Below are 72,089 nucleotides of genomic sequence, written 5' to 3'. Positions count from 1 at the left end.
ACATTGGTTGCCAGGGGTTAGGGTGTTGGCTGCTAATAAACACTGGGTTTCTCCTGGGGTGATGAAAATGTTGTCAAATTCAATAATGGTGATGAGTGCAGTAATTCTGTAAATATATTAAAAAAAAATCACTGAATTATACAGAGGTGGGCCAACGTCTTCTGTAAAGAGCCAGATGGTAAGTGTCATAGGCGTTGTGGGTCATACAATCTTTGTTACAACTCTTCAGCTCTGCCACTGTAGAGAGAAAGTAGCCATAGGCCATGTGTAAATGAATGAACATGGTTGTGTTCTAGTAAAACTTTATTTACAAAAACAGGCAGCGGTCTTCAGCCTTCAGATGTAGTTTGCCAATCCTTTCTCTAGATAGTGAGGTCTTTGAGATGGGCCATGCTTCATTCACCTTTGTGTCCCCTGACGGCCTCATCAGTATGTGGTACTTCATACATTCTTACTTGAATTGAACAGAAATTCCCTTGCACCATCTATCTCCCTTCCATGGACAAAAGGAGTTGCTAGAATTTCTTGTCCTGTTTGGCTTCTGGCAGCATGTGGAAATGTAGTGACCAGATACCCTCTGGTTGGGTATGGAAGAAGTCCTATAATTTGCAGACAGCTGGGCATAAGATCAAAAAGAAAGGGATGGAAATAGGATAAGACCAAGTGTCAACGGAGTGATGGAGACTAAAACACGGAACCCATTGAACACTTGAGTTACCTCATTTAGAGTCTTCCTGGAATAGCAGCACTGCTCAGAGGATAGAACTCTGGCCTAAATGTCCCAATAACTGCCCTGCTTCCAGCTACAGCCTTAGGGCAAACCCACAGGTTTCTAGTATAGCTACCACACCAAGTGGAAGTAGTTGGTGGTTCTCCTCTGAGAAAGGACCTTGACCTATTTTTCTAAACTTAGTTAATGCTCTGTCACAGTCTTTATGTAGGAAAGTCTTTACCACTTGCCACATTTATCCAACTTCTTCAAAAGAGGAATGGCAAATTCTTTACAACATTTGCCATCCTGACTTAATGGGGTTGCTTTGAAGTGTGCACATCCCAAAACTGTTTGCTCTTGCACAGGCTATGGGGAGAGATGGAGCAATGAGACTGTGTTCCATTAAGGGTAGTGAGAGGAAATAGGGCTCATAGTCCCTCTCTAGACTTTCCCAGTGATGAATGATGGGGATGCTCCATTGATCACTGCTGTGCCTCTGCATTCACAGGTTTCAGCTTTCTCCAAATAACTCAGCCTTGTTCTTCTCTCTTTAGAAAGACACCCCAGAGTGAGTAATAAGGACAAGCTTTGAGTTTTCACCCAGTAGTGGGGATAGAACGAGTCATTCCCATCCTCTGATTTATTTAGAGCTTAATGACCTCAGCACAGTGACATATTATAGATACAGTTGAACCTGAAGACAATTACAGATAAATAACCATTAATTTCTATAACAGCATCTTACAGTTGTTTGATACTCAAGTAGATGTTGGGGAAACATTAGGAAATATAATACAGTCTTCTTTGCAGGAGAACATGTCAGATGGAAATAGTGTTATAAGCTGTGCTTTTATTTTTACAGAAGGCTATTGTACACTTTTTTTATGTCCAGAAAACCAGAATATGATATTTGGAAGATACAGTTGTTTTAACATATTGATGTGTGTCTTTTATTGCCTTTTTAAAGCTTCAAGCACCAGAGGGAAAAGACAGCAGATGTGTTAGGCACTGAGCAAGAAGGGATAAGAGAAGTGTTTATATTTGGTGTGCCCCTCAAAGCCCTTTGGAGTGAGGATAAATGGGTATTGCCCACTTGGGTCACAAGATGACAATTGGAACCAAAAAGTCTATCTTAGTTCAAAATGAATACACATAACCCATAATAATTCTGCATGGCTGTGATCCTCTAAAATTACCAGCCTAGCTCCTTGCTGCATCCCAGTGCATTTTAGAAATTGGTCCTGAGGGGATTGGGTAGGACGAAAGTAAGGACACAGTGATAGAGCCTCCCCACTGAAGATGGGAAGTAGTTTGCAAAATTTTTATTTATAGAATGTCCAGCTTGCAATAAACACCTATGTCAAGAATTTTACTTCCAAAGATTAAAAACACAACAAAGCCCAAGCCTATATTATTAATGCACTTTCAGCTACAAGTAACTGAATTTACTGAAAAGCTCACACAAAAAGTTAACACATTAACAAGAAGGCCAGGGGCAGAGAGGGGGCCAGACATGTTGTATTAGAGTTCCAGCCCCACATCTCTTTTACTTTCTCATTCCTTCCATTCCTGCTGTGCTGGCTTCATTAACAGGTTTGTAGAAAGATGATGATAGGTCGTCAAGTCATGTGGGCAATGACTGTTGAGAGGAAAAGGACTTTGTTAGGATCAAGAAACTATAGAGGCAGAGAACTATACTCAATATTTTGTAATAACCTATAAGGGAAAAGAATCTGAAAAAGAATATATATATATATATATACTGTAACTGAATCATTTCACTGTACACATGAAAGTAATACAACATTGTAAATCAATTATACTTGTTTAAAAAGCAGAAAAAAAACAAAAAAGAAACCGTACATATCCCCATTGCAGGATCACCCTCATGCTTCATTGGCCAAAACTAAGCCACATATTCCTTCCATAACCAGTATCTATCCTTGGGGACTGGGTCACCTTTCTACAAATCACCTAGAGTAGAGATTTATACCTGGTCAGAATCTGTTAGGAAGAGAAATAAAAAATAGTAGATAACCACCAACACCCTCTGCAGACAGATCACTGTGTTAGGCCTGGGTCAAGTCTCCACCTTTCAAACCCCTACAGCAACAGTTGATTAACAAACCTGCAGGCTTCACTGTTCTCACCCCTGACCCCACTAGCTTTAGGGCCAGTTCTAACCTAAGATGGCAACTTTGTAGATAGGAGGTCACCTGTTTTGGTTACCCATTGCTGCATAACAAAGGGCCCCGAACTTAGTAACCTGAGGCAACAATCATTTGATTTGTTCACAGTGCTATGAGGCAGGAAATGGGAAGGACACAATGGAGAAGATTCGTTTCTGCTCCATGATATCTGAAGCTTCAGATGGGGGACCAGCCAACTGGGGGACCTAGAGTTTGGTTCTTGGCTGAGTTCCTTGTTGTCCTCCACTTTGAGAGCCTACATGGCGAACTTGGGCTTCCTCACACCATGGTGGCCTCAGAGTTCAAAGAGGGAGAATTCTAAGAGTGTAAAGTCAATGCGCAAGTGCTTATCAGATCTCTAATTAATCAGATTTGCTGACATCTCATTGGCCAAAGCCAGGTATCTGGCTGAGCCCAGAGTCACTACTGTGGGAAGGACCACACAAGAGTGTGAATACTGAGACGCATGGCTTCCCAGGGGCCATAAGCATAATAGTTACCACAGTCTGGCTCATCTGAGAGTCCTGTCCAGACCCAATCCTGTGCCGCAGTTCTGACCATTGTGTGTCTGCTGTCTCCAGTGAACTATTACCTCAGCAGCTCTCTCTGTGCTCAAAACCTAAGCCAAAGATAACCCTTAAAAAGCAGCCACACCTACCCTTCCTTCAACTCAGGAATTTCTCCAGACTCTCTCTCTTTCATTCCTCTTTGAGGATCTTCTCTCTCATCTGCTTCTCTTCTCTTCTGAGTGTGTGTGCTCAGTCACCAAGTCTCTTCTATCTATAAATGTTACCATATCCACCCTCTCTGCTAGACTCTTTCCAATGACAACTACTACTTAGGAAAAGCTGTTTGATTTTTATTACTGGGTTTCAACCCAGATGCTGCCCCTGAGACTGCATTCTTATTTCTATGTACCACCTGAGCTTCTGGGTCCAGCATCTTCAATCCTGCTTGGCTGAGATGTGTAATACTCAGATGTGTATATTTGCCTCATGATCCTGAGTCTTTGACTTGGAATTCATTTAAGACCCTAGTTTCTCTGGAATTATTGGCTTCTCCTCTCTCTACAGGACTTGAGTCCCATCCTGAAGCCCAGGAAATGGAGACTTTGCTAATGGCTGACACACTTCCATGGTACTCATAACTACCTGTCTTCTAAGATGCCCAACATCCCCAGGTCCAGGGATCTCTGTCACTTTATACCACTTGCCTGGAAGAGCATTCCTGCTGTGTCATATATGAACAGAATACTTGACGCAGTTTAAGCAGGAGATGAGGATTTGGGAGCTCAGAAATAATAGATTCCAGGACTGGAACATAGTTAGGACCTGTTTCTAGTCCTGCGTTCCACCAATGTTATCTTAAAATCTTGGCTTCACCTCTACTCCCTAAAGAAAGTTTTTTCTAAGGGCAGGAACCATGGCCATCAGCAGCCATGGAATCTCTAGTGGGTATGAATTTCAGTACCCGAATAAAAATTCCTTCTCTTTCTCCTATCAATAAAGAGAGGAGAAAGATAGAGGTTTGTAGCTTCCTTTAATTTTATTTTTTACTGAAACATAATTGATTTATAGTGTGTTTGAAGCAGGAATCAGAACAGGCCCTATCTTGAAAGCAGGACTCCATCTTGGGCTGGACTGTGGACTTTGAGCTATATGCCCAGTATTATGGAAACAACATACCAACTGGTAAGCCAGGCCCCCAGAAGGAAGAGCCCCATTCTCCCTTTGCTAAAAGAATACCCTAATTACCTGTGTAACTGAATAGAACCATACATTCTATTATGCTTATTGGGGTATGACCACAGGCCTGTTGATAATTGTCCACTGTTAACTACCTAGGCTTAAGGCATATAAATCATGGATTAACTTTGATTGTCAGGGAATTTGGGGAGGTGGGTTTGTGCACATACACTTAGGGTATGTCAGGTTTTCACAAAAATTGGTCAGGGTCCTTGGCTAAGAGGAGACTCTGCCTTGGGCCCACAGGTATAATAAACCGCTGTGCTCCACTATCTGCATTGTCCTTCTGAGGGAGTTTGTTTCCTGGAATGTGTGGCTACAACATGTTAATTTCAGGTGTACAGCAAAAGTGATTCAGTTATCCATGCACATATATATATGTGTGTGTACATATATCTATATGTATATATTTTTCAGATTTTTTTCATTATAGGTTATTACAAGATACTGAATATTGTTCTCTGTGCTTATATAGTGGGTCATTTTTATCTATTTTATATATACTAGTTTGTATCTGCTAATCCCAAACTCTTAATTTATCCTTCCCTTCACCTCTTTCTTTTATGGTAACAATAAGTTTGTTTTCTATGTCTGTGAGTCTATCTCCGTTTTGTAAATAAGGTAACTTGTATAATTTTTTAGATTCCACGTATGAGTGATATCATGTGGTATATTTGTCTTTCTCTTTCTGCCTTACTTCACCTATTATGATATTATTAATCTCTAAGTCCACCCATGTTGCTTCAAATGGCATTATTTCATTCTTTTTTAAAAAATTTTGTTCTTTTCTGTGGCTGTATTTTTGCTTCTCTTCCCATCTTGTTTTGGCCTATAGAGGAAGAGACTAGAAGCAGGAATGGAGAATAAGCAGGTCAAGCCCACAGGACCCCCAGGTCCTGGGAGCTCTCACAGTGTTCCCAGGTGGGGCCAAGTCCCATGAAGCTGCCCCACCTTGAAGAGGCTTGGGAGAGATTTTTGCACATTTAGTTACGTATGTAAATCCAAAAACCTCTACCCAAGACCTTAGGAGTCAGATAAGTGTTATAATTTTTCGGGTTTTATGAACATAATATAGGGTATATATTACATATCCCTACCAGTGGAGTGTAGAGCAGTACTCCATCATCCAACTCAAGCAATCTTTTATGGTAAAATGTTTGAAGAGTCACACTTTCAAGATAATGATGTTAACGTAAATTTTCTCGTTAACTTGAAAGGTTGTTGTTGAATCACGCGAATACACCGGGATTCTTGGCCCCCGGAGGAGAAGAATTCAATCCGGGGCCAGAGACGAGGCTTGATCGCTCAGAGCTTTTGTGTAATAAAGTTTTATTGAAGTATAAAGGAGATAGAGAAAGCTTCTGACATAGGCATCAGAAGGGGGCAGAAAGAGTACCCCCCTGCTAGTCTTTAGCTGGATGTTATATAGTCACTAGCAGTCTGTTAATTAAAGAAAGGAATATCTTAAAATTCAGAATGGCACCAGGCCCCTCACCCATAAGATGCATTTTGGGATAAATGGTTTATCCTGGGCCATAAAATGATTAACTTGAATCTTGAAGAAGGGCAGACCACCATACAAATAGTTTCATTTACATAGATTAGGGGAACAATATCCATACTGGTTTGTCAAGTAGGTTCCGGGCCAAGAGGCGGAACCGACTTGGAGACAGAGTTTGGGGTAAAGGCATAGTACATTAGCATAGCTTAAGACAAACATTTCCATAAGAAAAAGGCATTGGTTATCTCTAGACTCGAGAATAGCTAACTTCAGGCGAAGCCGGGTGTCATTATGGCAACACAATATTTTAAGAGAAACCTCCCTTTAAATTTGTATAGAGAAGGAAAAAATATTGCTAGTTTGTTTCCTCCTGCCGCTTAAGAGAGATAAAAATGTCTGACACTTTCAGGCTATTTCCTCTATTTGGAGACCCCTGGCCTTCCTGCCTGTTACCCTCTCAAACTCAGATCAGGTCAGACTTTGCCAATAAATGTATAATATAAAACTTTGATTTTCAAAGTAGGAGGATTTCAGAATAACAGATAAGAGATGGTAGAGCTACAAGGATGTGGACAAAAGATCATTAAAACCTGGATACTGGTTTCTAGTGTTAGAGACCACCTCTGATGGAAGCTGGGGTCTGTGATTTGTTGAATGTGTCACATGCCTGCTCCTATGTTCTATGCCATCATGCCTATCCAGTCATGCCTCCACCATCAGGAACACCACAAGCAACCTTCCCCAGGACTTCCTCTTCACGGTTCCCATCTGCCTGAGAATTTACTTTTAAGAAGAGGATACAAAAAAAAGATTCAGTTACAATGGACTGTCCACCTCCCAGTCAGAGACCATAAATGCCATTCCCATCTAATCCTACATTCCTGTTTCCCTAAGTCACCACAAGATTCCACAATTCCGGTCTTTCTTTTCCACCTGGACTCTCACCCCCGTAAGCTTCAAAACATCCCCTAACCAAATCCAATTTCCTATTTATTCATAACTCTTTCATTGTGCATTCTGAAACTCATGATCCATCATCAGTAAAATCGCATCCATCCTTAACAGCTGAATGTTTCCTTCTTGGCTGAAGCCTGACTCTTCCCTGAGGACTTTCCCCAACCCTTGCAGCCCTCTCAAGTCCAAGATTTATCTCACTCCTCTCCAACCACTGAGGTTATTAGTGGGAAACATATCCTCTTTCCTCTTCAATGCAACTTTCAGACCTTCATTCCTCCTGTACACACACACAAACAAGGACACACATGGCTTCCGTGATGTTTGTGCACCGTATGGTATCATCTTATCAGGGCCATGTGAAGGTCTTTGTTTCCCTCTCTCTCCTTCTAGTACTCCTTGTACAACACTTGATAGTTTCAGTATTCACATAGATAATACCTCCAGGACTTTACCTCCCAGTTTCCTGATTTCCTTTAGGATGGGCTGGTTGGATCTCCTCGCTGTCCAAGGGACTCTCAAGAGTCTTCTCCAATACCACAAAAGCATCAATTCTTCAGTGCTCAGCTTTCCTTATGGTCCAACTCTCACATCCATACATGACTACTGGAAAAACCAGTAGTCTAGGCCTAGACAGCATATTAAAAAGCAGACACATTACTTTGCTGACAAAGGTCTGTCTAGTCAAAGCTATTGTTTTTCCAGTAGTCATGTATGAATGTGAGAGTTGGACTATAAAGGAAGCTGAGCACCAATTTTGAACTGTGGTGTTGGAGAAGACTCTTGAGAGTCCCTTGGACAGCAAAGAGATCCAAGTAGTCCATCCTAAAGGAAATCAGTCCTGAATATTCATTTGAAGGGCCGATGCTGAAGCTGAAGCTCCAATACTTTGGCCACCTGATGAGAAGAACTGACTCATTGGAAAAGACCCTGATGCTGAGAAAGATTGAGGGCGGGAGGAGAAGGGGCCAATGGAGGATGAGATGGTTGGATGGCATCACTGACTCGATGGACATGAGTTTGAGCAAGCTCTGGGGGTTGGTGATGGACAGGGAAGCCTGGCATGCTGCAGTTCATGGGGTTGCAGAGTCGGACATGACTGAGCAACTGAACTGAACTGATCCTCAGTCTTTTGTTTTAAGCTTATTCCCTCTGTATTCCAGTATCACTGATGCTTTGACTACATTGGAATCATGAACCCTGTCATCATTTCACTTGTACACTCCCTCATTAGATTCTGTGGTCCATTATTGGAATAATCCTTCATAGGCATAGTCGACTCCTTTGCTCCTCTCTTGTTCTGTCATATTCACTTGACAGCTCCATATCCACACAGCTGAAAGTGGTCAGAGAAAAGCATACAACTAGGATGACTTGTCTCCACTTAGTCACTCCAGTGAGTCTGTAGCACTGATTGTCACACCCACCACGTTCCCTGAGTCAATTCACTCCCCCATAGCATGATGAGTAATTCACACCACCTTCTCTCCTCTCAAGCTGCCCACCTCCTTCCCACAGCTCATCTCAGCTGAAGACCTCACCTTTCATTTCGCTGAGAAAATAGAAATAATCTAGAGAACTTTCATGTGCTGCCATCTGCTTTTCTCATCCTCTTAGACTTATACCCATTTTCCCTTCATTCTTTATGGTCTCTATGTCAGATTTTTCTTGGCTGTTTAATTCAGTCTCCTCCTTTCTGAAGATCATCATTCTCATCTCATTTTCCACCACAGTCACCTCAAAATGGTAACCTGAGCCCCCAAGACCACTTGATTTGTTTCTAAGAGTTCTAATTTCAAATTCCTAGTGTGAAAAACCTTATTGCCCAGCTTGGGTCAGGTGGTCACCTCCAGTCCATTTACCTGGACTGGAGGAGGGTTTACACTGCACATGAGGCTTTTATAAAGAGATTTTGAGTAGTGGATATAGGGTGATAGAAAATACAGGACAGCAAACAGCCAAAACCCAACAAACAAAACAGAAAACACCTCCAAAAGTCTGCCTTCCACTGGGGGAAAACCAAGCCAAGACATTAAAAAATTCAGACAACAACTGTCAGGCGTAAGATAGGCTCAAGGATGTACAACATTGTACATGTATAACATATTGTACAACACAGGAAATATAACCCATATTCTATAACTGTAAATGCAAAATAATATTTAAAAACTATAAAAATGTTTTATTAAATTAATTTATTTATTTTAATTGGAGGCTAATTACTTTACAATACTGCAGTGGTTTTTGCCATACGTTGACATGAATCTACCATGGGTGTACATGTGTTCCCCATCCTGAACTCCCCTCACACCTCCCTCCCCATCCCATCCCTCAGGGTCATCCCAGTGCACCAGCCCTGAGCACCCTGTCTCATGCATCGAACCTGGATGGGCGATCTATTTCACATATGATAATATACATGTTTCAATGCTATTCTCTCAAATCATCCCACCCTCGCCTTCTCCCACAGAGTCCAAAAGTCTGTTCTTTACATCTGTGTCTCTTTTGCTGTCTTGCATATAGGGTCATCATTACCATCTTTCTAAATTCCATATATATGCATTAATATACCATATTGGTGTTTTTCTTTCTGAATTACTTCATTCTGTATAATAGGCTCCAGTTTCATCCACTTCATTAGAACTTATTCAAATGCATTCTTTTAAATAGCTGAGTAATATTCCATTGTGTATATGTACCATGGCTTTCTTATCCATTTGTCATATTTTTAAAAAATTCATATAACAAAGCTTTATAGAAACTACTGAGAATGTATGGAGATATTATTATAAGAAGAATCTTAGGAAAGTATAGCTATAATGGAACATGTATTTCACTCTGCATCCTATAGATTATATTGAATAAATGTTCTAGAGCCCAGAACTGGCCCTGCTGATCTTTATAAACCAGTGTAACCTGGTACCCAGCATCCAATATTTGCTGCATTGAATAGAATCCCCTGAAAGATAATGAGGAGGAAATGCCAGAATGATGGGCATTGAAGTTCTCCTCTATAGACAGTCAAGTTTTCCTGGAGAGTCAGATCTTTCTCAGGGACTGAATATCATGAAGAGAAATCTTTATTTGGGTGACATTTGGTCACATAGCAGACAGTGGCCTCATCTAAGGTTTTGCAAATGATTCAGAAATGCCCTTCAACTATCTTGCTTGTTTCTCATGTTATCCCACTTTAAGAGCCAAGGGTGTAATTCTCCATAACTCTGGGATGGCATTTCCGTGGAGAGATGAGCTAGTCTGGCAGAACGAGCTGCTTCCTGACCAAACACAAGGACAGAGCTGAGAAAACCTGGAGATGTGACTCTGAGCTCTGGGGAGAGGATTTTGGGAGACAAAGAGGTATATCAAAATCATCTGAAAGAATTTTTCAAAATACAAATCCACCCTTCACCTTGATTTTCATATTACCTAGGAAGCTGGAGAGTGGGGGTTGGGAAGGATGAGAAAAAAATACTAGAATGTACATTTTGAAAAATAGAGCTCCCTTTCCTTTCCCCTCCCTTGTCACTCTCTTGAATATCAATAACTTAGAGGGATACATTTGTGTTTGATGTCTCTCTCAAATCTCAGCATTTCATTTTATGTATGCATCTATGTATGTATTTATATGCCATCTCATTCCAGAAAGGATGGCAGATGGCTTAAAATGATATATCAAATACCAAAAAAGGAGCATAAAAAATAGAAACAAAATGCCAAAGAGGAAAAAAATTGGAAATGTAAATGTGAGTCACCCTGAGGTCACTTTCACAAAGTTCAGCTGGCTTCCATTCAGGAGAGACTCACCTCACAGAGAGAAAATCCAGGATAGTGCAAGCTGGGTGTTCAGGGAGCACACGCGCCTTAGGCACTGGATTGTCTGCTGGAAAAACTGCTCATCTCTTACCAAGATGGGGACCATACTCTGGATCCTCACAAGCTGGAAGCACTCCTGAGTGAAAAGGGAGTGGGCGACCAAGGTCCTGTTTTCTACAACTTGGGACGTTTCAGGTTTCCCAGAAGAAAGCCCAAGAAGGATAACACTTTGAAGGACTTAACAGGTAAGGTCAAGGATTGTTATTAAGTCTTACTATGGCCTTTCCTGACCAGAGAGATGCTCCAGGTTGAAGCATCTGGAATTCAGCCTTTTACACCCAGGTTCCATCTTGACCACTGTCCAAATTACAGATTAATGCTGATTCTAGTTGACTGTCTTCTTACGTATACAACAAATATATACTTGGAACATGACCAGGCATTTATATAAGATCCTATGATAGTACTGAAAACATGTGTGGAGAAGTCATAGGAGGTGGCATTTAGGGGAAGGAGAGCAAAGGATCAATTAATTCTATCCCCAGATATTAATAATGATAGCTAATATTACTGAGGGCCTTTTAAGTGCTGGAGGTTTTAAGTGCATTATCTTATTTAAGCATTTCAATGACCACCTTAGGAGTACTCTTATTATCCTTCTTACTTTATAGATGAGGAAATGGAGGTTCAGAGAGATTAAATGTGTCACTCAATACAGTTCAGCTTTTAAGCTGTTGACATAGGATTCAAGTCTAGCAGTCAGCCTTGTCAAGCAGGACTACAGAGGGAAGGTGTGTGCTGATGTGTAGTCTGTAGTTCATGGAAACCAGGTGGGAAAAAATAAACCTTGATCTGTTCTCCAAAGCTCAGAGAACTCTGCTTTTTAAGACAAGTGAAAGAGCAGAGATCCATGGAAAAATGTTTCTCCAACTCTCCTTCCAAATATTGAGTCCTCAATCATCCCGTAGAAAAATGTCTGCTAATATTTAGCAGTCATCCCAGTTTGTCTTAGCCAATGGTGGAAGATAGGGATGTAGAAGTGGGGGAGGGGGGCAAATAAGATGTAGGGTACCTGAGAATTGCACCATCTAGTCCAGAAGTTTTCAATAGATTTTCTTCTAGTTTCTTTTAAGACTTAATTGTGACTGGAAACAATGTAAGAAAATACAAACATAACGCCATATTGCTACTTTTAAAAGTTCTATCATTTTAAAAATAAGAAGGGGCTTCCCAGGTGGCTCCAATGGTAAAGAATCTCCCTTGTTGAATAATGACTTCAGAACCACTTATTCTTCATCAGTATAAAACTTCTCTTCAAATTTACCATTCTTTGTGCATTTTTATACTCTACCGCTTCTGCTGTATCATCGGCCTTCAATAAGCTCATCTGCCATTTAATTAAAAGTATAAATTAAAATGTTTATGAATATATGTTATTTAATATAAAATATAAATTTATATATATTTAATAGTTGTCTATATAAATTGTTCTTTTTATTAAAGTATAGTTGATTTACAATGTTGTGTTAATTTCTTCTGTGCAGCAGATTCAGTTATACATATATATATATATTTTTTTTTTTAATGTTCTTTCCATTATGGTTTGTCACAGGATGTTGAGTATAGTTTCCTGTGCTATGCAGTAGGACCTTGTTGTTTATCCATTTATATATAATAGCTTACTTACATCTGCTGACCCCAGTCTCTCAATCCATCCCTTCCCCAAATCCCTTCCCCTTGGCAACTGCAAGTCTGCTCTCTATGTTCATAAGTTTGCTTCTAGTTCATAATAGCTCCATTTGTGTCATCGTTTCGATTCTGTAGCTAAGTGATTTCATACGATATTTGTCTCTCTCTTTCTGACACACTTGTCATGGTAATCTCTAGTTGCATTCGTGTTGCTGTAAATGCATTATTTTGTTCTTTTTCGTGGCTGAGTAGCAGTCTGATGTACATATGCACCACATCTTCTTTACCCATTTAACCGGTGATGGACATCTAGGCTGTTTCCATGTATTGGCCATTGTGAATAGTGCTGCTTTGAACATAGATGTGCATGTATCTTTTTGAATTATAGTTTTGTCCAGATATATACCCAGGAGTGGAATTGCTGGATCATATGCTAATTCTATTTGTAGTTATCTGAGTCAATAGTTTTTTTTAACCCATATCACCATTTGATGAGGGGCTTCCCAGGTGTCTCCATGGTAAAGATCTCTGTGCCAGTGCAGGAGACAAAAGAGATGCAGGTTTGGTCGCTGGGTCTGGAAGATTCCCTGGAGTTCAGTTCAGTTCAGTTCAGTCGCTTAGTCGTGTCTGACTCTTCGCAACCCCATGAATCGCAGCATGCCAGGCATCCCTGTCTATCACCAACTCCTGGAGTTCACTCAAACTCATGTCCATCGAGTCAGTGATGCCATCCAGCCATCTCATCCTCTGTCATCCCCTTCTCCTCCTGCCCCCAATCCCTCCCAGCATCAGAGTCTTTCCCAATGAGTCAACTCTTCGCATGAGGTGGCCAAAGTACTGGAGTTTCAGCTTTAGCATCATTCCTTCCAAAGAAATCCCAGGACTGATCTCCTTCAGAATGGACTGGTTGGATCTCCTTGCAGTCCAAGGGACTCTCAAGAGTCTTCTCCAACACCACAGTTCAAAAGCATCAATTCTTTGGCGCTCAGCATTCTTCATAGTTCAACTCTCACATCCATACATGACCACAGGAAAAACCATAGCTTTGACCAGATGGACCTTTGTTGGCAAAGTAATGTCTCTGCTTTTGAATATGCTATCTAGGTTGGTCATAACTTTTCTTCCAAGGAGTAAGCATCTTTTAATTTCATGGCTGCAGTCACCATCTGCAGTGATTTTGGAGCCCAGAAAAATAAAGTCTGACACTGTTTCCACTGTTTCCCCATCTATTTCCCATGAAATGATGGGACCAGATGTTATGATCTTTGTTGTCTGAATGTTGAGTTTTAAGCCAACTTTTTCACTCTCCTCTTTCACTTTCATCAAGAGGCTTTTTAGTTCTTCACTTTCTGCCATAAGGGTGCTGTCATCTGCATATCTGAGGTTTATTGATATTTCTCCCAGCAATCTTGATTCCAGCTTGTGCTTGTTCCAGCCCAGCATTTCTCATGATGTACTCTGCATATAAGTTAAATAAGCAGGGTGACAATATACAGCCTTGACGTACTCCTTTTCCTATTTGGAACCAGTCTGTTGTTCCATGTCCAGTTCTAACTCTTGCTTCCTGACCTGGTTTCTCAAGAGGCAGGTCAGGTGGTCTGGTATTCCCATCTCTTGAAGAATTTTCCACAGTTTCTTGTGACCCACACAGTCAAAGGCTTTGGCATAGTCAATAAAGCAGAAATAGATGTTTTTCTGAAACTCTCTTGCATTTTCGATGATCCAGAAGATGTTGGCAATTTGGTCTCTGGTTCCTCTGCCTTTTCTAAAACCAGCTTGAACATCTGGAAGTTCACGGTTCATGGATTGCTGAAGCCTGGCTTGGAGAATTTTGAGCATTACTTTACTAGCGTGTGAGATGAGTGCAATTGTGTGGTAGTTTGAGCTTTCTTTGGCATTGCCTTTCTTTGGGGTTGGAATGAAAACTGACCTTTTCCAGTCCTGTGACCACTGCTGAGTTTTCCAAATTTGCTGGCATATTGAGTGCAGCACTTTCACAGCATCATCTTTCAGGATTTGAAATAGCTCCACTGGAATTCGATCTCCTCCACTAGCTTTGTTCATAGTGATGCTTTTAAGGCCCACTTGACTTCACATTCCAGGATGTCTGGCTCTAGGTGAGTGATCACACCATGGTGATTATTCCCTGGAGTAGGAAATGGCATTGAACTCAAGTATTCTTGCTGGGAAACCCCATGGACAGAGTAGCCTGGCGAGCTACAGTCCCTGGGGTCACAAAGAGTTGGACACAACTGAGCAACTGACCACACATGTACCATTTGATTAAAAATTTTCATCACCACTCTAAGAATTATTAATGTGCAAAAGAGTCTGTTTTGTTTTGGGTTTGTTTTTTGACATAGCCTTCCTAGGCAAGACTATACTGAGTTTTACTTTTCTAGTTAGAATTACAAAAATGGTTTTTTTGGTTTGTTTTCCAAATATAAATGTTATTACAATTTAAATATGTTTCAAACCACTCATATTCCCATTTGAGAGACTCTACCTTCTCACTGCCCTTGAAGAACGCTGAGAAAGACATTACAACTAGGAACTTTTGTCTGAACGTATATTCTCTGGAATACTTCCTAGAGTTCAAGAGCCTCTGAAGGAGGAATAATTTTGCAAGTAGGAGGAGTCAAAAAATTATTTGTTTCTTCTTCATCCTTAGCTCTAAAAATCTTTATGTTCCTCCCTGGAGTAGCAAAAAAGACCCTGATGCTGGGAAAGATTGAAGGCAAGAGGAGAAGGGGACAACAGAGGATGAGATGGCTGGATGGCATCACTGACTCAATGGACATGAGTTTGAGTAAACTCCGGGAGTTGGTGGACAGGGAGGCCTGGTGTGCTGCAGTCCACGGGGTTGCAAAGAATCGGACACAACTGAACAACTGAACTGAACTGAACTGAGAGTAGCAAAAATCACCTGATCAGTAGGGGTTTGGATGTGTCGTTCTTTTTAATGTCTTAAAAATTATATTCCTGGGTATTTTCCTCCTGTTTCTTTTCCTTTATGTGATGCACAAGATTATAACATATGTTCTCCATTCTTAATGGGGCTTTATCGGACACCTGAGCCATATACACATGGCAAGTAGATGACCTCTGAGGTTCCTAAGGCAAGTGTGTGTTGTGTATATGCACACACATCCTGAACTCAGGCTACTACAGATTTTTTGCCAACGTCTTCCACTCATAGTTAAACTGGACAGAGTGATATTTCTGTCATTGCTTTTAACCTCTGGGCTTCTCAACTACAAGTTACTTGCAGTTCCTTCTAGGTTTAATCAGTTGCTCCATAAGTAGTTAACGCTGTTCTCTATATGTATAGTTGGACCCTGAAGAACTGTTTGATTAACTTTGCAGTCCTTAGGCCAGAGCAGCTACTGTAGAGGAACATTTAAGAAATGCCTTTTCCTAATAATGAAGAAAGAGACATCTAAGGATGGATACAGGCTTTGGAGTCAGGAGATTCCCTTTTGTTTCTATACCATTTTATTCTGAAAGAATTTAAGACACACAAGATGTTACAAAAACAGTGAAAATTATTTCCATGAACCCCTTCACCCTGCTTCCCCCCAAGATCATATATTATTAATACATAGCCACAGTACACTGCAGAGACCTGCTTTCAAGAGCAATACTTACTGAGCACAAGGACAGTGTACCAGCAGCTGTTTTAAGGGTCTTTAATGTGTTTACACCTTTAATCATCAGAGCAAACCTTGGGAGTAGGCACAGTAGCCCCCACTGTACAGTTTAAGAAACCAAGGTACAAAGAGATTTGATAAGCCATGCCTAGCCAGGATTAAAACCCTCACCAACTGGCTCTAGAATACATGCTTTGAAACGCTCCACTACCCTATTTTTTCCCCCATGTGGTCAAGCAGCATTTGCAATGAGGTTTGCACAAAATAAACCAGTCATTGGTATGCTTCTAATACTCCAAAACAGCACCTTCTCATTATCTCTGTGATGTCAGGTCCTTCGGATAGTTTTCTTGATGGTAAAGCATCTGCCTACAATGCAGGAGACCTGGGTTCGATCCCTGAGTTGGGAAGATTCTCTGGAGAAGGAAATGGCAACCCACTTCAGTACCCTTGCCTAAAAAATCCCATGGACGGAGGAGTGTGGTAGACTACAGTCCATGGGGTCGCAAAGAGTCAGACACGACTGAGCAACTTCACTTTCACTTTTCATGAAAGGGATAATTTTCTGATTACACAAAATTTAAGATTTAAAAGCAAAAAAGCTCTCCAGAAGTATTCAAGCAAAAAGGATGGGAATGGAATTTATTTGCATGCTCAGGCCTAAGGATAAGAATTGACACCACGTGTTTTATTCCATGCTGACTCTGTGCCAAGCTCTTTACAGTAGTGTGCGCATCTCAGTCATGATCAACTCTTTGCGACACTATGGACTATAGCCCAGCAGGCTCCTCATGTCCATGGAATTTTCCAGGCAAAAATACTCAAGTCGGTTGCCATTTCCTATGTCAGGGGATCTTCCCAACCCAAGGATCAAACCGGAGTCTCTTGCATCTCCTGCATTGGCAGGTGGATTCTTTACTACTGTGCCACCTGGGAAGCCAGAACTCAGGTCTTTACAGTGTCTCTAATCATCACAACTTCCACAAAGCAACACCCCATTCAAAGAGAAAGAAACTAGAATTTATATACTTTTCCTTCCAAAAAGAAGGAGCAAGAATAGAATCCAGATGACAATAGCATCCTTTCCTAGTTCTGTTATCTATTCACCTCAATACAAACAATAAGAATAGGCTGAAAATACAAAGATAAGCTAATTAAGGGTATAGCTAGCTGCCTTGCTAGTTAGGAAGTGTGCCTTATCAATCTCTTGGGGATTCTAAAGGATGTACATCATGGAATACATAGTGACCAGTGAGATCATTATATACCATATAGATTCTCTATCCTAGCTTTCTCCTCCACTCCCTCTCCTTTCCTGCCTTAGTTGGTTCAGATAGAAGAATTATAAGCTTGAATCAATCCAAACTTATTGATAAGGATTCTAAATTGGTTAATTCTCTGTGTTAATTTGGTCACAGAGTGCCCAGATGTTTAGTAAAATATTATACTGGGTATTTCTATGAAGCTGTTTTTGGGTGAGATGGACATTTGTCAGTAGACTGAGTAAAGCAGGTTGCTCTCTCTCATGTGGGTGGGCAGTCAAAGATCTGAATAGAACAGAAAGGCTGAACTTTCCCAAGTAAGGAAGAGCTCTCCTGCTTGATGACCTTCAAACTAGGACATTGACTTTTTCACGCCTTTGGCTTGAACTGAAACATCAGCTCTTCTTGGATCTCAAGCCTGCCCACTTTCTCACTGGAACCACCCCATCAACTCTTCTGGGTCTCCAGTTTACCAACTCACCCTACAGACTTAAGACTCACCTCACAAATCTCACCTTGCAGATCTTGGAATTAATCTGTATGGTCATGTGAGCCAATTCCCTGTAATAAATCACACACACACACACACACACACACCTGATTGGTTCTGTTTCTCTGGAAAGCTCTAATCAATACAGGCTCACTGAGTAAAGATTCCATAATTGAGGATTTAGCTCAAGGAAATTGGAATAGCTCTCACATCTTGCTTGATTGAGTGAGTGAAATTTGTATCCAAAAGTGGTCTGTAGTAAACGAAGATGAGACGCCAAAACTTCCTTGCTGAGATTAGGATGGATAGGATGGAGAGATTGTATAATACCACTTCATCCACTCTGGGTGGGATCCAGAGGATACGCTTTTCACTGAGGCTGTGATAAATTAATTAGAGGATACCCTCCACCAGCATTGTTGAAGAGTTTTGTGATTGCTCTTCTCTGTAGGTCAGACGTTATAGTGTGACTTGTGACTCAACTGTGATTCCTAAGTGTGATGAGAATGATAGGACCCTGGAGTGGCACAGAAGAGTCCAGGCAGTAATCAAAAGTCTGACTCACAGAGATCTTTAGCACTGAATAACTGATCCTGCTGTCCCTAGGACCAAAATAGTTGGACAGTATATTAAAGCCTTATTTTATTTGTATAGTCATCAAAGCTCGAAGTTAAGTGAACAGAATTCTGACTCAAGCTACCAAACTAGAAAGTTTTAGCCTTTCAGTCCATCTCCAAACTTAAGCCAGTTCACCAGCCCACTCAGTGGGTCCTTGAAGAAGCCTGCCACACTCTCAAAACTGTATCTTTTTTATTGAATTATAGTTGATTTACGGTGTTGTGTAATTTCTGCTGTGACTCAGGTATCCACATATACATTCTTTTTCATATTCTTCTCATTATAGTTTATCACAGGATATTGAATATAGTTCCCTGTGCTACACAGTAGGACCTTGTTGTTTATCTGTCCCATATATAACAGTTTGTGTCTGCTAGTCCCAAACTCCCAATTATTCCCTCTCCCCCCCTCCTCTTTGACAAACACAACTGTTCTCTATGACTGTGAGTCTGTTTCTGTTTATAGATATGTTCATTTGTGTCATATTTTAGGTTCCACATACAAGTGGTATTATATGGTATTTGTTTTTCTCTTTCTGACTTAATTCACTTAGTTTGATAATCTCTAGGTCCATCCATGTTGCTGCAAATGGTATTATTTCAGTCTTTTTATGGTTGAATAATATTCATTCATATTCATTCAATATTCCTATTATATTATATATAACACAATATGAATATTAAATATATATATACACACCACATCTTCTTTATCCATTCATCTGTCAATGGACATTGAAGTTGCTTCCATGGCTTGGTTATTGTAAATACTGCTGCTATGAAAATATGTGTTCATATATCTTTTCGAATTATGGTTTTGTTTGGATATATGTCCAGGAATGGGATTAAAGGATCATATGATAACTCTATTTTTAGCTTCTTGAGGAACCTCTATACTGTTCTCTATAGTGGCTGCACTGATTTATTCAATACATTCCCACCAAAAGTGTTAAGAGGGTTTCCTTTTCTCTGCACCTCTCCAGCATCAAAAATGTATCTTGTTTAACTCCCTCCCATCCTTCTCTCCAAAGATCTCTGACTGTTTACCAGAGAGGCTGTGCACTGGGGAAGGATTCTGTAACACTGAATCTGGATGTGCATGATTTCCTAAAAAGTCTAAAATGTCACTGTAGTCCACCAGTCAGAGCAGGGGTTCTATTGACCAAATGGCTGATGGAATTCTGGTACAGTTACACTTCATAGGGAGCTCAGTGGGTTCCTGAAATCATCCTGTGGTTACTTGCCCAGATCTGGGCTGCATAGTTGGAATAGACATAGCAGAATCCCTAATCTGTAGAATGAGGACTATCGTGCTAGGAAAGACCAAGGGAAGCCATTAGTACTATACGCAGGAAAATCAAAAACCAAAGGCAGTACCACATTTCAGGAGACATTGTGGGGGCTGTTGTCACTACTGAAGACTTGAAAGGTGCAGGCATGGCGATTACTACCACATGCCACACAACTAGCCTATAATTGTTCGCCTGTGTTGAAAACAGATGGAACTTGAATTACCTTAAACTTAATCAGGTGGTATATTTAGTTGCAGCTGCTCTTCCAGATGTGGCTTTGTTGTTGTAGCAGATCGACACATCCTCTGGCACCTGGTATGCAGCTATTGGTCTATCAAATGCCTCCTTCTCTATACCTATTAATAAGATCATTAGAAGTAGTTTACTTTCAGCTGGCAAGCCAGTAATATACCTTCATTGTTCTATTTTAGGGCTATAGAAACTCTCCAGTCCTGTTCCACAATCTAGTCCATAGGGACATGACTACCTTTCCATCCCATAAGATACTGGGCTTGTCCATTTCATTGATGATATTATGATAATTGAACCTGGTGAGCAAACTTCAGGCATACTGAGGTAACATCTAAGTAAGGTAAGGGAAATAAATTCCACAAAAACCTTAATGAAATTTCATTGTCTGAGGCATGTTGTGATATCTCTTCCAATGTGAAGGACAAATTGCTATATTTGCCCCATCCTGCATAGCGGTTCTCTGGATTTTGGAAGCAACACATACCCGTTCACCAAGTGATTCAAAAAGCTTCCTGTTTTGAGTGGGTCCCAGAACAAGAGAAGACTTTAAAGCAGGTCTGCTATGCTGTTCTGACACTTGGACCACAGAACCCACAGGTCCAATCACGCTTGAAGTGGCAGTGGCTGGTAGTCATGATGTCTGGAGGCTTTGGAAAGCACTTGTATGTGATTCACAGGGCAGATTCTTAGGATGTGGGAGAAAAGTCATGCTATCCTCTGCAGATAACTACTTTCCTTTGAGAAACAACAACAGCTTTGGGCTTTCTGCTGGGCGCTGATGGAGACAAAATGCTCCTGACCATAGGACACTACATTATTATATGACTTGAGCTACACATTGTAAACGGGTGGGGTGGGGGGGACCGGGGGGGATGTCTGACCCACAACAGCATTCCATCATCATATGGAAGTAGTACATATGAGATCAGAGTCAAGCAGGTTTAAAGATTCAAGTTGCACAAAGAAGTAAATCAGATCCCTACAGCTCCTCTAGGGCTTCCCTCTAGCTCAGTCGGTAAAAATCTACCTGCAATGCCGGAGACCCGGGTTTGATTCCTGGGTCAGGAAGATCCCCAGGAGAAGGAAATGGCAACCCACTCCAGTATTCTTGCCTGGAGAATCCCATGGACAGAGGAACCTGGCAGGCTACAGTCTGGGGTTGCAAGAGTCAGACATGACTTAGCGACTAAACCATCACCACCACAGCTCCTCTATCTTCTCATCACTTTCTCTCTTTTAACCCACACCTATGGCCCCATAGGATATTCCCTATGACAATTGGTTGAGGAGAAGAATGAAGAAGTTTTGGGTATGGTTCACAATTGATTCTGTACCTGAAAGCGGGTGACTGCCTCATTATAGCCTCACTCTTGGATGAGCCAGAATGACAGTGGAAAAGGGAAATATTCCCAGGGGATATTTATGGGATATTTATGGAATATCATGGAAGCGTAGTCACTGGGTAGAAATTTGCCTTTCCTCCCTGCAGGTCTTCTGCCAAAACTACCATCTATGAACCTACAGAATGCCTTATCTACCTTCCTGGTATTTTAATCTCAATATTTAAAGTAGAGGATGTAAAAGAGGGTGTGTGAATCTCCTAGGGGAAGAAGAAACTTTACCCAAAGACCAAAGAAAGGATTCTATATTCTTTTTTGGAGAAATGGCTAGAATGTTTCTGTTTTCACACTAAATAGTCATATTATGGTAGGTGGAAGGATGACTTTGCTACTGTCTTTATTTGGAGATTAAAAAGTGTGGTTTCAGGGTGTGTATGAGTGCCAAACGGTCAGGAAGCAGATTCCAGTATCTGTGTGATGTGTCAGTGTGGTTAAGCTACCCTACATTTGCTAGATTCCTTTTTTGGCTCAGTGTTTCTGGTTAGGATGGGCCACAAGAGAGATTCTTGTGGGAGATTGGAGTTGGGGATGGAAGGGAAGCTGCAGGTGTTGAAAAGCTCACGCGTGTGCTCATTTATCTGCTGGCTCATCTCTTTGGCGAGAAGAAGCCAGGGCTGCAACTGCTCTGCCTTCTCCTGAACTCTTCAGCTTGTGCAGTTTCTGGACCAGGAGTGTGTTTCACACCTTGATGAAGAGCCTCAGCTTCTTATGGTGGTGGCTCATACCACCCAGTTCAGAGGCAGTGAGAACTGACATGGGCTTAAGTTTATCCTCATGAGACCCCACTCATCCTGTGGGTTCCAGCTTGTCCTTTGTTCTCTTCTACTTCACAGTCACATATATAGGCATATAATGTGTTTCAGAAGTTTGACCTTACCAATAAATAGTGTGAATAGAGACCAATAAATAGTCTCCCACATATAATATTATTAGCCAACCACGTCTATCTATCTATCTATGATTTGTTGCAGGAATTTGACCTTACCAATAGTAAGAACTATCTATGCAAATATATAATATAAAAGCATTATATTATATATAATACACAGAAATACTTTGTTGCAGGGATTTAGGATAGATATTCCTTTTTATTAATTTGTTTTATTTTTCACTATGCTGGGTCTTCGTAGCTACGTGCAGATTTCTCTAAGTGTGGCAAGTGTGGGCTACTCTCTAGGTGTGGTTTGTGGGCTTCTTATTGTGGGAGCTTCTCTTCTTGTGGAGCACAGGCTATAGGAACACGGACTTCAGCAGTTGCAGCTCATGGGTTCTAGGGCACAGGCTCAGTAGTAGTGGTGCATGGGTTTAGCTGCTTCTCAGCACATGGAATCCTCCCTGGAATCAAACCTATTTTCCCTGCATTGGTAGACAGACTCTTATCCACTGTGCCACCATGGAAGTCCCTGGTATAGATATTCATTCCCAGTGACTCTGCTTCTCTGATTGAATCCTGACCCATATGTTACCAAACCAAACTTGAGTCCACTCACCCTGCTGAAATAAAGCCAGTCTACTGACACCAGGCTGTGGTGAAGGGAAGTGCAGCATTTATTGCAAGGCCAAGCAAGGAGTGTGGGCCACCAATGCTCAAAAGGCCCGAACTTCCCCTTTTACGAAAAGATATTTTAAAGACAGGATGAGGGAAAGGGTTTTGGGATGTGTGATCAGCCCTTGGCCATTCTTCTGATTGGTTGGTGGTAAGGTAATCGGGAGTCAGCATCATCAGCCTTCTGGTTCCATCTAGTATGCGGTCTATGTGCTTGCGGTCAGCATGCTGTTGATTTCTTCCACCTCGTGGAGATTTCAACTCAAGGATATGACTCCGAATATTATCAAGAGCCAATGAGGAGGCACTAAATGTCCTTGACTTTATTTAATGGCTAAACTATATTGTTTTGTCTTGCTTAACTGTTTCCCTTTGTTTCTGTATTTTCTCATCACTCTGATTAAATTTGTTCTTTGGAACTCAGGGAAGGCCTAGAAGGCTAAAGTTTTTCATGAAACAAGAAGCAGACAGATCATGGGTGGGGAGTGATGGTCAAGGGGTGAGGGTGGGTCCTGTCCCTGGAAGGTCCCATAGGTTCCTGCTTGGTAGGTCTAGCTCAAAGGATCAGAGACATGACCACCAGGCACACACCTGTGAGACTCTGAAGAGCCCCCAGTCTGCACGATAACCATCCATCATAAAACTCCCAACCCTGGGTCTGGAGGAGAAGTCTTTATGGCTTCTTTTCTTTCTAGGTTCATCCTTTCCCCTACTGCACCATCTCAGGGAGGGGATTATGACAGGGATGCTTCCAGAGAAAGAATGCTGGAGGAAATGAGAAATGGCTGCCAAGACCCTTGAACTGTGTCCCAGGCCTGGAATAATCACACATCAGCTGTATTCCTCAAGGACTCAGGATTCCTCCCTTATCTCTGTGCATCTTGGGAGGAGGTGATTTCCTGCTCATTCCCAGTGAACTGTGAACCCTCTCCAGTCTTTCACCAAGAAGCACATATTCCTGTCATGTAAAACTGCATGTATTTCTGGTTTCATCCAAGAAGGGTCTACGCACTCCCTTTCAAAAGACTTTAGCTCTGCTATCCATTGTCTTGAGAGCTTTCTGTCAAAATCCCACCCCTCCCCTACATAAGCAGTGAATCTGACTTTCCGGGAGGACCAGTAACATTGTCCTCCACATTTAATCATCCTGATAACTTCAGAAGTTTCTATCTGATACCGTGCAGATCCCTGTGGGGTTCCTGGGCACAAAGGCCTTTCTATGTCCCCCATTTTTTTGATTATAGGAAACAGCCCTTTTTCGTCCTCCATGACCCTCCCTGAGTTCCAATAGGCAGATTCAAACAGTTGTTAATTAGGGAAGGGAGGTGATGCAAGTCTGGGGAGAAACAAACAGTCAAGAGCAGCCTTGGGGCAAGGTCCTGTTTCCCCATCAATACATACAACAATATCTTTGAGCTATTTTACAGATACTGAAATCCCCTCTAGGTGGGAGAAGTTAATGGCATCCTGTCCACAAGCATGCAGACCCAGACCAGTTGGACTTGAAGGTTGATGCTGACTCCCACTTACCTCACTACTAACCCATCAGAAGAAATGTCCAGAAACTGATCATGCCCTCATTTACTATAAAACTTCTCCTTATGTTTCCAAAGTGGGGACTGATGGTTTTGAAGGCAGTAGCCCACTGTGTCCCCCTTTGCCTGGCAAAGCGATAAAACTATCTTTTTCTACCTCAACCAGGACTCTGTCTCTGAGATTTGATTTGGCACTGCTCTACAGAGAAGCTGAGTTTTCAGCATCATATACAAAAGCTGTTTGTTCTAGTGGGTTTCAGGAGCAGAGATGGAGCTAGAAGACTTCCAATTGAGAGGGTGAAGGGGAAGCAGGATTCACCCCTGACCCCCTGACCCTGGGTGTTCACAGGGATGAATGATAAGAACCCTCTTACCCTCCAGGACATTTATGCTGCTCTGAATTTTTCAAAACATTTCCTTCCTCTGGGAAAATGCCACCTTGAGCGTGACCTGAGGGACCAAGTAAGGGACCCAGAGTTCAGTGATCCACCCTGCAGACAGCACTCAACCCCAAAGGTCCTTGAGACATTGGTGGGAGTGAGGGGTGAGGTCAGGAGTCAAGGTGAGACCAAAGTCAAGAGCCCTATTTGAAGACTGAATCCTTGATACTGACTTGCTTAGCATACAAGTGCCATTAAAAATGTCCTACCTCCCATGGGGGTTTCCCTCATAGCTCAGTTGGTAAAGAATCTGCCTGCAATGCAGGAGACCCCAGTTTGATTCCTGGGTCAGGAAGATCCACTGGAGAAGGGATATGCTACCCACTCCAGTATTTTCGGGCTTCCCTTGTGACTCACCTGGTAAAGAATCCACCTGTAATGTGGAAGACCTAGGTTCGATCCCTGGGTTGAGAATATCCCCTGGAGAAGGGAAAGGCTATCCACTCCAGTATTCTGGCCTAGAGAACTCCATGGACTGTATAATCCATGGGGTCTCAGAGTTGGACACGACTGAGTGACCTTCACTCACTCACTACCTCCCACAGATAAAGACGTCTATATTAGGGTGTTCTCAGCATTCTTTAGAATATTGAAAATGCCAAACAATGGGAGTGTTCGATAATAGAATCTTGGAATAGCTAGTGAAAAAAATCACGTTTTTACTTTTTTTTTGTATAAAAGAAGTGGCTACAAAATGCTAAATCTTTTTTAAGAGCAAGTGGCAGAATGATATAAACCCATTTGTTTATTTTCTTTAAACTTTAAATTACTGACTATGCCTGGAATAAAAAGTCTCAAGCTGTTGGCAGTGATTTCTTTTGGGGAATGAATTTAGAGAAGAGAAAATTTCTCTTTTCTACTATATATAATTGTGAATCCTTGGGTTTACTTACTATAATTTTTTTTAAATAAAAAAAATAAAGATTAAAAATTGTGTGTATTTTTTTTTGGTCACATCATTTGGCATGTGAGATCCTAGCTCCTTGACCAGGGATCAAACCCATGCCCCCTAGATTGCCAAGGAAATCCCCCAAAATTATGTTTTTGAAGATTGATGGATGAAAGAGAAATGTTTATAATGCAAGGTTAGTTTTTTAAAGTAGGACATATAATATATAAAGGCTAAAACCCCATAAAATATTCTGCCCCTCCAACACACACATACACACACACACACACACACACACACATGCACAAGGTCAAAAAAGACACTGAAAGGAAGAAAATAATTCAACATGTAAATGCAGGTAATTTCTGGGTATGAAGGTTGTAGATAACTTATGTCCTTCAGGATACATTTTGTATCCTGAAAAAATGTAAATTAATTTTTTAAGTCAGAAAAAAGTAGACATCAGTATTTTTTAGAGTCAACTTTTATATTACTATCCTGTGAAGTGTTAGGCCAGAGCAGCTATGTAATGGCTCACATTTCCTTATTTCTTTTCCCAAACTGAAATTCTTCAGGGAAAATTCTTCTCATGGATGCTGCAGCAGCTTGTGTTCCTGTGGGGAACATTCAGGAACAAGTCTTGGAAGCAGCCTGCCCGGGAAACAGCTTTGCAGGCCGCCTGGGCTCTCGGCTGCCCAGCACAACCACTCCCAGCGGCACCAGTGGACACTGCCTCCACCTGATTGATTAACAGGTTATTGATTCACCTTCTTCCTAGGCAGACTTGTTTTTGTACCCAATTCTCTAATGCATATCTACTGTCAAACACCATTCCCTTCATTTTACCAACAATAGAAATGGATGGGAGAATATTTAACTCACTGCCAAAAGAACAAAGTGCAATAGCAGGGCCAGGACCAGACATCCACCTCAATTATTCTCAAGTTTATTCAAGTATCTAGTGTATGTCACTCATTGTGGACAATGAGGATATAAAAACCTCACTGGCATAATCTTTGTCCTTTGGGTGTTCATAATAGGCATGTTGGAGAAAGAAAAGAGGGCCAGGGAAAAGCAAGGAATGGATATAAAGTGAGTGGAAGTCACAAGCAGTGATGGTAATAAGCAGAGGAAAAGCCTGTGGCCATTGCCACTGAGACAGAAGGAAAGTGTAGGGTGGTGACCATGGAGGGAAGCAGGGTCTAAGCCTGTCCTTCTTCTAAGAACACAGGTTTTCCAGGTATGGTCCCCAGACCAGCAGCATGAGCCTCTCCTGGGGCCTTACTTGACATGCACATTTGAGCTCCCCATCTGGGACCTTCTGGGAATCATAAACCCTGGAGGTGGGGCCACCACCATCTGCATTTTAACACATCCTTCTTCCCCTTCCCCGTCTTCACCTGTCTCTGACCAGCTCTCACCTCCCACTGCCAAGTGACTCTGACATCTGCTAAAGTCTGCCGCTGCTGCTAAGTCGCTTCAGTCGTGTCCAACTCTGTGCGACCCCATAAACGGCAGCCCACCAGGTTCCTCCTTCCCTGGGATTCTCCAGGCAAGAATACTGGAGTGGGTTGCCATTGAGAACCCCTGACTCAAAGTTCAGTGAGGACCAGATTCTAAATAACTCAGGAAGGCAAATGCACAGCAGAAAACCTGACATAGATGAGTTACCCCTGTCTCCTGAAGAAACCACAAAAGATACACCTGACAGGGGTGCTCGTAAGACAAGCCCCTAAAGTGCCCTCCTCCAGTTGCTAATGGAGATCTAGGACAATTTGTAGCATGCTACTTCCAAAAGTACGCTAAATGCCTATGCATGCAACTTTGAGGAAGAACTCCCTGCTGATATTTCAGCCATCTCCAGGAGTGCTGAGTGAGAGAGAATCACACAACAGCCAAATGCCATAAATCTAAAGAATCATGTAAATATGCACCTGCACAGGTGGTAATGTGTGATAAGGGCGTCATTAGAAGTTTGAACACAATGTGATCAAGTACAGAGGCAGCCAGTGCTGCTGACTGCTGATAAAAAAGGAAGGCTTTACCCAACAGACAACATTCATTGTGGAGCTTGAATCACCAGTAGAATTTTACAAGGTAGAGAAACAAGTTGGAACAAAGGTTGGGGGCTCACAAAAGCCACCTGGGAAGGAGAGAAGGATGGGAAGGTGGATGACAAAGAGCTCCAGCAGCAACCTGAAGAAGATGAATATTTTTCTGTGGAAAGTGGAGACCCTTGGAGGCAGGGGGATGATGTGATGAAATAGATACATAGAAAGACCAATTGGTATGAGTGGGAAGAACCACTCATAATCTTAAAGTTGGAGAGGGGGCCAGTTCAGTGAGATTCTGGTTGATTTTTTTTAATTTATTTATATTTTACCCTACTATGAAAGTATTTTACTCAGGACTTCCTTTGAAATTAAGAAGTACAGCCATGAAGAAAAGGTGTAACCCAAGACGGGAAAGCCCTCGAGACCCAGACTTAAAGACAAGAGCAGTGATCAAGCCCACAGGCAGAAGGGTTAGTACTGACAAAGAGGAGGAGTCATTTGTCCTTTGAGATCAACAAGAAGAGGATAAAAATTCATGAAATACTGATTTTTTTTCAGATGACTCAGGTTTTATTGGGTACTCAATCAATTAAAAACAATCCAAGGCAAAGTGTTGATGTTGTTTGTCTAATTGTAAAATTAACATACACAGAATATAAGATTTGAACTAGAAATATCAGTTTTTGAAATGGAACAGAGCTGAGATCATTGGTAGTAGAGGCCTCTATTTCCTCAGTCATGAGACAGCAGCACAGCAACGCCGTCGCCTGAGAACATAGCTAACACCTCCGTAGTGTGTGTTATATGTCAGGCACTGTCGTCAGTGTTTCATATATATTGACTCATTTAATCCTCCCCACAACTCCAGGAGGGACACACTATTATCATCATATCCATTTTACAGAAGAGAAAATTGAGGCTTAGAGGTTATGGTCACGTGGGGGAAAGTGGCAAAGCCAGGACTTGAACCCAGGTGGTCACCAAGCAATGTCAGGATTTAGAGAAGAAATTCCCAGGGAATGACTCAGGGATCAGAAAGTAGTATTGAAATCTCAGCTGAGTTTAAAACCCATGCATTTGCCATAGAAGTTTGCCATCAGATATCCTACTTTTGCCCATTCTGGCAAACAGAACCTTAGAAGAGCTAGCGTAAGTTCTCCCAAGAAAGGACTTCTAGGGCTGCCCTCAAAATGTTGCCATGAGTTGCATTCACAGGAGATGACGTGAGCTCTCTGGTCGCGTGAGAAAGCCTCCTTTGGAGCTTTCCCACAGAGGACGCCAACTGCGGGCCAGTGCACGCCCTGCTGAGTCCAGGCCACCCGTGTCCTGGTGACTCAGGAAGGCAGCAGTGGGAAGGGGTTTCTTCCCAGCCGCCTCAACTTTGCCTCATCTGACTGTGAAATTGGAAGTTCTTCAAGTATTTGGGGGAAGAGCAGCTGCCAACTAAGGATCTAAAAATAGTTAAAGCAAACACAAAGACAGAATGTGAAAATCAGATTATTTGGGCAGCCAAGCCAAACTTAGAAAAACTACAAGATGGGAGAGAGAGAGAAAAAACAGAACCACAGCCTCACTCCCCAGCAACAATTACACCCCTCCTTGCTGTGGGCTGGCTGAGCAGCACTCTATCCCTCCACTATTCCTTCCCAGTAGAAACCATCTCAGGTCACCTGCATCACACATCAAAGCCTTTAGATCAGATAAGCAAACCGCCTTGTCTCGTACTGTGTAACCATTAAACAAAGCAAAATCCTGGGGCAGCAAGAGGGTCTCCACACCCTTCTCTCCCATGGGATGGACCCGCCTTATGCACAAGGGAAATAAATAGCAAAGCTTTGTGTCTCCAAAAAATGCCCAGCCCCCACACAAAATTTTGAGATGCCCCCAGGAAACTCAGCCAAGATTTGGGTCTGTTCAGACACACCTGGCTGTCACATCAGAAAACCCTCCTAAACAATGATCTCACCCGGAAGGGTGCATATGTTTTTGTAGTGTAGTAAGACAGTTGGGGGAAGCTAGTTCCAGGATCAGTTCAGCTGCTCTGTGTTGTCAGTACATCAGTCTGTGCAGTTTGGGGAGCCGTCCTCGGGGTCTGCCTCCCTACTTGTGTAAAGACAGGCTTGCCTTCTGCCCAGCTGATGTCTTCATGCCCTACCCTACTGTCCCTACTCAGGGACAGTAATGTGTTTTCCAGCTATTTGTCTCTCTTGCCTTTTCCATCTTCTGGAGACCAGCAGCATCTTTGGCTCGTGACCTCTACCTCCATCTGTAAAGCACACGGCTGCAACTGCTACGACCACCTTCACATCTCCCGCCCTCTTCTCTGATCCTCTCTACCTCTTTATGAAGACCATTCCAGTTACACTGAGCCTGCCTGGACCATCCAGGACAAACTCCTCATTTCACAATCTTTAACTTACTCACCACAAAGTCCCTATTGCCATGAAAGGTAACACAGTCATAGGTTCTGAGGATTAGGTCGTTGTCATCCTTGTGCTGTGCTGTGCTCAGTCACTCAATTGTGTCTGACTCTTTGCAACCCCATGGACTATAGCCCACCAGGTTCCTCTGTTCATGGGGATTCTCCAGGCAAGAATACTGGAGTGGGTTGCCATGCCCTCCTCCAGGGGATCTTCCCAACCCAGGGATTGAACCCAGGTTTCCCTTATTTCAGATGGATTCTTTACCATCTGAGCCACCCAGGAAGCCTATGGTCATCCTTGCTGCTGCTGCTGCTAAGTCACTTCAGTCGTGTCTGACTGTGTGCGACCCCATGGATGGCAGCCCACCAGGCCCCAATGTCCCTGGGATTCTCCAGGCAAGAACACTGGAGTGGGTTGCCATTTCTTCCTCCAATGCATGAAACTGAAAAGTGAAAGTGAAGTCGCTCAGTCGTGTCCGACTCTCTCAGTGATCCCATGGACTGCAGCCCACCAGGCTCCTCCGTCCGTGGGAGTTTCCAGGCAAGAGTAATGGAGTGGGGTGCCATTGCCTTGTCCTATGGTCATCCTTAGGGGACCATTTTTCAGCCTACCGCAAGGCCTCACAAGTGTATCTCTTTGGTGACATCCTCTAAGCGCCCACTCACTCTAAGGAAATAAACCATTCTTTCTAAAGATTTATCTAAAGATAATTATCTAAAGATAATTCTAGAAATTTCCACATGTGTTTCTCAGTTCACTCAGCCTCCCCAGGTGGTTTGGCTACTCCATGACAGGTGTGATGAGGTTAAAGGTAAACCTTTATTTTGGGCCCCCGTGGTGATGTTTCTGGACAGTTAATGGTTTTTCGAAGCATCATTAGGAGATTAGCTTCAGGTATAGATATAGATGAAAAGAGTTATTATGAGGAGTTGACACACACAATTCTGGAGTCTGACAAGTGAGTCCAAAATCCAGAGTCCATGGAACCAGGAAGAGCTGATGTCCCAGTTTGAAAGGCACAGGAAGCAGAATTCTCTCTCAAGTTATGGGTAGGTCAGCCTTTTTGTTCAATTCAGGTCTTCAATTGATTGGCTAAGGCCCACACACATTAAGAAAAGCAACCTGCTTTTTTTCCAATCTCCCACCATAGCCTAGACAAGTTGACACCTAAAACTAAGCACCCCTCCAGCGTCACTAAGAGTCGGACACGACTGAGCAATTTCATTTTTACTTTTCACTTTCATGCATTGGAGAAGGAAATGGCAACCCACTCCAGTGTTCTTGCCTGGAGAATCCCAGGGACGGGGGAGCCTGGTGGGCTGCCGTCTCTGGGGTCGCACAGAGTCGGACACGACTGAAGTGACTTAGCAGCAGCAGCAGCCAGCACTAGCGACAGAGGTGGCAGCTGTGCTGCTTATGTCTGCTGGGGTGGTTGTCCCCCAGCACTGACACCGCCACTGATGCCACTAAAGCAGCACCAGGGTACACAGAGTCCAGGGATATCCAGCACCATGGCCCACACTTCACAGTCAGTGCATCACCTGGAGCTACTGGGGCTGATACAGAGCAGCATGCGGCTTCCACAAAGCAGGCAGGAACACAGCTCGTGTGTAGTTGTTATTGTTCAATCGCTAAGTCATGTTTGACTCTGCAGCTCCATAGACTACAGCACGCCAGGCTACCCTGTCCTTTCTCCCAGAGTTTGCTCAAACTCATGTCTACTGAGTCATTGATGCCATCCAACCCTCATCCTCTGTCTCCCCCTTCTTCTCCTGACCTCAATCTTTCCCATCATCAAGGTCTTTTTCAATGAGTCAGCTCTTCACATCAGGTGGCCAAAGTATTGGAGTTTCAGCTTCAGCATCAGTCCTTCCAATGAATATTCAGGACTGATTTCCTTTAGGATTGACTGGTTTGGTCTCCTTGCTGTCCAAGGGACTCTCAAGAGTCTTCTCCAGCATCACAGTTCAAAGATATCAATTCTTGGTGCTCAGCCTTCTATATGGTCCAACTCACACACACACACACACACACACACACACACACGGACACACACAGCTCATGTGGCTGGCACCAAATCCTTTACCATAGCTGCTTCTTCTGATGGGAAAAGAGTTTGCCCCACCTCACCTTCATCCCCTTCCTTACCCCTTGAACCAAAGTATGGCTTTAACTTTCTCTTCTCTAACCCTAAGATCCTTCCCCACAAACTCCTTTATTTTTCATATAAGCAGCAACCCACCCCCAAACCCCGCCAGTGGCCTCTCATGGCACCCCACCATCAGCTCTCCACCTGATTAGGCAAGGCTGAATCCTAAGATAAACACAACAACCCTAACCCTAAACACAATTCAAGTTTTCAACTGGGTTGGGAAACCCGCTGAAGGTCTCACAGGCTTCAAGATGAAAGATATGCATCTCTGCTATTGGTAGAGTTTCTGGGGTTGGAGACAAGTGGGAAGTTTGAGGGCAGCAGGATAGAACTAGGGGCCTCATGTCACACCAGATAGGCCCTGTCCTGCCTCTCGACTGAATGATTTGCCTGAGAACAATCCACTGTACCTGCCCTGCCACCCACAGAACCAGTTTGTGGGCAGCCTTTCTGATCCCAAGCTACCCTCAAAACATGAAGATACTCCAGCCCCTTAATGAAGTGAAAGTGTTTGTCACTCAATTGTATCCAACTCTTTGGAACCCCATGGACTGTAGCCCACCAGGCTCCCCTGTCCTTGGGATTCTCCAGGCAAGAATCCTGGAGGGGTTAGCCATGCCCACCTCCAGGGGATCTTCCCGACCCAGGGATCAAACCTGAGTCCCCTGCATTGCAGACAGATTCTTTGCCATCTGACTGTTGGTGGAGGACAAACAGCTAAATAAAAAAGTAGCTCTCCTCAGCCTGACTTATCAGCCTGCCCAGCTGATGCTGGCAGCCATAGACTTCCCAGAACCATAGGAAAAAGCATACATATTTCATGGAAACCTAATCTAACTGAGCATGTGGAGGTTGGAAAAAGAAGCCCTGGGGAGTGTTTCCATCCTGGCTGGGCAGGTCGACCAGTGCAGTGAAGCTGGCTCCCTGGAAGCTGAGAGCTCAAAGGTCCCAGCAGGGAAGCTGATCCTTAGGCCCGGCCTGTGGAGGTAGCCGTGGGACTGCAGAGCTTCAGGTCCGGGTAGCACAAGCCGCTCAGGGGAACTTGGCAGAAACCTTCCCGCTGTATCAGGGAAGGGGCTGACCTCTAGTCCCACCCCAAACAGGCCCCGGTACAACTTATTTCCCAAAGGTTGGCCACAAGCACCCTTGGCTCATAGCAGAATGAGGTAGCAGCTAAGAACATAGGTTTGTAATCAGATGGTTCTGAGTCTCAAGTCCTCTTTGGCCTTTCTTAGGAAAAGGATGTGAAGCCTGTTACTTTATCCCCCAGCATCATGCTTCCTTATCTATAAAGACCTGTCTCATACGAGATTTAATAACAGCATCACTAACAGCTCCACACTGGCATTAAGCACCCAGATTTCTTATCCTACTGTGTCTCCCTAGTACAAGGCTTCCATTCTCAAGGTCATCTGATGATTCAAAATGCTTTTGGAGCTTCTGACTTTTAGGCTAGAAGGAGGAGAAAAGTCAAAATGGCAAAAAAAGAGGACAGAAAGAGCCTTGTCTGGTTTAATCAGCTCCTTTTAAGCAAACTGTGCTGCCCACATGACATACATTTACGCTTCTCTTTCAAGGAGGAGAACTCAGTTTCATGACGAAGCTGTAAGGTATAAGGGCACCAGGGAAATCTTTTGTGTGCTTTTATTAAACTAGGTTCATTGCTCATCCCCTTAAATAAAATTGGGCTCCTATTCCTAAGAAGGAAGGAGAAATGAACTTTGACGGAGGCAACCAACTGTTGCCACAAAAGCCCCCATTTTCCTGAGCTCGTTTCTAGGTCACTCCCATCACAGGCATCATGCTCACGTTTCTCCTCAGAAACACCAATACAGTATACTAACGCATATATATGGAATTTAGAAAGATGGTAACGATAACCCTGTATGTGAGACAGCAAAAGAGACACAGATGTATAGAACAGTCTTTTGGACTCTGTGGGAGAGGGAGGAGGGGATGATTTGGAGAATGGCATTAAAACATGTATAATATCATATAAGAAATGAATCGCCAGTCCAGGTTCGATGTAGGATACAGGAAGCTGGGGCTGGTGCACTGGGATGACCCAGAGGGATGGTATGGTGAGGGAGGTGGGAGCGGGGTTCAGGATGGGGAACACATGTACACCTGTGGCGGATGCATGTTGATGTATGGCAAAACCAATACAATATTGTAAAGTAAAAAAAAAAACCTGGGAAAAGCAGGTCCACCAGATAGCAGTACTGGGACCAGAGCACAAAATTTAAGGAGGCTCTTACTATTAGGTTCATGCACTTGTGTACTTGTTTGAACCTGGGACTGAGAGCCTCCTTAAATTTTGCAACCCGGGCAACTTCCAGGCCTAATCCTAATCCCATCTTGATCTTAAACTTGCCAAGTGGAAACACCCAGCCCTTATTTCCCCCTCACCATGTTGTTCAGGGCAGTATCTTCCCATTAGATCTGATTTTCCAAAATGAACAACCCTTCTAAGTGAGCCTCAGAATTTCAGTCAGCTGGGCGTTCTCAGAGACCTCGGATCTCTTCACACCCTCTATAACACACAGGTCCCACCATCACAGCCATGTCCCCATCACCCCTAGAGAGCAGGTAAACACACCACAATGGTGAGGCTGAATGCCGCTTCACCAGGAAGGGCAAAGCCACTCAGCCCCTTAGCACAGCTTCTCCTAGCTTTAGACTTTAGAAATGATGCAGAATAGCCATCATCAAAAAAAAAAAAATCTATAAACAGTAAGTGCTAGAGAGAGTGTGCAGAAAAGGGAACCCCTACACTGTTGGTGGGAATGTAAATGGTACAGTCACTATGGAGAACAATATGGAGGTTCCTTAAAAACAAAAGATAGTTTATAAAAACCCATTCCAAAGGTCCCAGGACTTTCCACCAGGATACACTTCCCAAAGGAAATTCCATCAACACAGCTCTTTTTTTTTTTTTTTAACTGGAGGATATCCTGTTTTGTTTTTTTTTTTAATTTTTTTTAATTAATTTTATTTTTTTTAAACTTTACATAATTGTATTAGTTTTTATAAACTTTTTTAATATTGGTTCAGTAAGGATGGATATATTCTAAGTCACATGAGCAGTTCCATTCATCCTATGTAGTAAGCATCCGTTTCTTTCAGTTAAGGGAACTTTGGAAAGCAAAGAGGCTGTGAGTATGGTGAGATGTCAGCAAAGCCAGCTGAGCCTATAACTTAGCCTATAACTTAACAGGGCATCTTTACAGTGAGCTAATGAAAGGGACCTGAGCAACACTTGCGGACCATTGGGGTGTGTACCTTATTGGTGCCAAGATAGTATTTACCACTGAGCGGAGGAGCCCTGTGGGCAAGGATTTGTGTTAGGGGATCTATGTGTGTGTGTATGCGTGCTTAGTCACTTCAGTCATATCCAACTCTTTGCGACCCCATGGACCGTAGCCTGCCACATTCCTCTGTCCATGGGACTTCCCAGGCAAGAATACTGGGGTGGATTGCCATACCCACCTCCAGGGGATCTTCCCGACCCAGGGATAGCACCCTCATCTCCTGTTTCTCCTGCATTACAGGTGGATTCTATATTGCTGAGCCATCGGGAAGTCTAGGGAACTCTATTTACATGTCATCAAATAAGAAATCTAAGTTAATAATAATCATAATGAAAGAGACTGAGTGAAGGAGTAGGTATGTTAATACTTTTGAAACATATTTTAAACCTAACTGGGGTACATAAGCATTTACACATTTCAAGTGTGCTTCTATTGTGGAGGGAACTGTAGGTTGGCTCAAACCAAACCCTTTCCATTTTCTTTCTGTTATAGAAGCCAAAAAGCAAAAATCTTGCCTTCCTAATTCCTCTGCAAAAAAAAAAAAAAAAGATGGAACTACCATATGAACCAACAATCCCACTTTGGAGCATATATCAGAGAAAATCTTGATTTGGAACCATATATGCACCACTATTTACAATAGCTAGAACAAGGATGCAATATCAATGTCCATCAACATAGGAATGGATAAAGAAGATGTGGTAATATATATCATGGAATATTACTCAACCCTGAAAAATGAGATCGTGCCATTTGCAGAGACATGGATGGAGCCAGAGACTGTCATACAGAGTGAAGTAAGTCAGAAAGAGAAAAGTAAATATCATATAATATTGCTTACGTGTGGAATCTAGAAAAATGGTATAGGTGAACTTATTTGCAAAGCAGGAATAGAGATACAGATGTAGAGATCAACTCGCAGGGGATGGGATGAATTGGGGGATTGGGATTGACACAGATACTCTGCTATGTATAAAATAGATGAAGAATGAGAACCTACTGTAGAGCACAGGGAACTCTACTCAGTGCTCTGTAGTGACCTAAATGGGAAGGAAATCTAAAAGAAGGGGGATATGTGTATAATTGATTCACTTTGTTTGTACAGCAGACACTAACACAACATTGTAAAGCAACTATACTTCAATAAAAAAATAATTTAAAAAAAAAAAAAAAGAACTGCTGCAGAGCTTGGAAAAATCAAGGGCTACAGCTGGTACCATCCCTCCCACCCCCTCCTCCCCTGCTTTGAGTTCTTCCAAGAAAACACCAACCACATTAATGCTAGTGTTTTGCAAACCAGCTGGCCTGAAACAAGTGTGGATATGTTGTGGGTTCCATACACAATGGGTTAATTTCCAGTCCAACTATAATAATGGTAATAATTGGCCACACTCAGGCAGCTGGCAATTACCACTATTTTTAACCTGCATCACTAAGGCAAATGGCTTTATGTACAGCTGTTTCCAAGAAGGCTGAGTTTTCTCCAGCTGGGAAAATTATGTACCAGAGTCACTGCCCATCCCTCTTTCCCCTGATGTTCTTCTTCCACTATGGTATCACCTGCAAATCCCAGGTTCCTGGGACCATCAACCTGTTTCTTCTTTCTTGCCTATCCTGTCCAACTGCCTCTCCAAACCAACGGAGATCTGATTTATCCTCTTACAATTGGCACATGCTCAGTGGCCCCACTGAGGTCCCCTATCCATACTCCCTCATACCAAGAGAAATGTGTATTCCTAGTTTTATTTTGACAATGTGCTTTCTGAACCCTGGCGTGGGTGTCTTGGCTCTGGAAGTTTGTTTTGACATCATTATGGGCTTGACCTCCTCACTCACAACCTTGGCCAAGAGAGAGGTTTTGGCACACCACCAGGAGGACCACACCTATCAGAAGCAGGAGGGAGGGAACAAGGCAAAGGAAACTCTCCCACAGCTCCATCTCTTGTCCTGTGGATGAGGAGGACGAGGTCCAGGGAGTGTTTTGTGAAAGGCCTGGAATAATCCTTGCAGATGAAAACCTCTGGGGGACTGTGGACCCCACTCTATGCCATCTCTTTCTGTGGTGCTTGGGTCTGTCTCTTGTATCCCCTTCTCACTGCAGAGATTGTTTCAGCGTTGTCACTCAGCATAGTTTCTGACACTGCTCACATCTAGCATTTGTTAAATGAATGAATGAATGCCACTGGGCACATCTATAGCTTGGATATGTTGACCTCACCAACCAGAGGTTCAAATAAAGTTACATTAGTATCAATCATATACCACTGATATGTGGAATCCAAAAAATGATACAAATGAATTTATTTAGAGCAGAACAGAAACAGACTCCCAGACTAGAATCAATATTTAAGGGGGCACACCAAACCTCAGTAGTCAGATAAACACTTCAATGCCATTGTGTTAGTTTCCTAGCACTGCCATAACAAAGCATTACAAACTGAGTGGCTCAAAACAATGGAAATGTATCCTGTCGCAGTTCTGGGCACAAGAAGACAGAAGTCGAGGCGTCAGCAGATCCATGCTCCCTAACTTCTCCCTTGCCTCTTCCTAGCTTCTGCTGGCTGCCGGTGGTCTTGGCATCCCTTGGCCTGTAGCTGCATCCCTCCTACCTCGGCCTTCACTCTGGGATTTGGGATTTGCAGGTGATACCATAGTGCAAGAAGAGGTAGGAGGGATGCAGCTACAGGCCAAATGGATGTCTTCCCTTTGTGTCTCTGAATCTCACATAAACGTGGTGGCCTTCTCATAAGGACACCAGCCACTGGTCTTGGAATCCATCCGAATCCAGTATGATCTTATTGTAACTAATTATATCTGCAGAGACTCTATGGATTTCCAAATAAGGTCATCTTCTGAGGTTCTGAATTTGAAGGGACACTATTCAACCACAGCAATATTTCTTAGAGCAAAATTCATGCAAAAAAAAAAAAAAGAACAAAATTTCCAAATTCTAAGTACAGGATCCACCCCTGCACTGGCACAATGCACTTCATTCACCTCCCCCAGGCCCAGCCCTGATGAGATCATCTCTGTAAAAAGCCTCCAGAACAAGATCAGGGAGCTAGAAAGACACACTCAACGATTTCTTCTACCACTTTGCACTGCACACGCTCCCGCGAGGAACTATCATGGGGCTGGGATTTGACCTCTCAGGTGTCAAGGGGCACAAGCACAGTTGAGAATATTTCTTTTCCCTCTTGCACCCACTGTCCATACTGGCGTAACTCCATTCTTTTTTTTTTTCTTTCTTTTCCATTATGGTTTATTACAAGATACTGAATATATTTCCTTGTCTATACAGTAGGACCTTGTTGATTATCTATTTTATATATAGCAGTGTGAATCTTTTAATCCCAAGCTCCTACCTTATCCATACCCTCTCCTTCTCCTTTGGGAACCGTAAGTTTGTTTTCTATGTCTCTGGGTCTATTCTGTTGTACACAGAAGTTCATTTGCATTATTTTTAATTCCCGATATAAGTAATATCATATGATATTAGTCTCTCTCTTTCTGACTTACTTCACTTAGTATGATAATCTCTAGGTCTATCCATGTTGCTGCAAATGGCATAATTTCATCCTTTTATATGGCTGGCCATTCTCCATGAACAGCCAGCCATAAAAACCCATAGCCAAAGCTATGGTTTTTCCAGTAGTCAGTTATGGATGCGAGAGTTGGACTATAAAGAAGGCTGAGCACTAAAGAACTGATATTTTCGAACTGTGGTGTTGGATAAGACTCTTGAGAGTCCCTTGGACTGCAAGGAGATTCAACCAGTCTATCATAAAGGAGATCAGTCCTGGGTGTTCATTGGAAGGACTGGTGTTGAAGCTGAAGATCCAATACTTCGGCCACCTGATGTGAAGAACTGTCTCATTGGAAAAGACCCTGATGCTGGGAAAGATTGAAGGCAGGAGGAGAAGGGGGATGATAAAGGATGAGATGGTTGGATGGCATCATCGACTCAATGGACATGAGTTTGAGCAAGCTCCAGCAGATGGTAAAGGACAGGGAAGCCAGGCATGCTGCAGTCGATGGGGTTGCACACCCCATCAAGAGTGCTGTGTCCAAAGAGTCGGACACAACTGAGGGACTCAACAACAAATTTTCAGTGAAATAATGGTGTTTGAGAGAGAGTCAGATCCCATCCTTCTGGCTGAATGGGATCTAATTATTGTCAGTGAGTGTCAGAGAGATGAGCACGTATGGAGGCAAGAACTTCCCCCAGGCTCATGGCTGCAAGACTGAGAGAGCAGACTTGCATGAGTTTGCATTACAGCCTGTCTCCATCATTCTCGTAGCTTGTGCTGCACACTTGGAAAGGTTTCCAGAATTTCCAGAGAAATTCTACCCACCTCTTTACGGAAAACCACACAACCTCTGCTTGGACATTGAGTTCTTAGCAAGAGAACATGAGAAACAGCACTGCTTGGGCTGCAGTGATTCAAAAAGTAGGTCATAAATATCCTTGAATTTAATTACTGGGGCTAATGGCTGACCGCGGCCACCACAGCAAGCAGGTTCTATGTGGTTTTTTTTTCTTTTCTTTCTGGAGTTGTAGAGATGAAAGCATTGAAATTTTCATTTCTTTCACTATTAAATAAAAAAATGGCAGAGAATTCAATGCTTTTAAATATCTATGGGTTTTTTTAGTATACATAAAATTTCACATACTTTCTATGTGTAATTTCCATGAAATCAAATTGATAAGGTTCATATGGAATCATCCTCATTTTATCTTTTTCCCTTTAAAAAATTCTTTAAATTGGAGTATAATTGCTTTACGATGTTGTGTTAGTTTCTGCTGTACGATGAAGTGAATCAGTTATGAGTATACATATATCCCCTCCCTCTTGGACTTCCCTCCCACCCTGCTGCTACTGCTGCTGCTGCTAAGTCACTTTAGTCATGTCCGACTCTGCAACCCCATAGACGGCAACCCACCAGGCTCCCCCATCCCTGGGATTCTCCAGGCAAGAACACTAGAGTGGGTTGCCATTTCCTCCTCCAACGCAGGAAAGTGAAAAGTGAGAGTCAAGTCTCTCAGTCGTGTCCGACTCTTCGCGACCCCATGGACTGCAGCCCACCAGGCTCCTCCGTCCATGGGATTTTCCAGGCAAGAATACTGGAGTGGGGTGCCGTTTCCTTCTCCACCCTCCCACCCTAACCTACCCTTATCCCCATCCCAGCCATCTAGATCATTACAGAGCACTAAGCTGAGAGTCCTGTGCTTCATAGCAAGTTCCCCCTAGCTAGCTATTTTCCACACAGTAGTGTGTATATGTGTCAGTGCTACTCTCCCAGTTCGTTCCACCCTCCCCTCCCCTGCTGTGTGCACAAGTCTGTTCCCTACATCTGTGTCTCTATTCCTCCCCTGGAAATAGGTTTCCCAGGTGGTGCTAGTGGTTGAGATCCCACCTGTCAATGCACAAGACATAAGAGATGTGGGTTCAATTCCTGGATCGGGAAAAATTCCCTGGAGGAGGGCATGGCAACCCACTCCAGTATTCTTGCCTGGAGAATTCCATTGACAAAAGAGCCTGGCAGGCTACAGTCCATAGGGTCACAAAAAGTCAGACACAACTGACATGATTTAATACACACACACAATACCATTTTTCTAGAGTCCACATATATGTGTTTATATACAACATTTTTCAACGAGAACAGTCTCAGACATCTGACTCACTTCAGGTGTCCCAGGCCATGGTATGGTGCCAGAGTATGAGCCTAGGATGTAGATCTTCCTTCAAACACTAGAATCCTCTGTCTGGTTCACAGATTACAGGCAAAATGCCAATTCTGATAGATACATGACCCTACAGATGGCTGTTCTTCTAAGGCGTTCAAGGACAAAAGCAAAATTGCTCTACATAACATGCCTTTGAAATGGGCATATCATCACCCTCACAATTCCACTTCTAGCATTTTCTCTAAGGAGACAATCAATAATATACCCCAAACTTTATCTATAAGGCTGCTTATAGCAGTGTTATGAATGATAGTGGAAAATGGAGAGGAAAATGCCCCAAATTAGGAAGTGGTTAAATAAGTTATATACACTTATGGTTAAAGTGTGCCAGGCTTTCCAATCCTGTGTAGTCACCCTGCTATTTAATTCTCAAATGAATCAACTGGATTTTTTATTCCTTGTGACACTGGGACTCCTGAATGTTTCTAACAAGTCCTAGGAAGTAGCCATAGCAATTGGTGGTGGCTCTCACCCTTTGGTTCATGATCTCTTGACTTCTAGTATCTTTTGGTGGTATCCTTACCCTCTCTCCACTTTACTGCAAACATGGAAATAGCCCCCTTGTTTCATTTCTCAAGGCATCACTGTGAATCTTGACTTGGGAGATCATAGAGTTCAAGACCAAAAACACTAAACTTAAATCTCAAAATCAGACATTAATATTCATAAATCCATCTTTGGTGCCTCAATACAAGGATCTCCTTGCTGACCTCACCTCTTTGTCCTGGTCCATCCCCTACCTCACCACTCCCTCCCCATCCCCACCCTCAAAAGTCCACTCTTACTTATATCCATGTTCTTCTCACCTTTCTGTGCCCTAAGCCTGTAACCCTGACCTCAGACCCCCAAAGGAAGCCAAAAATCAATAACTATTAGAACAACTAAAGAGGCATTTTTCGCTGCCACTTATTTCCTCCTTGTTTCAAACTTTGGCTCCACTGAAGGAATTCGTTCTTAACTTTGCATCATCAAAGGCCCATTGAAATGTTTCTTTTATATCAATTAAAAAAAATTCTTCCTCAAATGAATTTTGCTACCACATCCTAGAGAAACCAAGACAAATTGCCAGTGGCTTTTAAAATAGCAATTTATTTTCCTTCCCACCACACATTTAATTGAGTTCCTCAGAGTCATTAAAAGTCATGTTGTAGAAAAGTATTTAATGACATGGAAACAGTGTTCATGGCATATGGATAAGTGACAAAAAAAAAGACCTATCCAAAAGAACGTGCAGTAGAATTCAAATTGTATGGAAGTAGTGTGTATGTTCGATTAGGAGAAGACAGTAAGATTTGGAAACATATTGTTGTGTTTTTCTATTTTGTCTTCCTACTTCCATCTGCCTAGGGGCAAGGCATGATTACAGCTGCCAAGGGAAAGTATGACTGTTTAGCTTTTGACATTCAAAAGAGGATTTTACACCTGAGATGGGTTTGAAAGCTGGGAAGCCAATAGCTTTGCATAAGGGATTAGAGAGAATGAAAATGGAGACAGAGAGGGGAAGCTGTCTCTGCTGAGCTCAGGAGAGACAGAATCTTACCCAGGTCTCCTCCTGAAGAGGGCAAGGCCAAGGTGCAAGACAAGTCCATGGTGCACAACTCATAGCAGAGAGACACAGCTGAGCAGAGCAAGCATCCCCGTGGCTGTGGCATCTGAATTAAGGTGTGGACAGGTGACAGCACGGGTGGATCAAGCTGATCAAGAGTAAATAAGAAGAAACAACAGAAACTCAGGGGTCTGCAGCACCTGTAGGAGCCATGGAAGGACCTAGGTTGCAGAGGGAGGCTCCCAGCCCCGAAACAAGCTGAGAAAGAATAGGACACATGTCAGCAGTCACACGGTAGAGGCAAATGCCAGTAGAATGTCCAAGATGAGACTCGGCCAGCTGTCTCTCGTTATCAGCAGTCAGCACACGGGGGAACCAACACAGGGCCAGGGGTCCCTCTGGCTATGGGGACATGAAAGTTTAAGCCCTATATTTCCCAAATGCTACTTTGAGAAGAGCTGAGTAAGAATCTGAAAGACTCAACAATTGTCCCAGGAAGATGAAGGTAAGCCTAAAGAGACTATATAAATTATTAGTCTGGATTAAGTTTCAACTCCAGTAAGCTAAGTGGAAGATCTTCTCCAGCAACCCTGTGTAGTTATGGAGGATGTGATAGGGGTCAGAATGGCGCAGAGGATCAGATTAGTTGCAGATATAGAAGTCCTCAGGCTTTCCTGTGTATTAGAATCACCAGAAGGGCTGGTTAAATTACAAAGTACTGGACCCACCACCAGAGCTTTGGACTCCCAGGAAGTCTGACATGGGGCCTCATAATTTGCATTTCTAATAAGTTTCCCCAAAATGCTGCTAGTTCAGGAATGATATCTTGAGAACCACTCTTCTAGAGAGTTAAGAAACATCATGGTCTGGACATAGCTAAATGTAATGATGTTAAGGCTTCTCCATTTTTCTGTCTGTTATCTATGACCAGAAGTACAATGTACACCAAATGGTAGTTGTGATTATAACTAGGCTGTAAGATTATGGATGATTTATATTTTTTAACTCTGTCCATTCTGAACTTTTCTAATTACCTAAACCAAGCACTTATTTCTCTTGAAGTTTGAAAAATATATATATATAGGACATATGTTATTCAAAGATACTTTTATAGGAAAAGTATTATTCAAAAGAGACTTGCTGGCTGGGACCTCTCTAATATAATCCTAGAAAATGACACTGACCAAGGGCTGGGCACTCACTCTTCCTTCCAGGCCTGGCCTGGCCCTTCCCTTCTCAGAATCTTGTGCGATAGACATTTAACAGCAAAAAACAAAACAAACAAACGAACAAACAAAAACAGCATCTTTTTAAAAACAAAGACAGCAGCCACCCAGTAGGTGTGATTCAATGGGTAAAGCAAATCCCACAGGCCCTCAGTGACAGATTTTAATTTTCTTGGTCTCCAAATCACCGCAGATGGTGACTGCAGCCATGAAATTAAGACACTTGCTCCTTAGAAAGAAAGCTATGATAAACCTAGACATGTATTAAAAAGCAGAGACATCACTTTGCTAACAAAGGCCCATATAGTCAAAGCTATAGTTTTTCCAGTAGTCATATATGTACGTAAGAGTTGAACCATAAAGAAGGTTGAGCACTGAGGAATTGATGCTTTCACATCGTGTTGCTGGAGAAGACTCTTGAGAGTCCCTTGGACTGCAAGGAGAGCCAACCAGTCAATCCCAGAGGAAATCAACCCTGAATATTCACTGGAAGGACTGAGGCTGAGGCTGATGCTTCAATACTTTGGCCACCTGATGTGAAGAGCTGACTCATCGGAAAAGACCCTGCTGCTGGGAAAAACTGAAGGCAAAAGAAAGGGGTGACAGAAGATGAGATGATTAGATGACGGTTAGTATCACCGACTCAATGGACATGAATTTGAGCAAACTCTGGAGATAGTGAAGGACAGGGAAGCCTGGCATGCTGTAGTCCATGTGATTACAAAGAGTCAGATGTGACTTAGCAACTGAACAACAACAACACTAGAAGGCTTCAGGAGTCTAAGGAGACAGGTGACAGATTGATTTTGCTGGCAGATTTAGTCCCAAAAGTTCCAGGGCACACCACCCAGCCTGGAGGAAACAGTGGGCAGTTGTGCATATCCAGGAGCACACCCAGGAAGGGGACTTGGAGAAGAGGCACTAAGGCTGACATGCACAAATAACATTAAGCCTGGCCACAGGGCTTCCTGCCTGGGCTTCACTGCAGGGCCAAGCTTAAACTGCCCCACCTTGGGACAACTAACATGCACAGCAGTTTGGCAGGGGGGCTACTGCAAAGGCCAAATGGCCCAGACAGCTGGGAATAGTACATTTCACACACGATTGTTTGAAAAGCAGTTGGACTCTTTGTGGAAAATTGTCCTTTGAATGTCTTAGGACATCTTATTTTCCAAAGGCAAAATTTTGTGTGTTAGAAGGGGTGCAGGAGGCCCAAATCTGGCTCATAATGAAAATGGCAGAATTCATGGTAATTCTTTTTTAAAGGACACCTGAGTTCTTATGAGACCGAGTTTGCCTCCTGCAAGCATCATCGCTCCCTCTGATTTCCAATTTACTGTCTTGCTTGTATAATAAAAGTGGCTCAAATATAGATTCCTTAAACTCTGCTTCAGAGCTTTCCCAACGTAGAGACTAAGCAGGCTGGCTTTGGTCTGCGAAGACCAAAAAGATCCATTTATTTAAGGTATAGAATCTATCTTTGCTATTGCCCTTCCCCTCCTCACTCGAGGAGCAAATCCTTCAGCAGCAACAGTGACAAGTCATGGAGTGGTTCTCTCCAATTCTGCCCCAGAGCTGACAATCCCCAGCCTCTGTGCACAAATGAGCAGAAGGAGCAGAAATGGCCAGCTAGCTGCACAGTATCTGTCCTTTCCTGTGTTTTTTCTCCCTTCTTGGTTGTGAGCTCCTTGAGCACAAAGTATCTGAATCCTCACTGTAACTGTGAATGCCTAGCCCTGTGCCTGGTGTGTGGTAGGTTCACTCGTGTTTGTTGCCTGAATGAAGGATTCATTCATAAATAGATAGCATTCATTCATAAATAGATTCATTCATTCATAAATAGATAGCAATTATAGCGGTGCCCATATAGAACAGGCGTTAACTACGTATTCGACACTATGCTAAAAACTGACATTTTATCATCCCGTTTAGTCCTTCTAACAAAGCATTTTATAGATAAGAAATGGGGAGGAAAAGAAATGGAAAAAGAAAAAGGAAAGAGGTAGAAGGATGAAAAGAGGGGATGGAGGGTAGCTGAGGGTGGAAGGAAAGGGGAAGGCAGATGGAAGGAGAGTGAAAAGAAAAGGGGGTGGGATAGGATCAGGAGGGGAAGGGGGACTAGGAATGGAGAAGAGATGCAATGGAGAAAGAATGAGGGAAGGAAAGATTTAAAGAATAAACAGGTGGCAACTGCAAGGACCTTTGCCCCAAGGGAAGCCCAGGTCCAGCAGAAGGTGTCCAGAGGATCTGGATTGAGCATATCATCCTGAGGGCGGGACCAGAGACCCCCGATGCGATACCAAGACAGCAGTCAGCACCAAGATCTGACAAGAATGACCTGCTGGGACACCAGGCCTTGGCAGGAAGACTCTCCCCACCAGCCAGATTGGAAAATCAAGCAGGCAGGCTCAAAGTCTGTCAGCAACTAGTGAAGCCGGACATGCCGGATAGAAACCAGAGACTGGACTCTCATCCAATGTTACAAAAAAGATTTAGGACCAGCGCACTAGGCAGGAATGCTGTTACAGAACAAAAACACAAGGAGAGACCATATAAGATGCCTCCTGGTCAGACTGAGGGGGAATAGTTTATAGACTATGCATACATAGAAAATTATTTACATATTCATTTGCTTTCAAAGTAAAATGACTTCATTGTTTTAGGAAATGAACATGTGGTCATTATAACATAAAATTAAGCAATACAAAAAAGAACAGAGACCAAAGAATAAAACATTAAGTTGTATCAGTGAGGAATAAGCTTTCTTCCTGTTAGATGGATGTCATTTCAGACAATTCTAAGCACATATGTGCAAAGAAATCTAGACAAATAGATCCATGGACACATGGATGAACACCTGAACAGACAGGTAGATACTGTTACTTTCAAAGTATTAAAGTTAATTTTATTTGATTTTACTTAGATTTTCTTAAATTTAAATTTTGCTTAAATCTGTACCCCCAAATTCATATTTCCTTATGTTTTAAAAATCTTCAAACCAAAAATAGTTTCAAATCATCACAGACTATGATACTGCCTTAAGATACAGAGAAGAAATAAACACAGTTCCTCTCTGAAGGGCCCACTCATCCCAGGTCCTGAGGATTCCTATGCATCAAGTCCAAGAAAAATGAGCAGTGTAGAATACAACGTCATAAAACACACATGAACACAAGTCACCAGGTCTGAGAGTAAGCCAAAGCAAGAGAGAGGGCTAAAGCAACATGAAATATTTCAGATATTAGTATCAGACACATAACTTAAAACTGTGTTTATCACGCTTAGAGAAACTGAGGGGACACTTGAAAAATGAACAAGGAACTAGAAATATGAAGTATACCCAGATTTCAAGAAGAACCCAACAGAACTTCTAGAAATTAAAATAATAATAATAATTGGAATTAAAACTTTGATGATAGGCTACAAAACAGATTAGTCACAACTGAAGAGACAGTGTGAACTCAGTGAGAAATGGAGGGATTATCCAAGGTTAAGCAGACACAGAGAGATGGAAAAACACATCCCCCCACAAAAAGGAGTTCAAGTAGGAAGGTACAACATACATATTGTTAGAACTCCATAAAGAGAGGAAGAAGAATGAGACAGAAGCAGTCTTTGAGGAAATAAGTGCTCAACGTTTTCAAAAAGCTGTGTTACTCTTATGCACATATTTAAAAAGAAGAAAGGATATGGCTGATTCACTTTGCTGTGCACTTGAAGCTATCACAACATTGTTAATCGGCTATACTCCAATAGAAAATAGAAAATTGTAAAAAGCAAGGGGATTAATAAAGAGAAATATATCTTGGGCTGCATCATAATCAAACTGGGAAATACCACGAACAAAAAGCAGATCATACAAGTAGCCAGGAAGAAAACACAGGTTAATTTCAAAGCAACAAAAGCTAAAGTCTGAGTCTCCTCTCGGTGGAAAAACCACGGTATCATAGGATAAGATCGTGAATCATAGAAATCAGCACTTCCATGGTACCTGTATTGTACCTAAGAATGTTCTAAGGGCTTTTCTGCTTTCACAACCCATTTATTCACTCCTCAGAATCAGAAGGAGGTAGGTACTGATACTATTCTCATTTTACACATAAGAAAACTGAAGCAGGAATCTGTGGTGTTTTTTTTGGCTTTGCTGGGTCTTCATTGCTGTGGAGGTTTTTCTCTACTTGTGGTGAGCAGGGGCTTCTCTCGTTTTGCAGCATGGGCTCTAGGGTGCCAGGGTGTCAGTAGCTGTGGCTCCCAGGCTCTAGAGCATAGGCTCAATAGTTGTGCCACACGGGCTTAGTTACTCTGTGGCATTTGGGGTATTCCCGGGACAGGGATCAAATCCATGTGTCTTGCATTGGCAGGCAGATTCTTCACAAGTGAGCCACCAGGGAAAGCCCACATCAAGCAGGAATCTTAACGGGTTCACCCAGCTAGTAAATTTCAGAGTTAAAATTCAAATCAAGTTAGCCTTGTTTCTGAGACTATGCCCTTGACCACTATATTCAATCAATTCCCTGTGCTGAGACAAATATCAGCCTGAATTTTTTACCTGTGAAGATTTCTTTTGATAATAAGGCCATAGGGAGATTCCCTTCTGGTAATGGCAAGCCATATAATTCAATTAAAATTCTGAAGCTGTAATTTAAAACCTCCTCACAAGGAAAACTCCAGGCCCAGATGGCTTTCCTGACAAATTCTACTAAATAATTAATAAATAAAAAATAAAATCAATCTTATACAAACTCTACCAAAGTAAAGAAAACAAGGGGATATCCCAAGTTTGTTTTCTGAAACAAACATAATCTTAATACCCCAATCTGCCAAGAACATGACAAGAAAGCAAATCCATCTCACTCATGAACAAAGATGTAAAAAATCTTAACCAAAATATTAGCAAACCAAGTCTACCAGGGCAATTTGGAAAGATCTGTTCAATGAAAAGTACATTTATCCTATGACCTGACAATCACAATTCTGAGAATTTGTTTCACAGATTTAATTGCTCTCCTATAAAAAGATAGTTTTCACATATAGAGTATTTATTGCTTCATTGTTTGTATTAGGAAAAGATTGGAGACAGCCCAAGTTGCCAATGATAAAGACCTTGTTAAATAAATTACTGTACACCCAGACAGTAGAATATTGTGTAGTTATATAAATGAATAATGACAATCTCTATGTATTAATGGGCCTCTCAGGTGGCTCAGTGGTAAAGAATCTGCCTGTAATGTAGGAGACCTGGGTCCAATTCCTGTGTCAGGAAGAGTCCCTGGAGAAGGACTCCAATATTCTTGTCTGGGAAATCCCATGGACAGAGGAGCCTGGCAGGCTACAGTCCATAGAGTCACAAAGAGTTGAACATGACTTAGTGACTAAATGACAACCACGTATTAATATGAATCATTTCTAAGGTATACTGTTAAACTTAAAAATCAAAATACACAAGCGTTTTATAATATGCTGGCAGTTATATATGAAAGTCAAAAAATGAGAATTTGTATTTATAGCTGTTTGTACAAATATTAAGAGATACTAGAAGATTATAAAAATCTCTTTGGAGAGGTAAGGAGTGGGTTGTAGTCAGAAACAAAGGAAGAATTTTTATTAAACTTCCCTTTTAATGTTGTGTTTTGACTTTTTGAACTATGGGCTGTATTATAAAAACCAAATAAATATTAAAGAACAATATCTTATGGCAAGAAAATAAAATAAAATTACAGTGAAAATAACTGACAAAAACAGCATATAAAGAAAGAGGACATGATTGGAACTGGTGTTAAACGATGTTGCTGCTGCTGCTGCTAAGTCGCTTCAGTCGTGTCCAACTCTGTGCGACCCCATAGACGGCAGCCCACCAGGCTCCCCCGTCCCTGGGATTCTCCAGGCAAGAACACCGGAGTGGGTTGCCATTTCCTTCTCCAATGCATGAAAGTGAAAGATGAAAGTGAAGTCGCTCAGTCGTGTCCGACTCTTAGCGACCCCATGGACTGCAGCCCACCAGGCTCCTCCGCCCATGGGATTTTCCAGGCAAGAGTACTGGAGTGGGGTACCATTGCCTTCATAAATGATGTTAAAAGATGTTAAACGAACATCTTGTATAACTTTAGAATGGAGATGTGCCAGGTGCTCAGTCATGTTCGACTGCGGCCCATGTGGCTCCATGGACTATAGCCCGCCAGGCTCCTCTGTGGAATTTTCCAGGCAAGAATGCTGGAGTTGGGTGCCATTTCCTCCTCCAAGGGATGTTCCAACCCAGGGATCGAACCGGCGTCTCCTGTGTCTCCTGCATTGCAGACGGATTCTTCACCCACTGAGCAATCAGGGAAGCCCTAGAAGGTAGTAAGTTAAGCACTAATATTACAATCCTAGGTTAATGACTAAAAGAATAGAAAAAAATGAATAAAGAAAAAATATTTAATCTTTCAAAAAAAAGAGGAGAGAGGAAAACCACAGTGAGAAAAATCACAACAGATAGAACACACAACATACGATGGCAGAAAATAAATCTAAATACACAAATAATAATATATATAAATAGATTGCTCATTTATACACAAAGTCTGTCAAACTTTAAAGATCCATTTTAAAATATAAAGACTTTCTAAAAGCAAAGTTTTAATTACATAGCATTTGATATGACTGATGTAATTAATATAGTATTTCTCTAATAATGTAGCCTCAAAAAAACAAAGCAAAATTTGACAGAACTGCTAAAAGATATAGATGAATGTTTCACAATCATAGTGGGAGATTTTAGCACACCTATCTCAGTATTTTGACTTTTTGGACTATGGGCTGTATTATGAAAACCAAATAAGTAACTATCAAAGAACAGTATCTATGGCAAGAAAATAAAATGAAATTACAATGAAAATAAATGACAAAAACAGCACATAAAGAAAGAGGACATGGTTGGAAGTGATTGTATGATTTCAAGTCAACAAAAAATAAATAAGAGTATAAACAATTTGAACAACATAATAAACAATTTTGACCTAATCGTACATATATAATCCTGGACCCAATAATAAAATAAAACATATGAAGCAAACATTAAGCAGTTGTAAGAATGACATTGATATTTGTATTGGGGAATGGTATTTGTACTAGGCCATATGATATATCTCAGTAAATTTCAAACAACTGGTATCATCAGACTATCCTTTTTTACTCTTAGGCTAGTAATATAGAGATTCACAACTAAAAACACTTATTACATAACAACTAAAGAAAATTAATTCCAATCTTATCCAAACTATTGAAAAAATACATACCAACTCATAAGGTTGAATCACCTTGATTCAAAAATAGCAAGGACATTATGAGAAAGTAACACTTTAGCTCAAGCAGCAGCAGCATTTATGAATATAAACTCAGAATCCCTGTATTAAGTATCATGTTGTTGTTACTGACAGGGTTCTTGGCCTTCCCCAATGAATAGAAATTAGCTAGAGGCCAGACAAGAAATTCAGGCAAGGCTTTACTGGGACCTCTGCTGCAGCAGAGGGTGGTGAGAACAAACACCCATTTCCCTTGTTTGCTCACTCCCTAATGGTGGGGCAATCTTGTTTCTTAAATGGGGTGAGGGTAAGGGTGGCCTAGATGGTCTGCCCACCCCCTTGGTGATGTTGAGTGCAGGGGGTGTGTGCAGTACCCTGCTTTTGCTCCTGACACTCTGTTTATGCTCCAGGCTCCTCAAAACTGTCAGTTGGATTTTTTGGTCTCTCTGAATTTTGAGGGTCCAGAATTTGATCCAACTGCACGTGCATGCAGTTATTTTTAGTTCTATATATATATATATATTTTTTTTTTTTTGTTTGTTTGTTTGTTTGCATTTTGTTGCTCGAGGAGAGGGGTATCCAGGTGCAAGCATTGCAGCACTACAGCAAAGGGTTCCAGGTCCCAGGCCTATCTCCTCTTTCTATTGGCAGACCAAGAAGGAGATAGAAGTCAAAGTGGTGGAGATACTGAGATCAGAACATGAGATGGCACAAAGGCAGCAGTAGTCCAAGGTAGAAGTTCTACAGAGGATCTGCTCATCACCAGAGGGCTTCAACTCTCTGTTTTGCAAGACTTCTGAGTCTAATCACTAAATCCAACTCTCACATGTGTATGTTGGGGGCTGTAGAGAGGAGTCCTCACTTTTATGCTATAAAATCTATGTGACTATAAAACCTTTGAGTCACACTTTCTTCACCTGAGAAGTTTGTAGACATTATTTCACTGTGCTCTTGCATAAATTGTTCCACTAATCTTTTGTTGTTGTTTTTCTCCCTATGGCCTCTCCATTCATCTCTTGATCACTCGATTTTATTACAAAGTAACTGTTATTTGCTTCAAGAATGGTTCATATGTGCTTATTCCCTGATTCTTTAATGTTTGTTAATTGCTAAGTGGTTTTTTTCCCCATACTTTCCCTCATATTAGTTGTAGGCATTGCTGCATTGAATATCGCTATGGAAAGTCTAAAGATAACCTGATTCTTGTTCAAAAGACTTTTTATTCATGGTGACCTAAAGAATACTATTTTTCCCTTCTTCAATAAGTTTAAAAGGATATAATTCAGAGTCTACTATCTGGACCAATGATTTTCTACAGCACAGATTATCTTCTATATTAAACTCAAGTATTCTTTTCAGGGACATTTTTCTTTTATGAAATTTAATAAATGTTATATTCTATTTGATGGATTTTCTGCTTCATGTTTATCAATGTTTGATCATTCTTATCTCCCTTCTATAGTTGTTATCTTCTCTTTTTCTAATTCCTTTTGCTTGTTCCTAAATCATTTAAATTTGTTGAAATTACCTCTAGCTTTTCCTGAATTTCCATGGTTACATTTCCAACCACATTTATTCCATTCCTCCCTATTTCTAAATTATTCTAAGTAATAACTTCTATAGTGATAGTGGTTTATTTATTATCACCCCTTAGTTTTGCAGCTCCATATCCATCTCATTTAGATATTTTATCATCTAATTTCAGAGCTCTTCTAAATATTGCATTCAAATTCTCATTAAATTGTTGTGTAGAATGAAATATTTGCAGACAGTTTTCTTCTGTTTCTTAGGTTTTTTCTCCCAGAATGGAATCTTCAGCTGTCAGCTGCATTCTATGTTCCTTTCACTTTTTGTTGTTATTTCTATTAATACTATTAGTACATAGGCCTAAGTGCCATGTAGTTTCTTTTGATCTTGGTCATGCTTAAGAGGGAAGTTCTGTCCTATAACGGAAGATAAATGAATTATCCTTGACTCCTTCCCACTTGACATCTGTTTCCTTCTGCTCCAAATCAACTAAGTATGAAATTTGGTTCACTTGAAGATAGAGGAAGTGATCAGCTTGTACTGTATGCAATCTTCATTGGAAAACTTGGCTCTGACCTCTCAACTCAACTCCTCTCAACTCACTCTCAACTCAAGTGAGTTGAAATGTCCTGTAAAAGGGCTCCGCTTAATAAAGTGGGAAGCATTAGTTCTGCACTTCAACTTTGGATTATTTGCTTAATTCAGTATGACTCCCTAGAAACTATATGTCAAATGAGATTGTCAGTTCCTGTTGTTTACTTTCTCTTTTCACTCATCTCTTCCTAGCAGATGTTCTTGCTTCCCTCGATAGAAAAGATCCTGAGCTTCCTGTTTAACTTTTATTCTTTTTTCCTTTCATATTAGAAAATATTTGCAAAAATTCTCAGGGCTTTGTTGATTGATATTCTTTTTTTAATAACCTGCTTCTGAGGGTTGGAAAAAGAAGTATTTGTCTTCCTGATCAGAACGCTAGGGGGTTCCCTGGTGATCTGGTGGTTAAGACTCTGCACTTCGAATACAGAAGGCATTGGTCAATCCCTGGTTAGAAAACTAGATCCCAGATCCCACATGCCATGCAGTGAGGTCAAAAAATAAATAAAAATTAAAAAAAAAAGAATATTAGGTTATGATGAGGTTGTGTTTATTTATTTGGTTGCATTGGTTTTGTTTTTGCTTTTGCTGCTTTTATTTAATTAGACAGAGAGAGAAATAAACTCTAAGCTCCAATTTCATTTAACTACACTTATCTGGAAACTAGATGGATATAGACTGACATGGAGAAACAAATCGATAAAAAGGCAGGTTATGAAATAAGCATTTTATTGTTATAAAAATACATATTTGGTCAATGTTTCTGTATGTATCTGTAGCTATATTGAAATCTAAAGATATAGATATATATGTGTATATAGGACTGAGGAAGCAGCCTCTTCTGTCCATGGAATTCTTTAGACAAGAATACTGAAGTGGGTTACCATTCTCTTCTCCAAGAGATCTCTCTAACCCAAGGATCAAACTCAGGTTTCCTGCATTGCAGGTAGATCCTTTACCATGTGAGCCACCAGGGAAGCCCACAAATATAGATATGTAAAACTATAGTGTAGAAATTCTATGTAAAAATTTGTAAGGGCAAGACAACTGAAAAAAATTCACAGCCTAAAATTGTGCATTATGTTTTATTTGGAGATATTATTGAGGACTGTAGCCTGGGAGAGTGCCTCTTAGATAGTTCTGAGGAATGGTTCCAAAGAGGTAAGGAAGGAGCCAGGATACCTAGGAATTTTTGCTGAAAAAAAATATGTAGTAGAACATCAAAAAATTACTGCTAATCACAAAATAGACATTTCAAGTCAATGTTAGTGCTTTTCTATATGTGGAAAGATGCAAGAGTTTGGGCTCATTGAAATTATTCCTTTAATACACATTTTAAATATCTAGGGCTAGTATCCTATTTTCTCCATCCTGAATTCCCTTCAAAGTACACTGTTTGCTGCAGGGGGTGGGGCATTGGCTGATGGCTTGATGGTAGGCAGCATTCTTTGTCTACAGGTATATACCAAAATGTTAATACTGCTATTCTCTAAATAGTTTTTTTCTTTTTACCTGTCTACATGTCATAAAATTTCTGTAATATATGTGTATTGCTTTTTTCAAAAGCATGCTATTGTTTCATTTTTTTTTCTTGGTTTTATTTATAGCCTGCCTTTTGTACAGTATATTTGACATGGCTTTCAGCAACAGAAATATACAATGAGGTTAATGAAATAGAAAATCAAGACCAAGTGAGAAACAAAGAAAGCAAATAAAGAAAGGAGAGAGAAATGGAGGAACTGCAAAAATGATTTGATTCTGTCTTGAAATAAAATGTTGTATGTCCAGCAAAGAAGGGCCCTAGGCTCGCTTAGAGGAGTCAGTGGGATCCAATTAGGAAAACAGTCAAACAAGGGAATGAAGAAGAGACTGGACCTACACCTGCCCTTGAGCTGAGTGGTTCTCTCCCCACATATCCCAGCAGAAAGCAGAATATGCAGTCATATCATAAATGAAGAAACTGCTCCTTATACCTAGAGACAGCCTAGCCAAAGCCATCAAGAAACACACATGAATATGCTTCCAGGGAGATTTCAACAAGTCAACACTTGGACCATTAAATGGGACATTCAGATTGAAAGCTAACGGGGACAATTCAGAAATTGGCTAATTATTCTCTTCCGCAAAAATAATGCCTTCATGTGACTGCTTGTGGAGAAGGAAATGGCAAGCCACTCTGTATTCTTGTCGGGAGAACCCCATGGACAGTGGAGCCTGATGGGCTGCAGTCCATGGGGTTGCAGAGAGTCGGACATGACTTGGCGACTGAATAACAACAACAACATGACTGTTTGTAATGTGTGAGGAAATTATTACTGACTCATGTGGGTTGGGCAGGCAACCCAGCTGCCCTTCCTGCCTCCACGGATACCTGAATTGTTCTTTTGTTTGATGCTGACTTCTTTTGTTAAGCACAGGAGAGCTCATTTTATTACCTACCACTCACCCACCTCCAATCCTAATGCCTCTCCATTGTCTGCAGGATAAATACAACTTCCACAAACGGATATTCAAAGCTCTCAACAACAGCCACACCCAGACATCTAAATTATTTCTAACTCAAAAGAGCAAAGATTAGCCAGCCTAGTAGATGAGGACATATACCCACATAAGCTTCTCCTCAAATCTGACTGCTTAGAAAGAGAGAGCGAGCGAGAGAGAAGCAAACAACTATAACACAATGGAATAATGTATTCCTCTGTGTAGGATGAGGGGGCTTTTAGAAAAACCTAAGGTGGCCAGGAGCCATCTGAGCTGGATCTTGTAGTAAGAAGAGGAATTTTGCCAGCTATGGAAGGGGTCTCTTGGGAACATGAGAAAGAATACAAAGGTGTAAATGTACTTTATTTAGGGGGGAACAGAAAACAATCTAGAGATGCTACAGTATACTCAAGCTATTTCACTGCAAAACCTCCAGTGAGTGACACTGCATTTTATAGGATGCCATTTATATAGAATTTCACAGGAATGGTGCCCAGAAGCTGCACAGCAGTTGGTCCACAAGCATCTAAGTGGGAGGACTAGATGTGTGACTAGAAAGGTAGGTTTGGGCTAGGTAATAAAGGATTTTGTGTCTAAAGAATTTCTACTCTAGTCCTGATAGCTCTCTTAATTCCCATGGAAGAGAGTATAAGCTCTTTAGAATTCAAAGATCCTCGTAACTGAGCCCAAGTCTTGGAGCTATTCAACCATGTTTGACTCTTCGAAATGATATTTGTTTTAAAAGATCATTCTTAAAGTAATAAGTAAAATAGTGTACGTGTGTGTGTGTGGTTTCTAGAAAAGAAATAGAGAGGCAGAGAGAGGCACCAGAGTTCAGTCAGGAAGCTGTTATAATAGTTTGGGCCAGTGATTCTGAAGGCCTTGAGTAGAGCAGAGGTAGGGGAATCAAGAGAATGGATTTGTAAGAATTTCAGAGATAGACTCCAGTGAAATTATTATAACCCATTGCTAGGGTAGAGAAAGAGAAGGAAAAATCAACAAGTTTGGGGGTTGAGTGGCTGGGTGGGTGGGGATGGTATTCACCAAGACAGGAAATTTCAGATAGGAGCTGGTGTATTACTCTTTGCAAATGTCAAAGGGTAATAGAATATTAGCATAACTAAAGATAAAGGTCTGGGATTCATTAGCATAATCCTGGCTCAAAATAAACAGCTGAGAATCAACAACCGGACAATAGAAGTTGAAATTCACGAAACTCTGTTTCTAGCTTCAGTTCTGACAGACAGTTGTAGTGGCTCATCACACTCCCTGTAATAACTTTAAAAAAAAAAAGTGGATATGCCAGATAAAATGTACATTTTTAAAGGACTCCAGAATTTGGGAGAGCAAAGTCTAAGGGAACAAAGTACCAGCAAAGAATGGGGTCTCCTCAGAAGAGAGGAGATTAGAGATTGCTTTTTGCCTTTGAGATATCTGCTGAATCTTGACGTAAGTGTATGGAGAATCCATCCTGTTGTAGGCAGAGACTTCATAGGGATAAGGAGAAACCAGTGGAGCTCAGAAAGTCTCTGGGTTGGCCAGAGAGCCTGGGATCTGTTAGAGCTTTCAGTGCAGAGCTAACTCTCCTTGTCCACCAATTCTTCCCATCCCATGTGCTGGGTATGCAGTGACAGCAGGTAGAGAAACTAGAGCCTAGCTGGAGGGCAGAGAAAGAGGCATAGGCATCCAGGGCTTGGGGTCCAGAGTCCCGCTAGAGGCAAGGACCTGTAACACCTACTGGATGACACTTCGACCCTTATCTCTTATCTCTCACCATATGCAAAAAATAATACATAGATATGTGAAATGTGAAAGCTGCAATTATGACTCAGTCAAAATAAAACACTTTTTCTCATTGACAAGACATTATTCAGAGAATTAAGGGGAAGCTGGGAGAAAATATTCACTATCTACATATCTGACATAACTTATCTGGAATATGCAAAGAACTCTGAGAAATCAAGAAGAAAAACCAAACTGTCCAATTAAAAAAAGTAAACAAGAGACTCAAGAAGGCATTTCACAAATGAAGACATCCAAATGACCCAAAGGTCCACGCAAAGATGCTTAAAATAGTTAATCATCAGGGAAATACAAATGAAAATCACAAAGAGAAACTAATGTATAACCACTAAAATAAGCTAAAATGAAAGATTGACAACTGCAAGCCTAGGCGAGAACATGGGGCCACAGGATTTTCATGCTACGAGTTTAAAATGATAGAACTATTTTGGAAAACTAGCTATTTCAAAAAAAAAAAAAAATGTAAGCATAAGCTTTTTCAAGCAATTCTACTCCAACCTAATTACCCAAGACATATAAAACTGAATATCTACAAATTCTTGTAAATAGGTTTTTCATAGCAATTTTATTCACAATACCCAAAAGGTGAAAACATTCTCCAGCAACAGGAAAATGGATAAAAATAATTGTGGTTCATTCGTACAAAAGAGTACTAATGGGGGGGTGGGGGGGAGTAAACTACTGATATATACAATATGAAAGAATCTCAAAAGATTATGTTAAATGAGAGAAGTAAGATGTAGAAGAGTAACATGTGTATGGTTCCATTTATATGCAATCCAAGAACACAAAAAACTAATATATATTGATAGAAGGATAGTGGTTCTCTCAGGTGGGCTAAGAGTGGGCATTGACTGGGAAGGGGCACAGGAAAACGTTTTGAGTGGATGGAAATATTCTAGATTTTGACCTTGTCATATGGGTTGTAAATATGCAAAGAAAAATTATCAAACAAACTTTTGTTTACCAAAGGAGAAAGGGAAGAGGAAAGGAATATATTTGGAGTATGGGAATAATAAATTAAAAACTGCTACACATAAAATAGATAAGCAACAAGGATTTACTGTATAGCACCAGGAACTATGCTAAGTATCTCGTAATAACCTATAATGGAAAAGAAAAAGAGTCAGAATATATATACATATATATGTATATATTTTTCATATATATTTTATGCACATATATATCTGAATCACTTTGCCATATGCTGAAACTAACACAATATTATAAATCAACTATACTTCAATTTAAAAAATATGTTAAGCTATGCACTTTGGATTCATGCATTTTTCTGCATATAATTTACACCTTTAGATGAAATACTCTGAAAAGACTATAATATCACCTATGCAATATTCTAGTGGAGAATAAATAACCTCAAACTAATCACAAGGAAATAGCATGTGTGTGTTTGTGTTTAGTAGCTAAGTTGTGTCCCACTCTTTTGCAACCCCATGGACTAGCTTGCTAGTCCTCTGTTCATGGGATTTTTCTAGGCAAGAGTACTGGAGTGGGTTGCCATTTCCTTCTTCAGGGGATCTTCCTGACCCAGGGATCGAACCCTTGTCTCCTGCATGGCAGGAGGATTCTTTACTGCTTAGCCACCAGGGAAGCCCCAAGGAAATATCAAATGAACACAAAATGAAGCATTTTCTATTTTTAAAATGTTAATGTCATAAAGGACAAAGAAGGCTGTGGAAACATTCCAGATTAAATAAAGCTATGGAAACATGACAGCTAAACGCAGTCCTGAGAGGGAAGAAGACTGTGAAGGACATCATTAGGATAACTGGAAAACTGGACTGTAGACTGTAGGTTAGGTAAGACTGTCATATTGGTATAAAGTTATGAAGTTGACAACTGAGGTATAGTCATATAAGAGAATGTCCCTATACTTACATATATACACTAAAGAATTTAGAGATGAAAGTGAAAGTGAAAGTTTAGTCGCTCAGTCGTGTCCGACTCTTTGCGATCCCATGGACTGCAGCCTACCATGCTCCTCCATCCATGGGATTTTCCAGGCAAGAGTACTGGAGTGGGGTGCCATTTCCTGATGTATATGATCTACCTTCAAATGACTCAAAAAGAGAAAGCAAAAGAAAAGTAAATGAGATAAGATGAATCTAGGTTTGTTTTCTTTTCACGGTACTGTTTTGACTTTTCAAATTTTTATAAATTTGAAATTATTGCCAAATTAAAAAAAAACTTTCTAAATAAAATGATTTTAAAAGAAGCCCATAGTGAGGAAAAAAGTAGATTGTAGAAGACTGTGTATTCATCCCATATTGTTAACAATGGTTATTTCTTGAGGCTGGGATTAAATGACACTGAGGGATAAACACAAACTTTTTCTGTATTATTGAAATATTCATATTTTTAATATTATCAGGGGAAAAGTTATTTCAATTTTTTTCCAAATGCAAAATGACAGTTGAAATGTGATTTGACTCATTTTATCTGGTAGCTCAGGCTTGGAGCAAAAGTCAAAGCTTAAAACCTTGAATCCTATTTATTGTTCAAGCTCAAATTCCTCTTCTCCAAAGTCTTTAGTTTTAGAAAGGATTCTTTTAGTTGCAGGTGATACAAACCCAACCCTAAGCAATAAATACTGGTGGTAAATATGTCAGCTGTTGAAATATAAGGAAGACGTTAACAGACAATATGACCGAAAAATCACAGCTGGTCTGCAGAAACAGCTAGAACCGTGAATGAAAGGCACCAGATTCTCCACCTCCTTCATGTGGGCTCATTCTCTCTCCCTGCAGCCCATTTTTCCCCACATGTCAAGAAACATGCTGCCTACAGCTCCTTGGAACTTTTCCTCTTAAAATGTATACTCTTAGAAACAAACGGATACTCTCGATTTTAATGTGAAATATTCCAAGGAAGGAAGCAGATTTCTTCTCTACACCTTGACCAGAGGATAGTGATCAGTTTGAATGACATCCCACCAGTGGACCAAGAGCTGAAATTATATGGGAACTTCCATATATGGGAACATGGGAACTCCATCATGAAGGAGGTAATGCTTGTGACAATTCTTAGTTTCTTTTAATAGCTCTCATATCTTCTTGTATTATGGCTATTTGTGTGCTTGCCATAACTCATCAGTAGACCTTAAGTTCCTTAGGAATCAGAACCATGTCTCTTTCTCTGTAGTATTTTCTAAATTGATGGTGCAATGTTTTCTATATAGTAAATGAATTATAATCTCCAAGAAAAAGGAAATGTTAGCCATCATTTTCACTGAAACTTGAACCATGCCTGGCACATGGTAGACACTCAATAAATATTTTTGAGAGAAGGAATAATACATGTTCACTCTGAGTAAGATGGATGGATGGATGGGCAGGCTGACAGATGCCTGGTTAGAGAGATATGTAGGTTTTCCTCTAGTAAAGATAAATTTGTTCTCTTAGGGCCTAGATTGGAGGATCTGACCATGGTCATCAGGCAAACATAATTGATTAACAGTTAAAATGATCAGACTCTGACCTTAACTTCATTACCTGCAACCTGGGCAATGCAGCCTTAGGACAATGGGTGAACTGGAGGTTAAATCAGTCTTCTAAAACATTTCTCTGAAAAATGAAAAGATATCTGAAAACCCTGCTGAGAAGCATTGATGACCATATAAATTCAATTAGCATATGCTTGTATACCTGTTGTAGACCAGACACTATTCAAATTCTGGGAGCTTGGGAGAAACAAGACAGAAATAAATGTCCTATTGCTGTGAAAGTAAAGTACAGTTGTTACCAAGTTATATAATAGTAGGTCTAACCTAGCCTTGGGATCAGGAAGACTCCCTGGAGGAATTGATATTTTAGGTTCACAGTTAACTAAGAGCCTAGAGAGAGGGAAGTGTTACAAACAGAGGGTATAAAAGCCCACATCTCAGAACTTAAGAGGAAATGAAAAACCATCAATACATGTATCAAGACTTGGCTTCCCAGGTGACTCAGTGGTAAAGAATCTGTCTGCCAAGCAGGAGATGCAGAAGATGTGAGTTTGATCCCTGGGCCGGGAAGATCCCCTCAAGAAGGAAATGGCAACCCATTCAATTATTCTTGCCTGGGAAATCTCATGGACAGAGGAGCCTGGCAGGCTACAATCCACGGGGTTGCAAAGAATAGGACACAACTTAGCGACTAAACAGTAGCAGCAGTATCAAGACTTATCTGTAAGGATGATCATTAGAGTAATATTTATGAGAATGAAAAATAAAAAACAACCCATGGGTCCAATAACAGGGGAAAAATTAATTATGCTATAGAGCATTTTTAGGTCAGTGAAGAAAGTCTATATGATGTTATAATGATGGATACATGTCATTATACATTTGTCTAAATCCATGGAAAATACACCAAGAACCCTAATGTAATCTATGGACTGTGAGTGATTATGATGTTTCAGTGTGGGCTCATCAGCTGTAACAAATGTACCATTCTGATGGGTGATTTGATAATGGTGGAGGCTATGCATGTGTGGGGGCAGGAGATATGTAAGAAATCTGTATTTTCCTCTTAATATTGCTGTGAACCTAAAACTACTCTAAAAAAAAAGTCTTAAATAAGCTATGCTATCCATGCAATAGAATCCAATGAACTCTTTAAAATAACACTACAGATGACAATGCTCAAGATATATTAAGTTTGAAAAAAACAGTACAAAGATATACAATCAATATGATCCAAATTTCGTTCTTATCTATATTTTATTTTATGTATGTATGGCTTGTCCAGGCCAATTACCCTATTATTCTACCTGTAATCATCTCTGAGGAGTAGAATACAGCTGATGATTTTCTACCTTGTGCTTTTCAGGGTTTTTCAAATTAAAAAAAAAAAGAACATGCATTTCTTTTGTTGTGGGAAAAGAGTGTTAAAGAAGAATCAGGCCCCGGGATGTGTTGCTCGGCAAAGATGCCTCCCTTGGGGCCCTCTGGTATCACCTTCCACAGGAAGGCCCAGCTCAGAGTTACCTGGGCTGAGGAGGTTCCTGCCCTAGCCTCCTCCTGTGTGGGTGTTTTCCTCCTTGATGAGGGTTTGTTTTCTCTGCAACACACCAGTGCTAATGCTCTGAAAATGACCTCGCTCAATGAAAGCTTGATTAAGGGGCTTGACTGCAAGAGAAACACAGCGGGTGGAGCCAAGCTGCTCTAAGCCAAGAGTCTGGGAACAGCTGCTCACCCCTGTGGCTGCAGTACCAACGCGTACCTACGTCTCTGTTTGGTGAGGAATAAGAGACTGCTGTTCCTCTAAAAGGGACTGCTGTTTCTCCCGCCCACAGCCACTCTGCCCCCAAATGCAGAAGTGATCCCCTCCATCCCAAAACAATGGACTCCTTCCAAGGTGGAAGATACCATGAGTGAAGCAGGGAGTGGGTATGAGGATGATTTTGAACATGAATGCATCCATGTCTCATTTCAAGCACTTGGTCTCAGCCTTGGCCCCACATTGGAATCACTTGCAGGGCTTTCAGAACCACTGATGCTCAAGAACCATGCCTAGAGGTCCTGATTTAACCTGTCTGAGCTGCGACCTGGGCAGAGGATCTGGCACCCTTTTCATTTTTTTTTTTTTTCCCAAGCTTAATGCCTGCATTGCATTTCCCACCTTGAGCTGTTTCCTAAGAATACTCTTCCAACATTACCATCCTACCAAGCTCTCTCTCCTTTCAAATGTTTTTATGGCAATTCTGAAAAATTGTTTCCTGGAGGAACTTACAGTTCTGCTCCTAAGGTTGTGCGGTCTGAAGGCAGGCTCTTAACCCTTGTAAGCCTCATTTCTTGGCTCAAAGGGACAAAGTTTAAAGTTCTTCCAACACTTGGAAAACCAGCATTATGGTGCCCCATCCCTGAAACTCCAGCAGCACCCAGACTGCAACCCCTTCCTCTGTGGTCTTGCTTTTGGCTCCTCCGAGCTTCCAAGGGTTAATAATTCCAACTCTTTCTCTTTGTTCCCTCCCTTCTAGAGGTCAAAGTTGCTTCCTGCAATTGCTGCCCCCTTGAAACTAAACATGAGTGCGTGCTCAGTCAGTCATATCTGACTCTGTGACCCCATGGACTGCAGCCCACCAGGTTCCTCTGTCCATGGGATTGTTGCTTAGTCACTAAGTCATGTCTGACTCTTTGTGACCCCATGAACTGCAGCACACCAGGCTTCCCTGTCCTTCACTATCTCCCAGAGTTTGTTCAAACTTATATCCATTAAGTCATTTATGCCATCCAACCATCTCATCCTCTGTTGTCCCTTCTCCTCTTGCTCTCAATCTTTCCCAGCATTAGAATCTTTTCCAATGAGTTGGCTCTTCACATCAGGTAAAGTATTGGAGCTTCCATGGGATTATCCCGATAAGAATACTGGAGTGGGTTGCCATTTCCTTCTCCAGGGGATCTTCCTGACTCAGAGATCGAACCCATGTCTCCTGCAGCTCCTGCATTGGCAAGGGAATTCTTTACCACTGAGATAAATACTGGGAAACCCTTGATACTGATACTGAGCAGAGGCCCACAAACCTTCCTGGCCAAGAGCTGGATAGTAAATATTTTAGGCTTTTCAGGCAATGTGGTCTCTGTTGAGCTTATTTAATTCTACCATCATAGCACAAAGTGGCCATAAACAGTCTATAAGGAAGTGAGCATGGCTGTGTTCCAAGAAAACTTTATTTACAAAGATAGGCAGCTGTCCAGATTTGGCCCACAGGTTGTATTATAGTTTTCAGACCTCTGCCTTTTTCTCTGTTTACACTTTTAGTTACCTAGTTAACCACTTTATACCTAGTTAGCAATTCTTTATATAAAATTTGCTTCATTCAAATAACTATTATTATTTCTGTTTCCTAACTGGACTCAGCCTCACACAAGTTCTCTGATTTTTTTTTATATTAGGTGAGCAAAAAATTTTAAGTATTCTCTACAACACTGCCATATTGTTTGAATTTTTTATAAGCATTTTCTCTCTTGGAAAAAAATCACCTAAAAATGTGTTCTCCTTTAATAAGCACTTAGTGCTGTGCTTTGGCAGAAAGGAATTATTTATATGTTAAATATTTCATTTTGTTTGAATTTTCTCTCTAAGGAGGGAGCCATTGTATCCTTCTCAGAAATATCACTGTTTATTCCATTTTGAATCTTTGCTCTGATTCTGGTAAATTTGTGTTTTAAATATATCTTTGTAGAAGAAGAAGCAAAAGAATAAGAACTGCAGTGCCTACACCAGGGTAGTTGTAAACAACAAATTAGATAATGGATGGGGGAAATGCTTTGAGAAGTTAAAAGTGCTACATAGATATGAGGAGGTGGAAGAAATCACAAAGCTCTTTCAGCAGTCCTAATAAAGGCTCTTAATGTACCTCGGGGAAATATTTAATCTACTTATTTCCTGTTTTTTAACTGCATTTCTCTTATAAGCAGGTGTTTATTGTGCATTCTTCCTCGCCACCTGCGTTGTGTACATACAAAGTGACAGACAGAGGTCATGTCTTCACCACGAGCAGAACAGAGCCATGGGCTGCTGCTGCTGTTATTGTTCAGTTGCCAAGTAGCGTCTGACTCTTTGCAACGCCATGGACTACAGCACTCCAGTCTTCCCTGTCTCTCATCATCTCCCGGAGTTTGCCCAAGTTCATGGTCATTGAATTGGCGATGCCATCCAACCATCTCATCTTCTGTCGCCCCCTTCTCCTCCTGCCTTCAATCTTTCCCAGCGTCAGAATCTTTTTCAATGAGTTGGCTCTTCACATCAGATGGCCAAAATATTGGAGCTTCAGTTTTAGCATCCAAACTTCCAAAGAGTATTAAGGGTTGATTTCCTCTAGGATTGACTGATTTGATCTCCTTGCTTTCCAAGGGACTCTCAGGAGTCTTCTCCAGCACCACAGTTCGAAAGCATCAATTCTTTGGCTCTCTGCTTTCTTTATCGTTCAGGATTGAGAAAGGTGTACAACAAGGCTGTTTATTGCCACCCTGTTTATTTAACTTATATGCAGAGCACATCATGTGAAATACTGGGCTGGATGAGTTACAAGCTGAGTCAAGATTGCAGGGAGATATATCAACAAACTAAGATATGTGGATGATACTACTCTAATGGCAGAAAGCGAAGAGGAACTAAAGAGCCTCTTGATGAGGGTGAAGGAGAGTGAAAACACCAGCCTAAAACTCAATACTAAAAACAATAAGATCATGGCATCTGGTCCCATCACTTCATGGCAATTAGATGGGGGAAACTTCAAAGTCCTCACCCAACTCAACTATACAGAACAACTCACCTGGGCAACTATGTCAAGGTCTCAGCAAAGTGAGGATCTCTCCAGATACAAGACCCACCTTCCTATGAAAGCAGTTCACAGGTTATGTTTTTTTGTTTTTTTCCATTGAAGAAGGTCTTGGGTTCTCAGCCACTATGTCACAGGCTTCTCAAGAGCAATTTTGATTATGGTAGAAGGTAAGTCCTCAGACTTCAGGCTTTGAAGAAGACTTTATTACTAACCCAAAATCTTCATACAGGAAGAAATGAGGGAAACACACATACACACACACACACACACACACACACACACGACAAAAAGTTTCTACAACACTCACACCCCATCATTTGACTGACCTTTCTCAGCTTACAAATTAAATCTACCAAAGAAACAATGGATTCTTTTAGGTACAATGGATTATTTTAAATAAGAAGCAAACTGATCTCAACCAAATATTGCAACATGGCGAGGTGGTCTGTGCAGTTCTCTTAAACTGGAGCCTGGGTTAGCAAGTTCTAAAGCGTACTTTTAACTGACTTTTGGAAGAGGTCACACTATTTGTTCAGTAGAACTAAAGCACAAGGTTCTTATTTGTTTTCCAAGGTCTAAACTAGCAGTCTCTGTGACAGCAACTTTATTGTTGTGGGACAAAGAGGGAGGGAAGATTTCTTCTGTAAAATGATGTCTTTCCATTTTACTGCACCAAGTTTACAGTGTTTGCTATGAATGACACGGGAAATGTCACTTGGCAACTATCAGGTCAAGGAGTTGCAGGCAGTGAGAGAACAGTCTTCCCGGGCAAGTAGTAACAAATTGCTGGCTCAGTGGTAAGAATCCGCCTGCCAGTGCAGGAGGTGCAGGTTCCATCCCTGGGTCAAGAATAGCCCTTGAGGAAGGAAATGGCAACCCACTCCAGTATTCTTGCCTGGGAAATCCCAAGGACAGAGGAGCCTGGTAGGCCGCAGTCCATAGAGTCATAAAGATTCAGACACAAATTAGCACTTAAACAGCAGCATACAAAGTCTATATTTGAACAATATGTTTTAGAAAAACAAGATCACCAAAAAACAAAAAAATCACCCCCACATATTTGCTTCCTTGAACTAGGACTTTTCATTCCTTGGCTTGTGTTTTCGTACTAACAGATCAGAAGTTTCTGAGCTTAAGACTGTGGTGGAAAAATAGGAGTTTTGTTTTTAAAGCAGTTTAAGTCATAATTTTTTGTTGTATACAAACAAATTCACGTATTTTTCCTCGTTATAAAAACATATAAATCCCTAAAAACAGATTTTAGGGAATCTCCAAACAGAGTACTTACAGCTTTATCAATGGAAACTTTACACTTTCAGTCAAGTGTTTTGTTTTTTTTAATTGTTTGCTTAGAAGGAATGTTCCAAGGGGTCAGTCATTCTTGAGACGTTGCAATACAAAACACCACTGTTATTCAAGAATATCTGTGTTTGTTTTGCTGAATGTTTGTGTTTGGGGGGAGTTTGCTGTGATCTAGTATGCTCCATCAGTGGTCAGGCACAGGAGATCATAAGGCTGCTCTTATGCCACTGACCTAGTGATTGGCTATGGGTTCCTCTTGTGAAGCTTGTGAGGCTTGTATGTGACCACAGTGGTGGCCATGCAGCCTCCTGCCTAGCATTTTTCTAACTGTTTTGATCTAGAAGCCTTCCCTCAACCCATAAAATTGTTCCAAAATGAAACGTTTATAGTAAGTCTATGAAAGAAGGCTCACTATCATTAAGAGGCCATACACATGGCTTCCCTCATGGCTCAGCTGTAAAGAATCAGCCTCCAATGCAGAAGACAGGAGAAGCAGGTTTAATCCCCAGGTCCGGAAGATCCCCTGGAGGAGAGCATGGCACCCCATTCCACTATTCTTGCCTGGAGAATCCCATGGACTGAGGAGCCTGGTGGGCTACCAGTCCATAGGGTCAAAAGGAGTCAGGCATGACTGAAGCAACTGAATACATGCACACACACAAGCCTAGCATTGACTTGTTTTCCAACACAATTGCTAGGTTTAGGGAACTGGTTTCTAAACCTTCTGCTGGGGTATTGGACACAGATAATGAAGATGGCAGGAGGAAAAGTCTTCCTAGCGGATATAGCAACTGCAATGGTGAGCAACATAAAGATGGTTAATAATCCTGTGGGAATATGGAAACTCAGCATTTTCAAATGCACATCTCAACATCTGAGTTCACATGGCCTGTGGTTCCAAAGAGTTCTTCGTGTCTTTGTAGGTTTCACATAGTCTTCACTCAGTAGATGCCATAAGGTAACCTCTTTTTCCCTCTAGAGTAGGGGTCAGCAAATGTTTTCTGTAAAGGACCAGATAGTAAATTATAGGTTTTGTGGGTCATAGTGTCTTTGTTGTAACTTCTCAACTTTGCCATAGACAATACATGCAAAACTGGCCATGGCTATGTTCCAGTAAAAACTTTATGGACAATGAAATTTGAATCTCATATAATTTTCACATTCAATGAAACAGTTATTCTTATCTTTTTTTCCTTTTAACCACTTAAGAATATAAGAACCATTCTTAGCTTGCAGGCCATACAAAAACAGATGGCAGGCCTGATTTGGCCTGTGGGCCATAATTTTCCAACTGCTGTTCTAAAGAAAAACAGCTGGAACATAAGTTGGAACCAGCCTGAGCCGTCCCCCTTACAATTCACATGGGGTGAGTTCTCTGGCTACAGAAATTCATGTTCATTATGATAATTGGAGAGGTCTCAGGCCATTTAAGGTCTTCACTGAAAAGTCTACTTAATTCTTGCTTCACATCATAATCTACCTCGTCAAAGCTTTTCAAGCTTCTGGGTTCTGTGGTTAGAATTTAATGCTGGGGGCTTTACATAAAAATTGGAAAATTTATCCCATAAAACCAGAAACTCGATCAGAGTCTACATTGAGGAATGTGTTTTTGGAGCAAGGTTTTGGCAAAGTCATATGTCTGCTTTCCTCTAGGGCAGTGGTTCTCCAAGTGTGGTCACCAGATTGACAGCACTAGTAGCACCTGGGAACTCTTTAGAAATGAAGATTCTTAGGCATTACCATGTACTATTGAATGAGGAACTGGAGGTGTGGCCCAGAAACCTGTATTTTTTAATTGAAGTATAGTTGCTGAACAGTATTATATGTTATAAACGTACAATATAGTGATTTACAATTTTTAAAGGTTATGGTCCATTTATGGGCTTCCCTTGTGGCTCAGCAGTAAAAAATCCACCTGCAATGCAGAAGACATGGGTTCAATACCTGAGTGGGAAAGATCCCCTGGAGAAGGAAATGGCATCCCACTGCCTGGGAAATCCCATAGACAGAGGAGCCTGTTGAGGTACAGTCCATGGGGTCACAAAGGAGTCAGATACAACTTAGCAACTGAACAACAATAAGTCCATTTATAGTTATCATTATAAAAGACTGGTTATATTCTTTGTGTGCTACAATGTATCCTTGTAGCTTATTTTATACCCAAGAATTTGTACCTCTTACTACCCTGCTACTATGCTGCTCCTCCCCATTTCCCTCTCACCACTGGTAACCATCAGTTTTTTTCTCTATATCTGTGAGTCTGCTTCTTTTTCATTATATTCACTAATTTGCTGGGCTTTTTAAATTCCACATATAAGTTATATCATACAGTAGTTGTCTTTCACTGTCTGATTTATTGCACTTAGCATAATATCCCGGAGAAGGCAATGGCACCCCACTCCAGTACTCCTGCCTGGAAAATCCCATGGATGGAGGAGCCTGGTAGGCTGCAGTCCATGGGGTCGCGAAGAGTCGGACACGACTGAGAGACTTCACTTTCACTTTTCACTTTCCTGCATTGGAGAAGGAAATGGTAACCCACTCCAGTGTTCTTGCCTGGAGAATCCCAGGGACGGCGGAGCCTGGTGGGCTGCCATCTATGGGGCCGCACAGAGTCAGACACGACTGAAGCGACTTAGCAGCAGCAGCAGCAGCAGCATAATACCCTCAAGTCCATCAGTGTTGCTGCAAATGGCATTATTTCATTCCTTTTTATGTCTGAGTAGTATTTCATTGTATGTATGTACCACATCTTCTTTATCTATTCATCTGTCAATGGACACTTTGTTTGCTTCCATATGTTGGCAACTGTAAATAACGCTACTATGAACAAGGGCCCCTGCAGCTCCAGGAGGGGGGCAAAAACAAGTAACAGCTTAACTTGATCACTTCCCCAGGAGGGGCAAACTGATTCCTTATATGGAGTGAAGGTATGGACAGGCCCAAGGATCAGGCCAGAGGAGTGGCTTGAGTAGTTGGCCCACCACTTTGATGGTGTTTAGTGTAGGAGGCATGCACAGTACTCCGTTTTTGCTCCCAACACCCTATTTTGGGTGATTCATGAACCCCAAATGTTCATAGCAGCATTAATTATAATTGCCAAGACATGGAATCAACCTAAATGTCCATCAACAGATGAATGGATAAAGAAGATGTGGTACTCTTGGTTATTCAAGACCTTTTGTGTTTCCATACAAATTTTGAATTTGCTCTAGTTCTATGAAAAATGTCTTTGGTATTTTGATAGGAATTGCATTGAATCTGTAGATTGTGTTGGCTACTGTGGTCATTTTTAACAATGTTGATTCTTCCAATCCAAGAACACAGTATATTTTTCCACATGTTTGTGTCATCCTCGATTTCTTTCATCAGTTTCTTTTAGTTTACTGAAAACAAATCTTCTGCCTCCTTAGGTAGGTTTATTCTTAGGTATTTAATTCTTTTTGATGTGATAGTAAATGAAGTTGTTTCCTTAATTTCTCTCTGTGAGAGTTTGCTATTTCCCTTTATGATAGTTCATTGTTTCTAGTAGTTTGGAAACTATTCTCCTAGGGAAAATCCTTGAACCTTCTATAAAATAAGCACATTATAATTAGGACTTGGGGTTATCACTTGATAGGAGACTGTTGATACATTTAATTCACTAGTAGAGAGAGGACATCCAGCTATCAGTCAAGTCCTGGATGATTCCAGCACCAGCTGCCCTGTGCCGTAAGCAAAGAGCACACACAATAACAAGCTGCTTTGTTGGTAATGCAGGTGCACACAGGCAGTTCTGATTTGTTCTGTTCCCTCGAATTTCCTGGATGTCCCCTCCAACTGATGTATTAACTGACAGAGGGGACTCAGGAGTTATGAGATGACTGTGTGGATATAAACAGGTTGTAAAAAGGGTGAAGGAGGGAAGCTGCTGTTTTCCTGATGGCCTTTTTCTAATCAGAGGCCTCATTCTTTAAGTCATATAGTTGTTTTATGGTTGGTAAGTGGCAAGAGGAAATAGATGGTCCTTGAGAGAAGCAGCTTCAGTGGCTGCAACAGCTCAAGCAATTCCCCGACTAATCTCGTTTGTGTAATTGATATAAGCTATTGGTCATGGTTAGAAAGCGTAAGAGGTTAGGAATATACTGGAGAGGAAAAATAATGCATTGGCCAGGTAAAACAATAGAGACCTGAGTTGGGATACTGGATAGTATTAGAATTAGGAACTGTGGAATGAACTGGGCTGACATACAAATGAATGTGGTAAAGGTTTCAGGAAAGCAGTAGACATGTCTGTCAACAGAGCTAAAATTCCCCGACCTCTTTCTTCACTAAGTGTCTAGTGGACTCTGGATTAAAACTAAGACATCCTGTTTAAGGAGGTTATTAATGAAGCCCTC

Source organism: Bos javanicus, chromosome 2 (genome assembly GCF_032452875.1).
Source record: "Bos javanicus breed banteng chromosome 2, ARS-OSU_banteng_1.0, whole genome shotgun sequence".
Lineage (NCBI taxonomy): Eukaryota > Metazoa > Chordata > Mammalia > Artiodactyla > Bovidae > Bos > Bos javanicus.
This window is presented reverse-complemented; position numbering follows the sequence as displayed.